At 42.0% G+C, this 72089-nt stretch overlaps 3 protein-coding genes and 1 pseudogene across 6 annotated transcripts; 2 read left to right on the top strand and 2 right to left on the bottom strand.

Moving 5' to 3' along the window:
* Nucleotides 1-24843: 24843 nt before the first annotated feature.
* Nucleotides 24844-30799, bottom strand: LOC139764336 (uncharacterized). Of its 2 annotated transcripts, XM_071690855.1 has the most exons (6): nucleotides 30766-30799; nucleotides 30167-30352; nucleotides 29185-29383; nucleotides 28073-28182; nucleotides 26211-26326; nucleotides 24846-25645 (listed from the first exon to the last, which is right to left on the bottom strand). In XM_071690855.1, exons 2-6 carry the CDS (start codon nucleotides 30350-30352, stop codon nucleotides 25447-25449), a joined length of 810 nt encoding a protein of 269 aa, XP_071546956.1. In that variant the 5' UTR covers nucleotides 30766-30799; the 3' UTR covers nucleotides 24846-25446. The 2 variants fall into 2 exon arrangements, with proteins under 2 accessions (XP_071546955.1, XP_071546956.1); XM_071690854.1 differs by having other exon boundaries at nucleotides 24844-25645; nucleotides 30167-30799.
* Nucleotides 30800-32565: 1766 nt separating this feature from the next.
* On the top strand, nucleotides 32566-47473 carry LOC139764334 (SANT and BTB domain regulator of class switch recombination). 2 transcript variants are annotated; one of them, XM_071690852.1, is made up of 16 exons: nucleotides 32566-32696; nucleotides 33530-34292; nucleotides 35087-35305; nucleotides 36073-36245; nucleotides 36480-36599; nucleotides 37286-37398; nucleotides 38089-38202; nucleotides 38652-38805; nucleotides 39308-39463; nucleotides 40541-40651; nucleotides 41627-41717; nucleotides 42452-42628; nucleotides 43895-44041; nucleotides 45110-45203; nucleotides 45772-45979; nucleotides 46454-47473. In XM_071690852.1, the coding sequence occupies exons 2-16, from the start codon at nucleotides 33978-33980 to the stop codon at nucleotides 46827-46829; spliced, it is 2568 nt and encodes an 855-aa protein (XP_071546953.1). In that variant the 5' UTR covers nucleotides 32566-32696; nucleotides 33530-33977; the 3' UTR covers nucleotides 46830-47473. The 2 variants fall into 2 exon arrangements, with proteins under 2 accessions (XP_071546953.1, XP_071546954.1); XM_071690853.1 differs by lacking the exon at nucleotides 43895-44041.
* Nucleotides 47474-48672: 1199 nt separating this feature from the next.
* Nucleotides 48673-67723, top strand: LOC139764333 (R3H domain-containing protein 4-like). 2 transcript variants are annotated; one of them, XM_071690851.1, is made up of 8 exons: nucleotides 48673-48835; nucleotides 52176-52342; nucleotides 52770-52894; nucleotides 54791-54959; nucleotides 57328-57452; nucleotides 62316-62457; nucleotides 63332-63380; nucleotides 64538-67723. In XM_071690851.1, exons 1-8 carry the CDS (start codon nucleotides 48768-48770, stop codon nucleotides 64539-64541), a joined length of 849 nt encoding a protein of 282 aa, XP_071546952.1. In that variant the 5' UTR covers nucleotides 48673-48767; the 3' UTR covers nucleotides 64542-67723. The 2 variants fall into 2 exon arrangements, with proteins under 2 accessions (XP_071546952.1, XP_071546951.1); XM_071690850.1 differs by lacking the exon at nucleotides 63332-63380 and having other exon boundaries at nucleotides 48674-48835.
* Nucleotides 67666-71528, bottom strand: LOC139764251 (2-hydroxyacyl-CoA lyase 1 pseudogene; annotated as a pseudogene).
* Between the last annotated feature and the right edge of the window lie 561 nt (nucleotides 71529-72089).

The following is a 72089-nucleotide window of genomic DNA, read 5'->3' as shown; positions in this document are numbered from 1 at the left end:
ATATCGCACAGCTCACGTAGCAAAAAAAAACAGGTCCGACAGCAGAATTCCATATAAATATGAAACAGTATCCCTTCCCCCCACAACAGGTTTAACGTAAACCCGTTCCCTGTAAACCACAACTCAATCTACGCCAAGATCTGATGCCCCTTAGGAAATAAGAGCACAGTGCACAAGACGACATTGTTACAACGTCTTAATTAACTTGAGCACTGCAGTCCGGACCCGGAACATGATGAGACGTGCTCCAGGGTCGTACCGTCGTACTCCAGGATCGTACCGTCGTGCTAATGGCCAGTACCGTCGTGCTCCAGGGTCGTATCGTCGTGCTAATGGCCCGTACCGTCGTGCTCCAGGATCGTATCGTCGTGCTCCAGGGTCGTACCGTCGTGCTAATGGTCCGTACCGTCGTGCTAATGGCCCGTACCGTCGTGCTCCAGGGTCGTATCGTCGTGCTAATGGCCCGTACCGTCGTGCTCCAGGGTCGTTCCGTCGGGCTAAGGGCTCGCACCGTCGTGCTCAAGGGTCGTATCGTCGTGCTAACGGCTCGCACCGCCGTGTTCAGGGGGCTTCATCTGCTTACCTACGCCCTCGCCACTGACAAGACCGTGGCTCTCACACGTATGTTTACCAACAGAGGGCCATAACACATCATCGGATGATCGCCATAATTTCACACTACCAGAATATGTAAGAGAATACAAGTGACGCTATTTACAATACAATGAAGACTTAGGAATAACGTCACAGTCCCACACCATACGGTGTCTCGACCTACAGAGTTATACACGTCCTCTCAGCACACATACATACACACACACACTACCACCAACACAAACTTGTGCCATTCGCTGCAAAGACTCAGGCAGGAAAAAGGCAGAAAGATACAAAAATACGCACACAAACACAGACGCCTCTGACCCGGCTGGCAATATTTTTTTTTTCATGCCATTAGGTTACCCCCACCGCCATAAAACCCCGGCCTAAGTGACACCCAGCTACCTGACACCGAGTTCTTGACACAAACGAAGTGACACCTTGTCATTAGTCGCGCCCCTGGTGGTGAAGGAGGTGAGGGGTGAGGGTAAGTGATGCCACACATACTGGGGGCTTACATGTGGCATATATATATATATATATATATATATATATATATATATATATATATATATATATATATATATATATATATATATATATATATATATCATTCGAGGCTCATATTCGCACTTTCCCATTCTTAACATTATTTTCTTTTTTGCCGTCGCCAAATTCCGAGATCTTGGATAAAAGGCACGTTTCTACGTTGTTTAGGTAAATCAAACAATAAATGCTGCCTAGGACCGATCCCTGGGGCAGCCTACCCATTGCAATCGGCAAAGTCAGTAGCTTCATACCGTGAAACCAAACACTGCACACTCAGTGAGCTAGTCACTAATCTATGCACACAAACCTTCTATTCAATGTAATTCTAATTTACAAAACGAATCTCGTGTGGTACTTTCTCGATAATCTTCTGGACGTCTATTATATAAGACTCCCAGTTGTGTATAAATCACACCGATTTGATTAAATAACTTTGTAACAGATACAACAAAGCACTCTCAGTCAGAGCAAATATGGCTTCTTGTATAATGGCAGGACTAAAGATCTTACCAAAATCTAATTCTAATCTCATTCGACGAAGACGCAATATATATATATATATATATATATATATATATATATATATATATATAAACTGTAACTGCTGCGATTCCTGTCTTCATAAAGTCAGAATATCCACAATCTAATCATCCTAAGCACATCAAGGCTAACCTAAAGCTCTTTCATGATTAGTTAACCATATGCTATTGTGATCCAGTTCTGTAATAATTCATCTGTGTATTTCAGCCGAATGGCTAACTTAAATTCAATAAACCACTACTTATATATTATCTTAGTAAACCACTACTTATATATTATCTTTGTAAACCACAACTTATATATCATCTTAGTAAACCAATACTTATATATTATCTTAGTAAACCACTACTTATATATTATCTTAGTACTATACTTACCAAAGAAAACGTACGGGAATAGTAATAAGCGAAAATGGAAATCCTGCCCCCCCCCTAAGCAGCTGATTCACTGGGGGGTAGAATCCTCACACTTACCTCCTTAGCATTCCACAGGATCTTGAAGGGCTTGATAGTTTCATCATCAGGGCATTGATACAAGCAAGTGCACAAAAAAATATATCAATGTTCATGGCTGGGGTATGTTTAGATGGAGCCATGTTAGTCACTATGAAAACAAAAAAACGTCAATAAAACGTCCCTTATGCAAGTCATCTCCCTCGGACCACTGGAGAATAGAGTTTATTCTTTGAATCAAAATTCCCCATTTTATCAGGTAACATAACACTGAGTAGCCAGTGTCAACCACATATTTAGAACAATGACACTTACGGGTAGATGAGTTCCTGACGGGCGGACGTCCTGCTAGGCTTGGCCAGGAAGCGTGTAGTTTCCGCTGACGGGGCTGCCCAAGCCAAGCCAAAGCCACTATGCACATCACCTCTGCCAAACACCAATAAACAAGATAATAACAAGAAAATTTTTCATTTTTTTTTAAAGAATTAAGTGTACATCGTAAAATAAACGTCGTGTGCTCCGGCAACAGCGAGGGACCAACCAAACACAGTAGGATCAAAACCTGAGATATAAGGAGGTGGGTCCTCCTGATCCGTCCTGCACGATTAAGGTACAGTCTCCTGCTGCTACCTCTCCGTCATCCCATATGCCAAGCCGTGACATTGGAGCGCCCCCTCGAGACGTTACCGAACATTAAAGCTGCACGATCAGCTTTACAAGCAAATGTCAGTGTCAACAACTATCCATTTATGCCTATGTGCCATCAATACAAAATTTAGACTCGACTATTGTGACTAATCATATGATCCATTATATATATATATATATATATATATATATATATATATATATATATATATACTAAAAAATTTGTAATATAATTCGACTATTTTAATGTATCACACAATTCACAGAGGTATAGAACACCGTAAGAAGTGTTCGGCCTAAAATCTCCCCGGGAGGCGCTGTTGTGGAGAAGAATTAGCCACATGAGAACACCAGAACGACTCAAACTACCATAACCTGAGACCCTACCAACGGCTGAATGACTGTCCCATCGTTTGCTCAATTTGGTGCATTTGGGCCTAATTAGACATCAACACTTGTTCGTCTGTTTGACTGTATATCTAACATACGTTTTTAACGAACGTTGCAGAAAAATCGCCTTTAATACCTGAAAATATGCGTAGTTAATTCCACAAATTGGGGCTCGTTTAGCTTCAGCATTAAACAACGAAATCGTTTCAGTGCGTTGGCCGTCTGTTTGCATAAGTCGAACACAGAAGAAAAATCGTTAGTTCGATTTTTTTTTTTTTTTATTACTACAGGTGGATCGGATCAATGAGTAGTATGTCCACAGGAAAAGAGCACCGGAACCTTATGTATCAACGGTTTGCCTAAATCAATCATATCATACAGGTAAGCAGTAGCGTTGTTATGTAAATGTTTAAGCAAAATATGCATTTCCATACTGACGCAAATTTCAATAATCACACGATTTCCTCCTAAATGTCAGTCAGCTACGAATAATCTCGTAATAGAAAAAATTATGGCATTGTTATAGATTCTTTTGTTCCTTTCGTTGCAGTTGTATTTATATTTCGGCGACAATATCCCTAGTTGTCACGTGATGGCAAAAAGGCTATCAACCACCCCTGGTGCATAACTATAAAATCCTTGGGTACTGGGCGGACCTTGTCCTTAAGGGTGAGTTTAAAAGCAAGTCCATCATACCGTAACGTCGACATGTTCAAGGGATTACGGTGGGTTACATAAGGCAGCTATGATGAATAGCAAAAACAAAAGTTTATTCTGTGTGAAGCCACCATGAGCATTTCAGCTTCAAGGGTCTGTCTAGAAACAGACCTGAACCAGAACATGAAGGAACGAATTTATGTTATAAAAGAAGCAGTTTCATTACTCACTGTAATGGCCTTAATGATGTTCGAAATGATAGCAACAATATATATATATATATATATATATATATATATATATATATATATATATATATCTTTTATGTATATGGTATCGTCTAGGGAAGATTATTTGAACATGTTATATCACCATCATCACATGTTTAAAGTAGCCATTTGCTGAATAAACTTTGATTATATGAATACGTTGTCATCCGTAATCATTATAAAAACTAATTTTTTTAAAATTAAGATTTGTTTCTAGGGGCAACTCTATACTGAAACTAATTTCAATTCTCTGAGAAAAAAGTGTCCCATTACTTCAGAAATTTGTTGCATAACCTGCAAACAAGCATTGCCAATAACAAACAGAGTCCATTACAGCAGAATATAACCTACCTCATATTTCGCAGTTAAAAAACTGTATCAGTTGGTGGAATTACTGCATTACTAGTAATGTGTTTATGTGCTTGTCCCATAAGTCTACTCAATTAGTAAATGCAATACTTTGTTTAGCATGGCGTGTGTTTCTCCAGGATATTTTTTTATCTTAAACTGGTTGCAGCAACAATTCGGTTGATTATTATTCACGTTGGAACAAAATCGATTGAAGCGCTATGACTCATGTCTCTTTTCTCTTAAACAGTCCAGTTCGTAATAATTACATCAGACTCTACCATTATTTTTCTCCCTGCTCTCGCCTGCTACGCTGGGGTCCCGGGCTCGAGCCTGGCTGTTGGAGGTTTGTATGTTCCATGAGAGTGCGCGTTCATACACTTTGTTCGTGTGTGTGTATATATATATATATATATATATATATTATATGAAAAACACACTAGCGAGTGTACATAAAATACTGTCAAAACCACAAGGAAACGAAAAGTACGAAGTATCAAACGCTTTTGTTTGATTACATCATCAAGACTGAGTACAGTTAAAGAGAAAGTCCCTTTCTTGCGTAAGTCACATTAGCCAAATCACGTCAAATAAAAATGGCTGAACACGGTAACACGGTGGCTACTAAGGGTCAACCGCATCGTTATATATATATATATATATATATATATATATATATATATATATATATATATATATATATATCAATGAATACCCAGAAAACATCAAGCGGTTGAGAAAAAATCCATGGCGATATCACCATGTCCGCCTACTACTCCGCGCAGAACTAACCGTCGTAGGGAAGCGTCCCAATAATTCGACAAAAATATTTAATTCGACAAAAATATTTATCAGTCTGATAACGTAGCCAATCATACTCTTCACCAACATAGTGTATAATCATTCCTCATAATGTATGAAGGTAATAACTTAACCTATTGCAAACGTAAAGCTAAAAAATTGCAAATTCTACACAAGATGACTACGCATGCGCAAGTTCAAATCAACACATACCATCCCAAGCCTCTCTACATTGTTATTCGTAAATTGGATTTATGCTACGTTTTCGAAAATTCAATTATGTACAACGATATCCTCATATACTCACTGACAGTTTTGTGAAAAGGTGTTGAAAATAATCAATGTCAAAAACCAATACCTGCAAATGAATATTTCCAATGAAGATGCTTCCAACAATCTCGGCGCCATCTTTAAGAATTCGAGTGAGAGAAATTTGGTTGGATATATTTTATGTCCCTGAAAAACGAAGGGAAAATAGAACCCTACATTCTTAGAAGTTGAGGGATATTTTCTCAGCTACCTGATTGTACAGAAACACTGCAACTAATAATATGAATGCGTTGAATTATGAATCAAGGTATTTTTTGCAGTTTGAAATGTCAAACGGACCTCATCCCCCCACCCCTCACAACATCCCGCTCTATGAAAGCCTTCATCTCAACCAGAATTATATATACATTACTTTATGGGATAACGAAGCCTTGGAACTGGTTTGGGAAAGAGCAAGCTGTAATTCGGAATAGATTAAAGGGTTTAAAGGTTGATCATTTGCAATATTAAGGCCAATCCAGCTTCACAGATTTTGGAGGGAAGAGGACAAATTTCACACGGAACGAGCTATATGTATTATGTATATATTGACGACACTCTGGCTTTTGGAGTGTTGGATCATATCCTTCTTATATCTACTATTTCCTTGCAACTTTTACCTCCTGCTTTATATGTTATAATAATACACATACATTTTAAACCATGGGAGTCTATTAGCGGGTACTGCTCTAAATCTCACATCTGTGTGGTTCCTATTGTGGGTGGTGCAGGCAAACTTTCGCTGAATTAATTACTGGAATTAAAACGGTCCTAAGAGAAGTTGAGATCCGACGATGAGCCCGAAGTACAGCGTACACAGGTAAGATGACCCTCATTAAGGTGAAATACCAATTGTCTATTTTGAATGTATTTTGAATGAATTATGTTCTCGATTATGTCCAGTGCTAAACCAGGTATTATATCCTCCTTTTCAAATTAATGCCCGATTCATTGGCCTTTGAGTAGTGTTTTTGCATGTGTAAAGAATCGTACAGTTATTAATTTGGGAAGCTAAGAGATCAATTATGACTGCATAAAGTTCCTCGGGGACTGAGGAGGGATCATATGCTGCGTCACTTGCCGCCATATTGAAATTTGCACATTCAGTTAAGGAAATTTTCAGCTGTCGGAACTTGCGGTATGTAGGAACATTTTATGTATTGTACTCTTAGTGGAGCGTTGTACCGACTATAGTGCTTAGATAATATAGGATTTTCCTTTTTTCCATTAAAATCCGATCTTTCGATGTTAACTTGCTCGTGATAGGGTATGAGGGATATGGATTTTTTTTTTTTTTTTTTTAGCTGAGACGACACGGGCAGATAAGCTTCTAATCAAGACCGTCCCATTAAGGATATGTATATATAGTACTTGATCGACGTTTCCCACGAAGCGAGGTAGCGCCAGGTAACAAAGAAATGGTTCATACACTCACATATACATATCAACATGTACACATATACATACATATACATATCAGTATATACACATATGTATACATATACATACAACATATGTACATACATATACATACCTACACATACACAGACACGTGCCCTACAGGAAACACATCGCTACCCTCTGCTTCAGCTACGTAACCCTTGGCAAACGAACAAAAAAGTTCACATTTGTTCACTCTATCTGTCATGTGTAATGCACCTAAACTACAGCTCCCTATTCACATCCAGGCCCTACAGACCTTTCTATGGTTTACACCAGACATTTCACATAGTAATGTAAATGTAAACCATAGAAAGGTTTGTGGGGCCTGGATTGGATAGGGAGCTGTGCTTTCAGAGCATTACACTTTCGCAACCTCGCTAACGCAGGGGATGGCAATGGTGTTTCTTGTGGGGGGCTGGGTGGCGCCGGGAATAATTGAAGGTAAGCAATAATGAATATGCATATGTGTATATATGTATATGGCTGTATGTGTATGTATATGTTGATTTGTATTTGTACTTGTATGTATATATGTGTATCTGAGTAGATGTCTTTTTTCGTCTGATTCCTGGCTCTACCTCGCTGATATGGGAAACGTTGATAGAGTATAATGATTATATATATATATATATATATATATATATATATATATATATATATATATATATATATATATATATATGTATTATATATGTAAGCGTCCCTCAAGTTCGTTTCGTATTTGCTAGATTTTAACGAAAGTCTTACCAGCGCGTGCGTTACACTCTGAACTGTTGAGGTAAACATGTTCATATCCTATTATTTCCCTCTTGATTCAAAGCTCAGGCCGCTTTACCAGAATTTGAAATCTTTGGAGCAGGAGGAACTGCACCAGAAACCCCAGTAAACCATTTTTTTTCAAAATATGTCTAAATTACTTTGCTTTAGATAAACGAACCTTACTATGTCTTAGATTACTTTCCTTTAGATAAGCAAACTTTACTATGTCTAAATTACTTTGCTTAGATAAACAAGCCATACCTAACCCTAACCGGGAGCTTACCAAGCCTAACCTTAGAGGTGATGCGAGGAAAAAATAGAATGTCAAAAATTAACTAATGACAAAATTGTTTTTAACCTACTTACATCGCCTAATCGACAAAATAACCGACGCGCTTTTTGCCATGCGAAGGTCGGGCAGGGGGCGGGTCTGGCGCCCACTCCTGTTATTCTCCCGACAGGTATCGTGCTCCACCTTACCAATTTTTAATTTTCAAAGATTCGCCAATCACGATATCATCAGATCACCTAATGCTCTGTGAAGAGGCAATCACTGAGGAGGAACAGATTGGCCTCGGGAAGGTTATAGTCATCAATATTGTAACGCGTCTACTTTATCCACTTGTTGTAAACTTTACGTTCTCATATCTAGAGGTAATAGCAATGTAGAATGATTATAACTTAGACATCTCAGCACGTGTGGTTATGGGGGTTCACAGGCGTTGGTAAAATTCAATCAGCACAGTCACTCTCCCATGGGCTCAGCGTGTTCCAAAATTTACTTAATTACAAAGCTATATTGATCTGTTGACAGATACTTTTGTAACGCTGTCATTGCAAAACAATCAAATGTACTTGACAAACACATGCAAACCATTCCTCTGACCGCAAGTAAAAGGACGGGCCTTAATCAGAATATAGATAAAATTATGAAACAGAAAAATACAAGGGAAAGTATTTACGAATTTTGGAGGACGTGAAAGGTCTGTCTTTTGAAATATGTTATGTCATAGTTATTGGGAAATACTTGAGAAGGTAGAGAGTTCCAAAGCTTGAACGTGTAAGGAAAGAAGCAGGTATCAAAGATCGCTGTCGATGCAAATCTGTCAGTGGATCTCGCCTTACGGAAGCCATACTGGTGATCAGAGAGAAGACTGTGATTTTCGAGTTTTTAAGGATATTGGGAGTTGAGGAGGAATTCAAAGTCTATGGAAAAGGTAGGTGTCAAAGCAATAGGACGACAGTTAGAGGGGTCAGAACGGTCCCCTGTCTTAGGAATGCGATATATCAACGCATGTTTCCAAGGAAAACGAAAAGTTTTGGTTTTAAAACAAACGGAACAAACGAGCAAGCACAAGTGCAAACAAACTCAGAGGCACCCACTTTTAGTACACGGGGATGGATGCCATCAGGACCATAAGCATAAGCCTTGCTTGTGTCCAGAGAGAGAAGCGCTTTTCGAAGTCCCAAAAGAGATTACGAGAATAGGCATAGGATTAGTAGGAGGAGCATCTGGGGGTGAGGGAATGATAGAATCATCCAAGGTGGAGTTAGAGGAGAAACGGGTACCAAAGAGAGTAGCTTTGTCTTCGGAGAGAGAGCTATAGTACGATCAGAACGGAAAAGTGAAGGAAAGGTAGAGCGACAGCAGTTGTTAGAGATGCCTTTAACTGAAGAAACTTTAGAAAAAGATCCTTTGGAAAAAAGGTTTCTGAGTGATAAGCTCTACAAAGGAGCCCTTGAGACAGGAGCTCAAGAGAAAGTCACCTGACGGAGGAGCTCTGGTTGAGAGGCGTGGGAAAGTAGCTCATGGAGGAAGGTTCGGTATGAGGAGGTAAGATGGAACCTCGAGTGGTTACTGGTGGAGACCGTGAGAGAGGAGCTCTAATGATAGACCCCTGAGAAACAAACTCTGGGTTAGGAGACCTCAGAGGAGAGCTCTAGGGTGGAGCCTAGGGCGTCAGGGTCTGGGACGAAGTCGTATTAGGGGCTTTAACTTGACCAGGCCGTGGGTGGTCCGCGGTGGCGAGGCAAGACTGACCAACGCCCCTCGCTGGCTGGACCCGCCATCATGCGAAGGTTGCCATGCTACAGTGTAATTTATCATTCACCCCCACCTTACCCAGGGATCCCTCTCGCCCAGATCACCTACTAACGGCTGGGAGAGAAAAAAAAAAAATAATAATTACCTTGTAAATACCAGAACTGTTGGGCAGAGAAGCACTTATTATATGGAATTTTTAACAAGCGTTAACTACTGGGTGCTAGAAACAGCACTGAGGTGATGGACCAATCAAGGGACAGATCCTTGTATTTCGTGTCCATATTTCTGTTATTATTATTATAATTATTATTATTATTATTATTATTATTATTATTATTATTTTATTATTATTATTGTTATTATTATCATTATTATTATTATTATTATTATTATTATTGTTATTGTTACTATCATTATTATTATTACTACTACTACTAATAATAATAATAATAAGAATAATAATGATAATAATAATAATACAACTACTACTACTACTACTACTACTTTTTGAATATTTGCTGTCTAGATACACTCAGACAAGACATTTTAGTGAAAGTATGGTTGAAGGGCACATATCTCGGGGTAGGTGGAGGCAAGTAATTACCATTGTGCACATACTAGCACTACTTCGTTTTTATTGCAAGTTTCAGTGGGCTGAGCTGCACGTTCCTGGGGACACATGTATAAGATGAAATTGTTCTTTTAACCTCTCCATCCTAAGGGATCGAACTCGCGTTTCTGACAATGTAGGACGCGTGTGTAGCACTCTACTCCAATTTGCCGTCGCATCTCTGCTACTGGTCTTTGACTTCATTACATGCATCTAGGTGACCTAACCTGTATTTATATGTAAAGAAGTACTGATAGAATGTATCTGGGAGGTATTTTGAACTCTTCTACCTCCCACCAATACATCTTACGTCTTTCATGTTTTATTTTAATAAGTATTTCGCTCCTCATTATGTTTTCCAATCAAGTAAAGATTCGTGAACGCAGTAGAAAATAACATATGGTCGGGAGCACGTACTCACAACTCTTAATCTCGGCTTTATGAGCTTTAAATGTCTGGGAGATGAGTTGCCCGTGAAGGGAACACACACTTACTAAATGAATTATCGCTTAATGTAAACATATAAAAACTGGTTATTAGCCCTGAGCGAGGGCGCCCGAGTCAGGTTCCTTCCGTTCGTGTGTTCTTTCGCACACTACTAATTCTCAGGCAAGCACAGGATAATCTCATTCAGATGTGGCAAGAGAAGCTCTCTTAAGTTTCTTCCTGTTATTTTTAGTTGTAAAAGTAGTAGTAGTAGAAGTAATTGTTTTATTATTATTATTATTATTATTATTATTATTATTATTGTTGTTGTTAGGGCAGCCAGCCACTGCCCCACAAAGGTCGGCAGGCCGTGAGGTGGGGCAGCCAGCCACTACCCCACAAAGGTCCCCTCGCCCGTGTTATCTTACAGCCTCTTCAGGGCCAACAGTGGCGCCTTATTGTCAGTGGTGTTAGTGGCGGTCTGTGGCAAGTGGCGCTAATGGTATCCCCCCTTACCCCCCTGATGGCGCTCTGGTGGGGGGGGAGGTGTCCACATCCGCTTTATTTGCATACGGAATTTCCTGACAATGCTGAAGTTCTCATTCTGTGGACTTCCTCAGTTCTTCAGACTTTAACCCACTAACGTGTCCGACCCACTTGAGCCTCCGTAGAGAACGCCGACGTTATCTTGTTACTGCATGAGGATAGAACGGTTGATTTTTCTCATGTCGAAGGCTCCAGTCACAAACAAAAGTCCACAGCAAAGGCCGGGTCTTGAGTGAAATATAGAAAAAAAATATGAAACGGAAAAAGAAGAGAGGAGAATGTTCACGCATTTCGGAGGAAGTGAAAGACCTGTGTTTTGAAATGTGCCAGGTCATAGTCATTGGGAAAGACATGAGAAGGTAGAGAGTTCCATAACTTCGACGTGTAAGGAAAGAAGCAGGTTTCAAAGCGGCCCACCCTTGAGTTGCCGATGGCCACACAATAATCTTGTGACAGCAGCTTGCCGAGTATTGTGTGGTCTGGCTAGTGGTTTGGGCACACAAGCAGCCAGCTCTCGGGAGCAAAAACCAAAGTAATACCTACAGAAGAGGGAAAGTGAACCAGTATTGCGGCGTAGGGCAAGGGGGTCAAGTTTAGAGGTTAGCCTGGGACAGTTTATAAGTAGGACCGCTTTCGACTCTATCAAGTAATGATGCAGAGCTAGAACCACACCAAATGCGAGAGTAGTACTCCACACAAGGATGAATCAATCCCTTGTATAAACAGAGCATCTGTTCAGAAGAGAAGTTGCGACATCTAAACAGGACACCCAGTTTCTTAGACTTAGCTATTCGTGTAACATGGGGTTTCCAGGAAAGTGGTGAACGTCGAAATCCCCGAGGTATATTATTTCGGCTTGAGGCTTGAGAGGATGACACGGACTCATGGCAGGAGTTTTAGATAGTCGGAAAAGGAAATGAAATTTGTATAATTGTGAGAGCACTAGGCGAAACACAGGAAAAGTATGGTAGTAGGGAGACAGACCTTGAGCCACATAATATCAAAGTTTGGGGACTCTGGATCCTTAAGGCGAGCAACAGGTGTGTTGCTGTTGGAATAACCACAAACACCTCCTCCAGTTCAGTAATGCCCATTACAATGTATCTGGAAAGTCTCCTCTCACACGCGCTATGCGGAAATTCATACTGGCCCAGTGTGTTTTATTATTTGCCGTACAGTGTGATTAATGAGTCAAACACTCCTCGTGAGTCCTAAACAGTCAATTTAAGTCCAGTGTGATGCTCTACACTAAGTTTGTCACAGTGGGAGGACTGAAGATGAGGAGGCAGGCAGAGAGTCACGTCTGCATTATTATATCTGGCGTGTTTGACCTCTGGCAAGTGTCATCACATACGAACTCATGAATCCAGGTCTTCGGGTGACATCTATGGTTAGTTTCCAGGCCCTTAGCACACGCTCCCTGTGTCACCCTGAATCGAAGCTTCGGGACAGGCGAACCCCTGAGAGCACTTCCTGCATCATCCTTGGTCGAAGCTTCGAGACTTGAGGGGAAGCCGGCGTGTGGCCCTCCGCTCATTGACCCAGGATGACCTCTGTCGCTACCTCGTCATGCACACGGCTGCCCTGATGAACCCGACTTGAGGGAGGTCGGCGCCACTGGTCCTGGTAACGACCTCCAGTGATGACGGAGCCACTGTAAACCTCAAACCCGTCCAAGAGGCGTGGTTTTGGGTGCCTTAAAAACGATGTTTAGAAATCGTATTTTTTAGTAAAGATCAAAATATACGACCAGGTCAGTGTCGACAACTGGGTGAGCCGGTCTCCTCAGCGTCCGTCTTCCCCATGTTCATTATGGTGAACATGACACCCTCTGAAAATGGGAGGGAGAGAGAGAGCAGGGAATATGGAGAAAAACCACAGAAAGTATACCTGACTAAACTTAGCCATAACATTCCTATTGACCAATTTAGTTGATCTGCGACATAGCTCACCCGGAAGCTGTGGAGAAGAATTCTACCATAGATTTTGAAAGAAGAAATATAGAAATAGAGGCATTTAGTTAGTATGGCAAACATGGCCTTCTCTCCCCTACGTAATTTCTAGATTTTTCCACCATTAACGGCTAGTTAATAGTGGCGGGCAAGTTCATCCTGTGAGCGGCAGCTCAAAAAGGATCACAGAGGTCACAAAGGGTCTGTCTGACCCTAGTGGCCAGATTATCAACATAAGCTGTTACAAAGTTGGTTCATTACTTGGTGTTTTATATACTTAGCTCAACTACTTAGATGCAAATGGTGGATGCAATCTCATAATCTCTGGTAGCTGAATATTAACAACCTGCTGTCCCGTCATTTTCTATCAGGGAAGTTTGTATATGTCCCTGAAATGTTCTATTTTTTCAGACACGGTGTTCTGGTGTGTCCATATATCTGGCCACTAACTTTACAAGATTACTGAGGCTAAAGCCCAGTTTACGTAACGTTTCTATAGGGCAAAGATCCATTAGTACCTATAGCTTAGCGTTATTGTGGTCTGCTGACCTTGTTACTTTCTCAGTACACGTTTTACTGGAGACTTCATTGTAATGGAGCTAGTGCTTAATTGCAATCGTGTCCATGCTTTAGATAGAACTGTTGTTTCCTCCTAATTACAATTCTTAGATTCTTAATTGACTGTCAAGTGTTGTCTTCAACAGGTTCTTTGGTACAAGCTTGGGTAAAGTCCTCAAGGTGACCTGTATGAAGGGGAGTCCACAACAGTCTGACATGAAGCCCTTTATCAGTAAGGCTAGCATACCTGCATCTGGCTTCTGAGACCAGCAATGAATATCTTGGTTCCAGGCTGCCCGAGGAGGTGGTCTTGGACGACACCTCTGTTTATCCTGGACCTCCAAGGTATGTACTAACTGAACTAGGGCCACCCTTACCATCTCAGGGTCACCCTCACTGTACTAGGTTTACCCTTAACGTACCAGGTCAACCCTTACCGTACCAGGGCCACCCTTACCGTCCTAAGGCCACCCTCACCTTACCAGGGCCACCCCTCACCTTACCAGGGCCACCCTTCACCGTACCAGGGCCACCCTCACCTTGCCAGGGTCAGGGGCATCCATGACCCCACACTCTTGCTGCCCTTCAAGATTGCTTGCAGAATGCCTTTTCATCATGAGGGGGTTTGTCTCCTCTGGCAGGCAGTCAGCTAGTTGATGTCAGCAGACCTCCCAGGCAGCAAGTAGGTGTCAGCAAACCTTCAAGTCAGCCAATCGGTGTCAGCAGACCTCCGAATTCCTGCTGACTCGGCTCACACGCTTGACTGAGAGTTGGAGCCTTGGCCATAGCAACCAGCATGCCAGAGGAAGAGAGAGTCATATTTTTTGCCTGCCTTAAGCAGTTTAAAAATGCACCTAAGGTACATTTGTGTTAATGTTGCTAACAGTTACGATATTAATGTTTATCAATGCTCCTAGAGGTTAGTGTTCTTAACATTTTCAGAAGTTGATACTAATATTGCAGAAGTTAATTCTTGTATAGGTCTTTAGGATGGATACAGGCGTCTTGATGTTGTATGTTAATATTATTCAATGACAGTACTTTTGTGATACACTGCTCGTTATTTAAACGGATACTTGCTCGTGGTTTCACTATTTTATTTGGTCTTGGTGCATTGTATTTATATATATATATATATATATATATATATATATATATATATATATATATATATATATATATATATATATATATATATATAGAGCCTCCATACCATAGGGTTGTGCTCAAGCTGTTGATAAAACTGAGTAGTTAACAGTTCATTATGAAACTGTTAAGAAACAAACTGGCTTAGCTGAGTGATATACTTGGCCCCCAAGATGAATTTACACTGTCTTCCTGTACCATAAATTTCGAGAAAATTAATGGGACTTGTTTTCTTCTGTTTTTCAGCTTTGAATTACATTAGACTTAATACTCGTTTCTTTTATGAATTGATTTATATAGTTCATCTTCACATGTAAAGTGCTGTTTTCTATTTTCCATTTTTTGGTGTTCCAAGCAGTCATCACCATGACACAAAATTGTCTTTATTGTACATGACAATCGTATATTGCGTAAGTCTTTCCACAGTGTCTTACGGTAGGCTAGGCTGTCCCACAACACGTACAAGGTCTGTTATTTTCTCATTTGTTTACTCCTACACCTTTTGTCGTTGTATACAAGGGCTGTTATTTTCTCATTTGTTTACTCCTACACCTTTTGTCAAAAAGTGATTTTACCTAATGCAAAAAAGAAAAAAGTAATTTATCACAGACCGAAATTCATGGTGGAGACTTTCCTATGCAAGAAGTTGCCCCGCGTCGCCCATCGTTGAACTGTGAAATGCCGGGTTACCACAAGTAATGGGGCAGGTCCAGCTTCCATCATACTTATAAGAGATGTTGCATGTGGCAGAGTAACAAAATAGCTGGCAGATTATGGTTATTACCGTGAAATATCAGCGTCATTACGGTCTTTGGGTGGGACCCTGGGCCGGCGGCAGACGGGATGCGACAAAACACGAAGAAAAACGCGGGAAAACAGACCACGTCTGGCTAGCCTCGCAACGCACCCTCTTCCTAACCATTTATCTTCCATTCCGCGCAATTCTAACCTTTCGGCCGCCCTAACTTTAAACATAAACAAGAATGGAACCTAATATTCTCTTTCTCATGCATGCAAATGCCAGTCTTCCCTGACGTGTTTTGATAATGTGCGTCGACCAAACTATTAAGAAAATTCCTTATATCGGGTATTTGACGGCTCCAGCGTGGAGGTCGCTCCTTGATATCATTATCTGGTCGAGTGTGTTATTAAGCTGCTGCTCCGTGATGTAATTAGCGAGAAATAATGCGCTGTTCTGGTACATTATCCCATATAAAGAATATACAGACCATGTCCGCTCAGACCCGGACGAATGCTATATTCAAACCGTAACAGAAATGTTCGTGGAGATCTCGTTATAGTGATCTGACCTTAATCCTGTTATTTTTGTCACAAAAGGAAGTCAGTCCGTTGTCATTGCTTGGGAGATAAAGCAGAAATTTATGGACTGTCTTGTTCATCTAAGACGAGGTAACTCCAGTGATCCACATAGTATAAGTGAATGGTTCGTAGAGCTCTTTCTTGCCTAGTCACTAATGATAATGGTAAACACATCCATTTTCGTGTACAAAGTAGGCGTCTTCGTCGGGTCGATGGTGATGAGAAGAGATGCGTTTATAACGTACGGTTTGACGATGATGATTAGAATTACCTGGATGATGAAACTGAATGCCAACATGAGTTTAAAACCTCGTATGGCTGAGAATGTTCAAGAGATGAGGGGCCCCCCTACGAGTGTAGGAACTCTCCATCCCCGTATTGTACAAATAGGTAATAACATGGCCTTAGCTGGGAATCTCTCTCTCTCTCTCTCTCTCTCTCTCTCTCTCTCTCTCTCTCTCTCTCTCTCTCTCTCTCTCTCTCTCTCTCTCTCTCTCTCTCTCACACACACACACACACACATACACACACAAGTTTAAGAAGAGTTAATCACGTCAAGGTTATTTACCACTGCCGTTATCTCAGGGGGGACATCCGGACCACCACCACCCTAGACGCCACTGTATTTCACGCCCTAAGTGGCCTGTCGTCGCCATCGTGGCTGACGAGAAATTATGACGCGCGCATAGCCAACGGTAAATATGAACTGAATAGATTTGGCAGATCTTCTGAGACTGTATTAGATTATTCATTTACTTAACAGTAAGTCTCATTTTTACTAGTTTATCTTGCTTTTTTTTTTGTTGAAATAGATTTCTTCACTTATATTTCAAATATATCAGTTTGATAAGTATTCTTAAGGGATGATATTGTTTGTCACTAGATCCGGCCAACGAAAATGTGCCAACATTAGAAGTATCAGCGTTTACGGAACGAGACATATTTACATATTTACTGTTGATGGTGCAGAGGGGTTTGTTTTTGTCAAGGGGAAAATTCGTTGTAGTGTTTCATAAGTAGCCTGAGTCACTGTTTTTGTCAAGGGGAAAATTCGTTGTAGTGTCTCATAAGTAGCCTAAGTCACTGTTTTTGTCCAGGGGAAAATTCGTTGCAGTGTCTCATAAGTAGCCTAAGTCACTGTTTTTGTCCAGGGGAAAATTCGTTGCAGTGTCTCATAAGTAGCCTAAGTCACTGTTTTTGTCAAGGGAAAAGTCGTTGCAGTGTTTCATAAGTAGCCTGAGTCACTGTTTTTGTCAGGGGGAAAATTCGTTGCAGTGTCTCATAAGTAGCCTATCACTGTTTTTGTCAAGGGGAAAATTCGTTGTAGTGTCTCATAAGTAGCCTAAGTCGCCGGGGTGTAGTGGAGCGCTCTGACTTGAGGGCTGTTTGGTCGACTGGCGACTTCAAAACTCACGTCCAGACTAGGATTGCGGTGTGTGTGTGCGTGTGTGTGTGGATGGGGGGGACAGGAAGGCTGACGGTGTCATGGTGTTCCTGGGTGGAACATCTGTGACCACGATGTTGTTGCTACCCTTGGGCCATCGTCCCTCGTTGGCTCGAGGGGGTTAACAAGGACTACAAGATCAACGGAGGCGAGCATGAATTCCCTGGCTGTGTGGATCTTGTTGTGGTCTTTTTCCCCCACTCGCTGGAAACACTGCTGCACACCACACTTCCAGTACACCTGTTCCATGAGTTTTTTGTTTTTTTTTTCAGTGAGAATAAATAAATAACCTACAGTAGACACCATACATAATTGCTAAATTGAATGAAGTTATAGGTAGAATTTTTCTATGAAAATTATTCATTGTGGCGACAGTTGTACGAAAAATTGCCAATATCCCAAGCAGATATCATCGCCTTTTCCTCTAAATATCGCTTGAAATATAGTGTAGTAAATATATATATATATATATATATATATATATATATATATATATATATATATATATATATATATATATATATATCCGTGGAGTAAATACGAAAATATATAAAGGCGCTGAGGCTGTTTACTTCCTTCCTGAGTGAATGAGATGAATCGGCTGGGAGGAGAGATGAACAGCTGAAGGCGGCAGACACAGTCAACAAACCATGAACGATGAGACCGATAATCCCTTGTTATTCAGCCTGAACCTCGACCATCGGTGATTGTAGGTTTATTACAAACTTTTTCCCCTCAAATGTTCCGGCCGTTCGTGGACCCTCTCCATACAACTGTTCAGCCTTGAAAAAAAAAAGGATGAGAAAAAAAGAAAGGATCCTATATAGGTTCGTGGCTCCATCAGCGATGTTTAGCGGCCATGCGTGTTATGACCGCTCGTATTATGCGTTTCCCCTCCTTGTTTATCATAGACTCGCCGCGTGCCTTGTGTGTATGTGTGTGTACCCAGCGTACCTCATAAACCATCATCCAATAATCTTGTATGTCTGCCGCCGAGCCATAGGATCCCCCTCCCCCTGATATCCTACACCAGTAGGATTATGGGAGTTTGGGGGGGAGTGTGAGGAGGAGGAGGAGGGATGGTGGTGGGTCGCTTCCCGTGCGGGCCAGCCAGCCTGCAGGAACATCACCCAGACGGAAAGACGCCGACCTCCATTCAGGGGATCGATCGTCCCTTTGTGGGTCTCAAGTGGAGGTGCGGCCGCTGGACTCCCATCTCCAGGATGGGCAGGCAAAAACGCGGCCACATGTGTGTGTGTCTCTCTCCCCCTCCCCGCGGGAGTGCATTTCCCAACCCGATGATCCGACCCAACGTTTACTTACCGTCATTATTCTCTCTCTCTCTCTCTCTCTCTCTCTCTCTCTCTCTCTCTCCCGGTCCCGTCACTTAAGTTAGGATCACGCCGAAATGTGTGGTCGTGATTGCGTTTCGTCACAGCACATCTGTTTGGTGTACAGAGACTCTCTACAAAGAAACCCTCAAATTATTGGAGATTCCAAAGTTGTTTTTTCTTTTTCCAGTTGTATAAATCGCCGGCCTTCCATCCGGTGGTTTTGTTCCCAGATGATACTTCACTTTTTGTGGTTGGTAAAAAAAAAAAAGGATAATATAAATGCAAAGCTTTGGAATGCGTGGCTGAAGTAACAGACGAAATGTCATACTTTTCAATAGATCGAGAATGTTTATCTTTTGGATCATCCGACCTTCCGGGCGTCCGAACGTGGCGAAGAGTGAGGCTTCGAGGAAACAACAGCATTTAAGATATTGTTTTTGACACACCAGGACATTATCTCCCCTTCTATCGATCGATTTTCTGACCAAAATATTATATCAATCATAAAATCTCTTCTTTCTTTTTGCAAGAAAGACTCTTGATTCAATCCTAGTTATGACCAGCGATACGAGAAAAATATAGCAACACCTTTTTTCAAACATATGTTAGAGTTGTAATGACAAAACAGCCATGGTAAATCCATCTGGATCGTTATATCCTCAACATTGGTTGGTTGGTTGGTTAACTGGGCATTAGGGGCATTAATTACCAGAGTCATTAAGGCCGTCAGCGGCAAGTTATAGCATCCAAATGAATATATTACGTCTCTGTTCTTAATCTCTTCTGTACAACGGCTTAAGCGCTGAGTACAACTTGGTACAACAACCAACAACGTGGAACGCAACGACGTAACGACCACTTAGTACAATGACAACCAATCAGCGCAACGACTTAGCCACTTAAGGATAGCGAGAACCAATAAGCACAGCGATCTAACCACTGAACTCAACGACTTAACCATTGGGTACGACACAGCTGTTGAGTGCGATGACTTAAGTCATCGTACGCCGAAGGGGTTAAGTCATGGTCTTAAAGTAATTAAGACTACCACACACTAGGGATTAGGGCGCAGTATAACACTGTCTCGCGTGAGATACACTGCCTCACCCCTGTGTCCCGTTTGTCATATTTTGAATGAGAAAAAAGGAAAAGATTGTGTAAATGTTTAGAACAGCGTACGAGAAAATGAAAAAATTGTTGGAATTATCAAGAAACTCAACGAACGTAAACGAAAAGAAAAATGTTGTTGTATCCTTTGAACTCGAAGTTTGCCAAACATTGTAGCGGGTAAGGAGGTACTTAATATAATGATGTGTTAGCGGGAAGCGAGGCAATAAGTCCACCAATATATATTAGTGGGTAGCGAAATATTAGATACAGTACGATGCAATAAGCCAAAAATGTTATGAACCTGACTCGGGGGGAAGAGAGAAAATGGGGAGATTGTGGTGTAAGGCATTGGTTGCGCCATCTGCCCTTAATGGCTGGGCGGGGTAGGAAACATTAGCGTGTTTACCGTCGTCGATGGACTCGCATTTGATTAATTATCAACGGAAAGGCGGGAAATTTTCTTGTGTGATATCATTAACAGACTTATGTTCGCTGGACCAAATGTTAGCCAGATGATGAAGTGCAAATATTAACATAAAGTACGTTTGGTAATGGCAAGAATATATATATATGTATATATATATATATATATATATATATATATATATATATATATATATATATATATATATATATATACAAACACACACACAGAGACAGGCAGACAAGGAGTTTTTATTACGTTTGTGTGTAAAGAGGTTCCACACACAAGATGTTGTGTGAAGTGCGATGCCTTATTTTTTATATATCGCTTCCCCTTGAAAACTGCTTTTCCCTGCAGTCTCCAGGAAGAACATTAGTCTCTTGGTTCATGTTTAGCGAGGGATTCCTCTCACGGAATACAACAGAATTTTGAGTGTTTTGAAGAAAACGTTGTGTGCCAGCTGTCGGCAGGGTAACACCAGCTGCTGCAGTCCCCTGTAATGACGCTTGTACCCTGCCGGCAGCCGCCCACCTTTGCTTCACGAAGGGTCGAAGATCTATAACGTGTGAAAGGCAGACGACTCTCTTCCTCATGTCGTCCTCATCTCAGCTCATGTACGACCCCTTTTGGTCGTCATCTTCCCATCGAGCTCTCCCTATCCAACTCCGCACCACTTTCTTCTCCCCACTGTACCCTCCCCCGCACCCTAGACATACACGCTACCCATCAGAGTTAATCTCTAAGTCGGTTTGTCAGTTTGATCTGACGCATCTCCTAATAAACCATCTCATCCCAACATTCATTTTTTTATTTCTCAGAATTCGTTACGTGTTTCGCTTGTCCGGTCACGTCTCTCCCGAGCAGCTGGCTTATGGTTGTCTCGTCTGAAGTTTGACCTAACTGTTGATTTTGTTATTATATATATATATATATATATATATATATATATATATATATATATATATATATATATATATATATATATATATACATATATATATATATACATATATATATATATATATATATATATATATATATATATATATATATATATATATATATAGAGAGAGAGAGAGAGAGAGAGAGAGAGAGAGAGAGAGAGAGAGAGAGAGAGAGAGAGCCATTTGTTTTATGACTGGCCGGTGTATTTTCTTCATAACGTGATGTTTTCATCTAAGCTTCCCCCTTCCCCCAACCCCTTCTTATGCCAGCCGGTTGAGCCAGCTGGAAAAGTGGATAGGGACGTTCCTTTTGCTCTGCTATGAACTAAGATGAGCTCGTCATGGCCCCCTCCGGTTCAACCCCTTGACCAGTCCATACTCATGTATTCTCATGTACTTGAAAATATAAATCTAGATATCATTAAATCCAGTTTTGGATGAATTCTATGGAATCCATTAATCCTGTACCTTTGGAAATACACAATTTCCAGTTAACTATGAATGTTGTTTACAGTGCGTGTTCGCGGTCCTGTATTCACATTATATATATATAACTAACCATCTACAGTGAACTTTACATTCACATCGAGCACCAGTGAATTATTACCGAAAGTCTCTTCGTAATTGAAGTAGTGCTACACTAGCACGCCATACTGAAATTAATGATGATAGTAATAACTGTAGGTTGTAGAAATCTTGGTCTAAAAGGAAGCGGATCCATGTACTCCCTCTGCGGATTTTCGTTGTGTTTCTCTGCTCTACACGCCATACGTCGCAACCTGGTCCCCTTGTTCATGACACGTCCTGCCGCCCATTGTGTGTCTTTCTTCCAGAAGATATACGAGACTATCATGTAGTACGGTCCCAGACTAATACATCTGTAAACACCACAGTGTAAAGGTAACCAGAACACAGACTGACGGACATACACCGCCTCCATGTTAAACATAACACCGACATTCTCACATGACGTTGTTCTTAGGTATAGCTTTCCCGCGGTGAGCGATACTCGCTAAGTTTGCCTGACACCAAGATTTTGGCGTGGGCTAAGGAATTTCAAGTGATGGGGTCCCCCAAGTGTATAACTCTCCCCATGTAATATCTCATGTAATCTTGACACTTTGATTACAGTCACACAAGAAGAGTTTTTGACTTTAGATTTATTGTATTATCAGTTCAAATTATTTCGGTAGATTCTTTCCAGTACTCGACCATACATGTATGTATGAAGCTGGATGGATTCATGGCTTGAGAGTACCGGGAAAAATACATAAGTTATCCCTAATTGTGCAAAGAACGTGACAGAAAACTGTGTATCTCTTTCCTGCAGCAACTTGGATTAAGAGATTACTGTATATATATGTATAACATCGCTTTGAGGAGTATAATTACTTGGTTCCTTATTCTTCAACTCCCAGTTGTTGAAAACGTTTGAGATATACGTCAGACTAACCAACCAAGCGGCCACCATTGGCCACTGGTCAGTTCGATGTGCTCGAAGGATCATTTCGACGTGCTGAAGAGCTGTACAATACTACTTAATGGTTTAACCATTGTGTTACCAGTCCACATGTTGTTAGAGTGAGCATCATCTGAGCGTGTGTAAGACGAATGCCCTACTTCACTCAGCTGGACACTCCGCTTACTAATGATGATTCATTTCATTCTTCATTCGTTGCGGAACTGAACCTCTCTCACGACTGAAGTCTTAGACCAGACCTTAGTAGTTACTTGATAATCTCATTTGTTTACCTTTACAGAAAATTGTATTTTAGAGTCAAATAACAGCAAAGAAAAAAAATGTAGAGGACTTCAAATTTCTTATACGAAGCCAGGCATTAATTCTCCCTCGCTGAAAGCACGAAGGAATAATATTTTCAACTATATTTGTGCGACCATCTATCTGTTTGTTTGTGGCTTTCCTACACTGTATCTCCAGCTATGGCTGTTTATTTGTTGCTAGAGTTAGATTATGTGTTTATCTAGGGAGTTCCTTTGAGTCTTAGAAGTACGAAGGATAAGGTTCCATGATATTGTTCATCGTACGGCTGGAAGTCCAGTTGCCGTCCAGCCGGCATCAAAAGGGCCCCTACTGGCGCCACCACCCAGTCGTCTGGTTGAAGATGTCGTACGCCGATGAGGACGGAAGACTTACCCATGATTCTGATGCATTTTGCTTCATACATTATTTTTCATCGAAGTTATGAGGTGATTACGTCGTAAAGGATGGTCTGGCTAATCATAATGACCCAAGATATAGATGAATTACTGGACTCTGGGTCATATACCGTTTGTGTGACTAGTGTTCAGTTTTATCCTTGTTTGTATGACTAGTGTTCAGTTTTATCCTTGTTTGTATGACTAGTGTAAGCACGAAGGAATAATATTTTCAACTATATTTGTGCGACCATCTATCTGTTTGTTTGTGGCTTTCCTACACTGCATCTCCAGCTATGGCTGTTTATTTGTTGCTAGAGTTAGATTATGTGTTTGTCTAGGGAGTTCCTTTGAGTCTTAGAAGTACGAAGGATAAGGTTCCATGATATTGTTCATCGTACGGCTGGAAGTCCAGTTGCCGTCCAGCCGGCATCAAAAGGGCCCCTACTGGCGCCACCACCCAGTCGTCTGGTTGAAGATGTCGTACGCCGATGAGGACGGAAGACTTACCCATGATTCTGATGCATTTTGCTTCATACATTATTTTTCATCGAAGTTATGAGGTGATTACGTCGTAAAGGATGGACTGGCCAAACATAATGACCCAAGATATAGATGGATTACTGGACTCTGGGTCATATACTGTTTGTATGACTAGTGTTCAGTTTTATCCTTGTTTGTATGACTAGTGTTCAGTTTTATCCTTGTTTGTATGACTAGTGTTCAGTATTACCCTTGTTTGTATGACAAGTATTCAGTCTTATCCTTGTTTGTATGACCAGTGTTCAGTTTTATCCTTGTTTGTATGACTAGTGTTCAGTATTACCCTTGTTTGTATGACTAGTGTTCAGTTTTATCCTTGTTTGTATGACTAGTGTTCAGTTTTATCCTTGTTTGTATGACTAGTGTTCAGTTTTATCCTTTGTTATCGAGATTAACACGTTAATGAGATAATTCAACCTATATTTATGATAACATTAACTCCAGATTCTGTATGATCCATACTTCTATATTAAGTTTTGACAGTTTTATTACTTTTAGAAAATTATGTTAAAAGCCATGAATAATTATGAAAGGAAATTGCACCATCAACTAAAAGATGCATTCATAGGAAGGAACAAATTACCACTTTTCAATGTGTGATAGGAAATGTATAAGACTGATACATATTCTGTGGGTTTGATTTATTTCTTGGTTATTTTTCATTGATAATTTCACATATCCTAGCCATACCCCCCTTACATCTCTGATACACAGTAGAAAATACTTATATAAGGAAACGTTTGTGATGATGTTACAGCTTTTGTAGGCTGGAGAACCTTACTGGACAAGGAAACGTTTGTGGTGATATTACAGCTTTCCTGGGCTGGAGAACCTTACTGGACACTCATGACTCAGGTAATCGTAGCGTTTGTACAGGAATCTTCGATGTTCACTCGTTCTTCTATAACCGAGATGGTGTTATCTAGAGCGGCCGTCTGGATATCACTGTATACACCACCAGACTAAGATACGAAGCCGATGGCAGGAGGGGATATTACTATAACCTTGTTACAAGGGAAGGGTGTGGGGTTCCCGTTTTCTTCCTGGTCCTGGGCTGTGCTGGACTTTTGGAGTCTCTGGTCTTCAAGTCTTCCTTGCTTCTAGGGGTGTTCCTGGCGGCCTCCCCTCAGCCGATCCTGAAGCCCGTGAAGGAGGCGTAGCCCCTGAAGCGAGCGTCGTTTTCGTACAGGAATCCCTCCGCCAGGTAGACGTAGACGATGTCGTTCTTGTAGATGTAGACGATGGCGCTGTTGGCGGCCGTCCCGAAGCCGTAGTACTGGGCCTCCGAGGACGCCACGCGCTGACGGTTCCTCATCAGATCCAGCCTGTAGGAGGGGCAGAAGGTGAGAAGGTGGTAATAGCGAGGTAGGAAGAACTACGGCTAAGAAACTGGTGGTGGTGAGAAGGGGTCTAGTGGTGCTGCTGGTGGCTAGGAGGGGGGACGTTGTTTGAATAATTTTGCTTTTATAAGGATTGTAATAGACCCAGCAGGTTTGTCCTACCTGGAGATCCCTCTAGCCATCACACTTCCTCCCCCAGGCTGTCCCCTGGGGGAGTGATGTCTCACGTGGCTAGGTTCTGGAGCGGGGACCACTTCCCCTGTCTTGGCCCTGAAGTGAGGATGATTTCATAACCTTGCCCTTGAGCAAGCATGACTGTTATATATTTTCTTCTTTTTTTCATACACATTCGCCATTTCCTGCTTTAGCGAGGTAGCGTTCAAGAACCGATGACAGAGCCTTAGGGGGGAAAACTCGCTTGGGGCCCCCTTCTCTGTTCCGTCTTTTGAAAAAGTACAGCTGGAAGGAAGGATTTCCAGCCCCCACCCCTGTGGTGAGGATAACTGATCTTGCTCAGCTCTACTTAAACCAAGGGACGACGATGACTTACCTGGCCCTGCCTTGGAGCGGGGACACGCCGTGGATAGAGAAGTGGTAGTATCCGGGACAGACACACTTGAAGTAGCCGCCACTATGGTTGAACCCAGGGCCAACGCTCGTCACCACCTGAAAAAGATGATCAGCTGCTGAAAGTTAAGCAAGATAAGAAAGTCTGAAGTGAGCTACCCCAAGAGAGAATCGAACCAGCGTACTGAGGTGGTGCCTGTGGTGCATCTTTTATATTAAGATGTATGTCAGTATTAAGTTTGTTTTGAGACATAACAAACTTTTGAGATGAGATACCAAGGGTGTTTTGAGATGTAGGGTATTATGTTTTATGTGTTAAGATATCACGCTTTTATTTTGTAAGATACTAAGCTTTTATTTTGTAAGATGCTAAGCTTTTGTTTTGTAAGATATTAAACTTGCTTATAAGTTATTAAACTTTTTTGTGTGTAAGATATTAAGCTCTTGTTTGTGTGTAAGCTACTAAGCTTTCACTGTGCGTTAAAGTGCTAAACGTAATATTAAGAGGGTTTGGAAATCATTAATCTTTTATTTTTTCATCAAACTACTTCAGTAGATTTTCCTGGAAACCAAATACCAGAAGACGCTAGCTGCTCTCTGGGTAAAGGACCAGACAGCATGACATCAGAACTATGGAAACATGAAAAGGAAAAACTGAAGGTTATCTTAAGTGGAAAAGAAGCAAATTAGATGTTATCTGGGAAAGATATGGACCAGATGTTATCATTAAAACACAAGAAGTAAATTTAAAGTTATCTTTAGTGGAAATTAAGTAAACTTGGTGTTCTTTTTATTGGAAATTAAGTAAACTTGGTGTTGTCTTTGGTGGAAATTACGTAAATTTGGTGTTGTCTTTGGTGGAAATTACGTAAACTTGGTTTGTCTTTAGTGGAAATTAAGTAAACTTGGTTGTCTGTAGTAGAAACTAAGTAAACTTTTTTATATTTAGTGGAAACTAAGTAAACTTTGTTATCTTTGGAGGAAATTAAGTAAACGTTATGTTATCTTTAGTGGAAATTGTGCAACCTTGAATATGATAATGAGTTGAAATGCATGTTATCTTGGCTGGAAAGGAAATAGATGTGTCGTTACCTCGAAGGAGGGAAAGGATGTATACTCGAAGTTATTTTGAGTGAACAGGTAGTAAACTACGTGTTATTTTGAAGCATAAAACCAAAGGTAACCGTGTGAGGGAGAAGGAGGAAATATGGATCCCAGATTTCGGCGAATGAGACAAAACTTTGCGATGATGGCAGATGAGACGTCGAGATAACGAGGGTGTGTCTTAGCCAGCAGAACTTGAGGGGGTCGGGAGATGAGGGAAAGACAGATGGCCGGAGTCCTGCAGAGCGCATCTAGGGAGCTAAAGAAAAAAAAAAAAAGGTCTTGAGTGGGTTCCACAGTGTCTGGGTAGTGGTAGAGGGAGCCAGGAAACCACACACAACACACTGTTTAAAACGCACAAGTAAAAGGGATTATATTTTGGTGGCCCAGATTCGCTAGTCCGCGATTTATAACTTTATTTCATTCATGATGTCCATGTTTTATTGGTCGCACTTGTGAGTGGGTTGAGGATGTTTGTGGGTGGTTTCTCAAAGGCTATGCGATAGACAAATGGAGTATTGGTGATCGATAGATTCAGCCACACGATAGACAGATGGAGTATTGATGATGAATAGATTCAGCTACACGGTAGACAAATGAAGTATTGATGATGGATAGATTCAGCCACACGATAGACAAATGGAGTGTTGGTGATGGATAGATTCAGCTACACGATAGACAAATGGAGAATTGATGATGGATAGTTTCAAATACTTCGTGGACAGGTGTGGCCCTCCTCACCTTGTCAAAGAGGACCTGGGTGCCGTGATGGCCAGCTTTTCTGTGCTTGTAGTGGGCTCGGGCCACCGAGAAGGCCACCAGGCCACAGTCCACTTGGCCACCTTCGCTTCCTGCTTCCCCCACACAGTGAAGAAAATTGATTAAAGATGATTATTATCTGATCAATTAAGCACTTCAGAAGAATGTCCTGTAAACTTGATAATATACATACATCTCATAGTGTGAAACGTGCACAAGTTAGATAATTATACCAGTGAATATTATCCTGTGCTTACATCAAAAGCCTAAAAATAATGCATGGATATTTTGTATAGGAGTCATGGTCGGTACCAAGCCAGCGAACAATGCAGATAGCAAGCAAATCCCTCGTTCGGAAACAAAAGCCTCCAGTTGTAACTGTGGCTCGCGATTGCTAACGAACATGTAACAACAGTTGACATTAGCGTAACACTTTTTTTCTTTCTTTTTTTTCTTACGTAAGAGTTAGGCCAGACTGCGGCAGCCGGATGTTGGAGTTATCATCGCAATATTCGCCAGCAATGGCGCGCTACTGTTCCTGTTTGCTCAGTGTTGTGTGTGATGGATGGGTCTCCTGGCTGGCATGACTGCCGCTGCTAATGTTCGCTGGCTCATCGCCAAACCACGTCACTCACACGGGGAATCACCCCGCTCCTTCCACGTCACTAATTTCTCGTAGTTATCATCTGCAATTACGGATAACTAATGAAGAGAGTTACGTAAACTTATCAGTATGTATGGACAAAATCATAACAAGACACGGGATCTTGTAAGTGCTGAAAAAAAAAAAAAAGACATGGGAAAGGAAACACGAGATCGTGTGCGCTTTCGAGTATTAACACATCTTCAGTCCGTAACTGTCCTCTGAAGTTGTGTTAATACACGAAAGCGCTCAGGATCTCGTGTCAGGGGTCAAGCCCAATGGCCCCATGTCTTTGTGTATGTTTGCACACACACACACACACACACACACAATCCTGGTCCACGTCAAATGTGTGTTTATAGGGTCGCGTCAATAGTGGGCAGCAGGACCACGACCGCTGGGCATTCCCAGCTGTGGCCCAAGCCCCGGGCACTGTAGCCTTATGACCCACCTTCAGCAGGGGAGAGGGCGTGTCTGGGCGGGAGGGCGGTGCCGTTGGAGAGCACCTCCTGCCCAGGGTACTCAGGGGAGTCGCGATCGTTGGGCAGGACGGGTCCGCCGAGCACCTCTTCCACGGGGTTGTCCTCCGGCAGCGCCGCCGACACGGTCCCCGCCTGGAACACCTGGGCCACGGCGTTGGCGTAGTAGTCCTGAGGGGGGGAGGGTCGTGGTGAGGGCACAGTGGCACTAGTGGAAACTGGAAGGGTAGTGGCATTATTGGTGGATGGAGGGATGAGGCGGAGGGTAGCAATGGTAGTGACAGTTAGGATGTGGTGGTAGAGGAGGTTGAATCACTTCACTAAAGACCTCAACTACTTCGTAGATGCCAGGACTACTTTATACGTGCAGTTGCTTACCTCAAACATGCAGTTCGAATCCATTCTATCTTATGAAGGGTCTAATGTTTTCTCTCCTTCATATGTACGTGTTGTCCTCCGGCATGTAGCCTCGTCATTGACCAGAACTGTCGCCCAGTTATATACCACCGGGTGTTATTTTCCAGCTATTGCACGTACCTCAGCTTCATACATGCTGTTCCTTCGCTGCAAAGTTGGCGCATCTCACATTGTATGCTGTGTTGATCCTCTCACTGTGTAAACTGTAGCTCCTCTCACTGTAAAATATGTTTCTTCTTGTAAACTCTGACCTTCTGTCTGTAAACTATGACCTTCTCTCGCCAGCCTTGTAGAAAGTGGCCCTCTCACCAAGATTGTAAAGAGGTCCTACCCAGTACATGGTGCCTGTCCCTCCCAACTCACGGCCTTGTATTATACACGTTGCTCCTACTTCTTACATGGCTTCCTCACCTCCTACAAGGTGCCCCCGTCTCATACATTACCTCCTACAGTGTGATCCTACCTCTTATAGGTGGTATACTCTCCTCACTATCCATTCCTTACTCCCAGATCGAGACAGAAGACACTTCCTCGTACCTGGTGTTCCTCGGGTGACGTGTCCTCCGGGAAGAGCTCGGAGAGGTCCTTAGGCCACTCCTGCAAGTCCGTGCCGGACTCCACCAAGAACCCGGGCACGAACTGGGCCTCGGCCAGCAGTGGGCTGCACCACGGCACCAACAGCAGCAGCAACAGCAGCAGCAGCCTTGTCCCAGCAGCACCCATCTGACGGAGGCGATACCGATATGAGATACTGCTCTTCAGGGTAAGTTGGGTCATATTGACTCACCGTACACTTCTGTTGCCTTGTCTGTGCAGTTAACATCCTGCTGTTCTGTGCTGGTTGGAGCAAATTCACTAGAAAAAGAATAAATCAACTCTAAATTATTGTTGCTGTTACTGTCTAACCCCGTCTTAATATCCATCTTTTAGCACACACGTCACATATCTCCCTCAGACTCTACGATTTTTCGCCCGTGAATTTCCACAAGAACGGATCCTACTGGCAATTTCGTATTTTGACGTGACAACGGACAGGCCCATTTTTCCAGGGGTTTAATATCCGGAAACGTCGCCAGACATCGGACATTAATAATCCCGAGACGATTTACAATCTTATGAATGTTTTTGCGACGTACGTCGTAAGGATTCAACAGGTTAGCTCTGCGTCCCATCGGCTGGTAGGGAATGGCCTGCTTCGCGCCATGGCTTCCGTCTTATCCGTTATTGGAAGCAATCCTGATGCCGGTAAGGGAAACTTAACTGATTTATCATAACCATCCGGACGCTTCGGTAAATCCGAACTATCGCATGCTACTTTCAGGATCCGGATCACATCACTAGGAATCGGTTTACGAAGGGTGAAGAGCATTAAAAGTTATTAACGGACAAAAATATGAACACTTGTTCGATTCGACAACACAGGAGTCCCGCTTTCACCTCAGGCACCACCCTCGGCGCCCCTGGTGAGGGAGATGACACCGCTGTGGGTCGGCTTCCCAGGGTCACTAGGGCAGAGGGGGTCGTGAGTTAGGGGTAATGGGGTGAAGAGGTCGCGTGCGTCATGTATGATCAGTGTCGAACATCACCGCGTCCTCCCCCGTGGAGTCTCGTTTTCTATGACGAAGGGTCGACTTACCTGAGATGCTGGCGTATGGGCAAGGCCTCCTCTTGTTTATATAGTGACTGTTCAGTGACACTTCCTTTCACCGAACACATACTCTAGTCAGCTTATGCGATGTATTGTCATGGTGTGCGCCAGGTAAAGCTGGAAATATGCGGTGATATGAGAGACCCCTGGTTAAAAACAGTAAGAATAAGAATGGTAATGTTTAGGTTGATTGAACACAAGTGCCCACTCTCCTGTTCTTCTGGAGTGTTTGTAATTGTAATTTGTTCTGGTGAATTGCATCTCAGTCGATCGTGCTGGCTGTGTAGAGAAATTTTAAGTAAATTGGGCAAAGAGGAAAAGAGAACGGTAGATTGCGACATTTGTGTAAGAAAAAAATTGAACATTGAGTATTAGTGTATTGATCTGAATTTACTGTAGTTTAGCGATGTTACCGTACTCCTCCCGTAAGTTGTGACACCGCGAGCGAGGAGTCATTCACCAGGGTGATGGAGTGAATTTACGGCGTCGTTGAAGAAATATCTCGCCCCCATGGGAACCTACCCGCCTTACCCTGCTCCCGAGAGAAGCGCAGCCTTAAGGCTGCAAGAGTCTCTTAAGACAAATAGAGAGTCCTGAAGCTGCATAACTTAACGAACAATTCACTTTCCACGTAATGTTGTGCTACCACTAGATAGCACCCGGAGGTTGTGATGGGGAAGGAGAGGTCAGGTCAGGAGGTCACTGGGGCAGTAGGAGCGGACGCCGTTGTTCCCAACCCAACCCCCGCGCTACACGCTGGCTCCCGGCGTGACCCCCTGGGGTCTTACTGTGGAGGGGGAGGGAGGGAACTCGTGTGATGGCTGAACGACCCACATAGTTCATTGTCGTAGGGGGAGACGCGAGACGCATACAGGGTGTCTCGTGCTGAGTCTGCTCTAGAGATCACGATACAGTGTCTCGCTTGGTCTAGGGCTGTCAACGCTCCTAGTGAGTGAAACACTATTGTCAACTTCCTCTACATAGAGTGTTCGGTCGATTAAAATGGACCATTTTTGCTTAAGTAACACATATTGTTTGATGAATTATTTGACATGAGTTCAATGTGAACTTTTCATGTATTCGACACTCTCCATCATGAAAAGACCCTAAATTTGAATCACGAATCATAAATCCCAGACGGCCTACATTCAAAAGTTTTTGATGTCGAAGGAGAAAGACTGCTGTTTACCGAAGTTACCCCGATCACGTCTCGCGTTTTCTCTGGTGCATCATGTTCGTCGTCATGGCAACGTATGTAAATAACTCGCACAGGTCCACTGGTCGGACCGAGAAACCCCAGGTTCATCTATTATTACCAGGATTGTGTCGCCTCCCACACGACACCACAAGCCATTGGATGTATATATATATATATATATATAAACCAGTTCAGCTCTCCCTCTGCCTGCCGGAGTTGTGGTCAGTTCCGCTCATGCCGTCTTTCAATATAAGGGGAAGACGACAAGTGACATTAACCCTCCTAATAATGATTATGAAATGGGTTTGGTTAAGTACTTCATGCATTTTGTGATGTGTGTGTGTTAAAGATTGATGTATAGGTTATCATATGCAGCGTACGGTAAAATGTTAAAGGTGATACACGCGTTTAGGGATTGTAATTCTTCGTTCAACTAACAAGAACCTTAGTCACCCCTGTTTTGTCATCTTATTGTTATTCACAGACATGTTTGCATCGTTGTTGCACAGACGTATACCGTCCCTTGCTTCACCGACGTACATGGTCCGTCGTTTCAATGACGGAGACCTACGTGGTCCGTTGTTTCGCAGACACACACATGTGTGGTCTGCTGTGTTGTAGAAACTCCAGCATACACAACAGATCAGGATAGCACTCGCATGCTTCAGCAGGGATCGTTTATTTCCTATATACACACTGAAGTATTTTGAGCGTACTGTTGTGGTGCCAACATAGTCATCAGCAATCCATTATAAAGTAAACTTTACTACTTTTCCCATACTGTTCTCAAGTTCAGTTAATGATTTATATATATATATATATATATATATATATATATATATATATATATATATATATATATATATATATATATATATATATATTGGCTGTTGGAGGTTTGTATGTTCTATGAAGGTGCGCGTTCATATGCACTTTGTTCGTATATATATATATATATATATATATATATATATATATATATATATATATATATATATATATATATATATATTGTCTAGTGAGGGAGTGATGATGTTTGTTTTGTATGTTTCAGGAGTGTGCCTTACCATGGGTTGCAAGTAACCAGTCTTCGACCTTATACACCACACGTACCTGGGGGGTTCGAACCCTTAGTAAGGACACCCATAGCAACCTGGTTATGGTACCAGCAAAGCGCAAGATCATGTGCATGTGTGGTAGCTACAAGCCAGGTAGTTGTGGTGCCATAACATCATAGTGTGATACCTTAACACTGTCATGTTATGTTAGCATATATGTATATGTATATATGTGACTGCTGTTCGTCACATACCGTGTCTGGTGCGTGTGTGGTACCAGCTAGTTACCTGTGTTACCAGCTAACTACCATTCCAGCTAACTGTCAGAGGAAACCGGACCACAGAGGGTGTGTTACCGTCAGAGGAACCTGGGCCACACAAGGGTGTGTTACCATCTGAGGACCACCTTCAGCTCCCCGTCTGCCACCCCAGCAGGTGTCCAGCATGAGGGTGGTCGAGACCCACGGCTCGGGTGGGTCTCCAGGGGTCATGACGCTACCTGCCGCGCCTTCTGCGGCCTCCGGCAGCACCTTCACTACCCCCACCCATTCCCCCGCTGGCGTCAGTACCGGGGCTCTCAAGAGCGGGCTGGGGGCGGCGTGGACGACGTCGGTGGGTGGGGGGAAGGGCGCGGGCGGCGTGGGCGTGATGGTGCCGGGGCTGGGCGTGGAGCCAGGCAGGGTCACCATGGCCAACATGCTGGACTTCCTCCTCACCTCCGCCCACCTCCACCGGGTCGCCGCAGCCACCACGGACAAGGTAACGACCCACTAAACGACCCTTAAACTAAGACCGCCACGACCCTGAACTATGGGCACGGCCCTTGATTCTAATGGCCAGACCTTGAAAGAGTCAGTTTAAAAGCCAGGGCATCACACCCAAGGGCCCTTTCTTAGGAAGTGCTTGACGAGGGAACAAGCTAATGTAGGAAACGCTGTTGCACTGAGTGGAATCCTCTCGTCTCGCCCGACCAGCAGTTGATGAGATATTGACATGATGTTTTACCCTGGGTCGGTGCCGTACGACAGGGTTGGTGTGCAGGTGTCGAACGCTGTGTCTGAGTAGTGATTAGTGGTACTGGAGCGTAAGATGAGTGGTTATCGGGAGTATTAGTGATATTGGAGAGTAAATTGGGTGATTATCGGGAGTATTAGTGATATTGGAGAGTAAATTGGTGATTATCGGGAGTATTAGTGGTACTGGAGCGTAAGATGAGTGATTATCGGGAGTAGTAGTGATATTGGAGAGTAAATTGGGTGATCATCGGGAGTATTAGTGATACTGGAGAGTAAATTGAGTGGTTATCAGGAGTATTAGTGATACTGGAGAGGAAATTGTGTGATTATCGGGAGTATTAGTGATACTGGAGAGGAAATTGGGTTGTATCGGGAGTATTAGTGATACTGGAAAGTAAATTGGGTTGTTATCGGTGGTAACGACATTTTTATGGCAAATAGGACTAAGAAAGATTCAGTGGAAACAATGGTAACATAAATGCGGTTGGTTATCTTGAGGAAACCTCTCTTAATGCCTCTCTACCTCTCTACCTGCAGGTGAAGGCACGAGGTCGACTGATCAGAGGTTCCGGAGGACAAGAGGACACAGCTGGAGGTCGCAACGCCCCGGCCTCCACCACCACCACCAACAGCTCCCCCTCCTCCTCCACCACCACCATCTTACCCACAGCCTCCAACACCTGGACTCGTCTGCTTAAAAGCACAGCGGCGTCGTACCAGGACCACACCCTGGCGCTCCTACAGTTGGCACTACAGGTGAGGGAACTCTTGCTACAGTTGGCACTACAGTTGAGGGAACTCTTGCTACAGTTGGCACCACAAGTGAGAGAACTCTTGCTGCAGCTGGCACCACAGGTGAAGGAACTCTAGCTACAGTTGGCACCACAAGTGAGGAAACTCTTGCTACAGTTGGCACCACAGGTGAGGGAACTCTTGCTACAATTGGCACCACAGGTGAGGGAACTCTTGCTACAGTTGGCACCACAGGTGAGGGAACTCTTGCTACAGTTGGCACCACAGGTGCGGAACTCTTGCTACAGTTGGCACCACAGGTGAGGGAACTCTTGCTACAGTTGGCACCACAGGTGAGGTGTTACCACAGCATTACAGGTGAGTGTTACTACAGTAGGTAAGGGAGAGTTACTACAGTTGGCACTACAGTTGAAGTGTGGTAATACAATGTACAGTATTTGAAAGGTCATCAGACCCTTACAAGGATGATTTGACCTCTTATATACAATACAGTATATTACTATCCTCCAGCCATTGGTCCCTTCACCTGTCTGTGTGTCCGTCCTCCCACCCGTCGCTCCGTACCGTCCCTTTTGTGCCTCTGTCTCTCTCCATCCTCTGTGTGTCCATCCTTCCACCTGTCGCTCCGTACCATCCCTTTTGTGCCTCTGTCTCTCTCTCTATCCGCACGTCCATCCTGTAAGTCCCTCCCCAGGACTCACCCCACTGATCTGAGGACTCCACCCGCAGGAGCCGGAGTCCCTCAAATGACATACCTCCCTCACTTGCAGGACGGTCTGCTTGACTCCATCCTGCCGTACATGGTGTCCTCCCTCAACCTGGGCGTCGCTCCCACCCTCACGCCCTCACCGACCGCTACCACCTGTCCACGGACGCCCGCGGCCACGACCAAAGGGTCTACCAACAAGGGCGGGTTCCTGATGCCCGGCCCAGCCTCACACAGGTATGGAGCATACCCCAGGTAAGGACTGAGCAGTGTCATGTATACAATAAGAGAAGTGACGTGTATCGACGGTGCTGTAAATGTTGCATTTAGAGTTTTGTGGGTCATGCCAGTTTAGTGTATGTACGTGTCTGTCTGAGGGGTTTTGACAAGGGCCGCTAGGGGCATAGCACCGCGACCCTAACCCTGACATCTTCATCCCTGATGAGCACCCTACGTCTGCTCCTCTGGCAGGTCTCCGACGAGAGATGGGCTCTCCAGGGAACCTGCCTTGCCCACCACAACCCACGCCGCCCCCGCTCACAAGGAAGACCAGCGCCCATCCTCGGTCTTCAGGGGTACACCGGACAGAAGGTAAAGTACTCAGGATTTTGTATATATATATATATATATGTATAGGATGACCGTAATCATGTGAGGAGTATCGGCCACAGAGGCCGGAGTCCCACAGCATCCCATACATCGCTCGTGCCCTAGGAAGCTTGTAAGAACAAATTGGTCTCTTCATAATTCCTTTCTCTGACAGGTAGAACGTGATACGGTGTGTATGTTAGGATAGCGATGAGGAGTGCGGTGTTTTAAGACCTCGGATATCATGAGGCTCCGCCAATATCGCCCTCCTCACTAGGTTCCTCATCATCTTCCTCATTTATTTCTCTCCAGCCTGTGTTACTCCTGACTATTGCCACTGTCGCACTACGACTGCCGTCACTGACCACAAATCCTATTTACAATAATGATAATTATGATATAAAAACGGTAATTTATTTCCCACGTCCCTGGGCTCAGTCCTTGAAACCTCGCCAACAATAGGTTCACGTCAGGAAATTATTAGATTAATACTGCAGACCACATTGTCTGTGATGCATTGTGTTGCACCTGAAGAATTGATTCTGTGTTTTATGAAATATGTGTCTGTGTGTGGTGTGTATGTATGTGTTTGTGCTGTCTTGTGTTGATGAGAGAGGAAATACATTTCGAAATTCCATTTCTTCCGTGTCGCTGCTCTCGGGTCCTGCGTGTTTTGGTTGTGGCAGCAGCCCAGCCATCGTCATCCACGTGTGTGACGAAGCCCGTGGCCTCCGTCAGGATTTCACCTGCCCGCGGGACCTCCTCATCCACCATATAGGGTACTTCGCCGACGTGACTGCAGGTAGGTGCTCCACCCCAGCGCTCATGCCACAGGCTGGACTGTTGGGATGGCTTCTCTGCCCTGAGAATGAACTTTTGAATATTTAGATCTTGGATTATTCACTAGAGTCTGGAACTTTGGCATGTTTAAATATTTCATTATTCACTGGAGTCTGGAACTTTGGCATGTTTAGATCTTGCATTATTCACTGGTGTCATGATAGATCTGGCTGAGCAGTTCTATATTATGTTACTAAGTTTGTGATGACAGTTTAGTATTGGCTACTGGGTACATTAACTTTACCTCCTAAGTACAACATCTTAAACTCGTGAGTATAATGGCATTTCGTAAGTACAAGAACATGGTCTTTTAAGTACGATAACTTATCTTTCGAATAAGGTGATCTTTTCCCTTAGACAAGAGAAGCTTGACCTTACCAATACGATGATAAGACCCATTCACTCTGATAACAACGCCATATGTACGATAACAAGAATTACATGTAGTAACTGCATGTGTGTCACAAGTGATGCAATTGATAGTGAAGCAGTGAACAGTGTCATTATATTTCACCGATCTTGCAGACAAAAAATAAATTGATGACTGTAGTTGCAGATGATGGGAGAAACAATATACTGTGTGTGTGTGTGTGTGTGTGTGTGTGTATAAGCAACTGAGTTTGCACTTTGTTTCCTTGTGTCGGGCTGGCAGGGCAGCGGCTGGAGGACGTTGACATCTCTGTCCACTGTGACGTCAGCATCTTCGAGTGGCTCCTCCGCTGGGTCAAGCGAGGTCAGACTGAGGACCACGTCCCGCCCGTCCTAGGTAGGTCATCGCCCTCGTAGACAAGGTCACATCTATGCCTGAGGTAAGTCAGGACAGTAGACTCTATGCCCTTTGGTGCGAATAGGATTTCCCTCTTCGTTGATATGTGTTTAGTCAGATATATAAACTTGAAAACCTCAGAAAGTGTCCCAGCAGAAATGAGGTTAACAGGTCGAATGTATATAAAAGATTAAGGTTACTGATGGGGGTGTTGTTAATGGCGATAGAATTTGGAGATTTTTGAGGAGCTGTAGTGACTGTATAGCTGGTACAGGGACGTCTACACCAGGCAGGAACCCCGGGGTAAATACCCTTCCTGGACCACTAGATCTTGGCGGTAATTACTGAAGTCTCATCCTGTTTCAGCGCCCACTTCAGGCGAACATACGGAACCATTTCTGGGGGAAAGGAATCGTCACAATCTGTCACGTCTCCCCCTATACCCACAGATCCCAGGAATGCCGTGTCCATCCTCATCTCGGCGGACTTCCTCAAGATGGCGCCCCTGGTGGAGGAGGTCCTCCAGTACATCCACGACAACGTCAACCTCATCCTCGAGGCCCAGGTCAACCTCAACTGCCTCTCAGACGCCATCCTTACAAGGTGAGTGGCTCAGGCGGGTGTGCACTGGGCTTGACCAAGGAATTACAGTCAGGTCACGTAGGTGGTTGTATTGGATTGGATTTATTAACGATACAGTTCAGAAATTTATAGGAAGGAGAAATACAACATTGAACTGGTGTATTCAAGCCATTGTCATCTTGACTAGAAACATTGTGTACAATTCAAGTGCCTTCATCCAGGTCAAGCAATGTGTGTAAAGGTCAGATAGCATCTATGTAGTTCAAGAAACGTACATGCAGGTCACAATTAATATATGTACACAAGTCATGTTACATCATAGGGTTCAAGTTACACATAGCTCAAGTTTAAATACACCCAGTACATATAAAGCTTCCGGTGGTCTATGATTCTACTCAATGATTTCCAATTTTCACACGAGGCAGGAGCACAGTAGCTTGCCCCACTGGACGTGATTTCGCCATTTATAACATCCTCTCAGACGCAGCATTACCCACCCGCTCCTGACTTCCCCTTCGTTCAGGTTGGCGCGACTCTTCACCCACTGGGAGCTGGAAAGCCTGAGGGACCGACGGGACCGGATTCAAAGCAAACTTTACGCTCGCTTCCTCCAGACTCTGTGTGACGTCCCGCCTGCACCCTCACGGGGTATCTATAAGACAGCTGCCACGCTCTACAGGTGAGTGAGAGAGAGAGAGAGAGGTGAGAGAATCGAGATTCCTAGAGGAAACCTTTGAACGTCAACAGGATGAGACGTTAGATATATTTAGGCCAGCCATTACCCTCGGCCTCGCTGGTTAAGGTCCTCATCCCATCGTGTTGCATCTGGTGCAGTGATATGAACTTGGCCTCTGACTTTCTATCACCCTGGTTAAAGGTTAGGGATCTGGTCTTCGGAACTGCTGGAGTGGGGCCTGAAATGAGGTGTTTGTGCAGATTGTATCCCCAGGAAGTACATGGAAAAGTTTGGTATAGAAATGTATCCTAGAATTTCATCTCTGTATCACTAGACCCTCAAGTTAGAAATGTCGAAATTTATATATATATATATATATATATATATATATATATATATATATATATATATATATATATATATATATATATATATATATATATATATATATATTCCTATGAGTCCACGGGGAAAATGAAACACGAAAAGTTCCTAAGTGCACTTTCGGGTAATAATCACATCATCAGAGGAGACACAAGAGAGAAATATAACACTCAGTTGATATACATCGAAGAGAAGATAGATAGATAGGTAAATAGATAGATACCCAGGGTTAAAGGCTGATGGTCTAGTTTTTGCATCTCGCAACGTCTAAAGGTGAAGTGTCTGGGACCTAGATATCACCAGAGGTCAAGAGGCAGAGATGAAATAATGAGGTTTTAGAATCGCATCATTCACTCCCTCATCCGACATCAACATAAAGATGACAATCACTCAGTAATACGAATGGGAATCGTCCCTACAGGATGCGTAAAGTGACATATCCTACGAGTGATTAGGCTTTTATGTATCACTGTTTTGACCAAGGAAAGTGGATAATGAAGGCTGCTTTCGCCTACCCGAAATCTGTGAATTGTCATTATTAATTTTTCTCTTGCATTTGATTTGTAGATTGCAGATAGTAATGAATCTAAAGATAAATAGATAGGTTTTATTTCTGAAATGAAGTCCACTGACATGGCAGTGATGTAGAGGTTTAATGGAATTATAGATTACGTGTTTATGGTCGTGACTTGCCAGGTGCTGTGACTGTGGCCAGCTGTTGAGCCGAGCGGTGGAGAGGCAAGCCACCTGTACCCCCGCCAACACCTCCATCACCACCTCTGGCCACGTCATCTACTCTCACACCAGGTAACGCTCACACTCACGTCCTCTACTCTCACACCAGGTAACGCTCACACTCACGTCCTCTACTCTCACACCAGGTAACGCTCACACTCACGTCCTCTACTCTCACACCAGGTAACGCTCACACTCACGTCCTCTACTCTCACACCAGGTAACGCTCACACTCACGTCCTCTACTCTCACACCAGGTAACGCTCACACTCACGTCCTCTACTCTCACACCAGGTAACGCTCACACTCACGTCCTCTACTCTCTCACTCCAGGTAACGCTCACACTCACGTCCTCTACTCTCTCACTCCAGGTAACGCTAACACTCACGTCCTGTACTCTCACACCAGGTAATGAATACGCTCAGGTCTCTTACTATCTCTCCGAGCAACGCTTAGCCTCATGTCTCGTACTCTCACTCCAGGTGAGATTTGAAAGCCTGCTAGATTGTCTACTGTTATGACAGGTCGGTTCTTATCTCTTCATTATCGCATTCTAGTCTCGGGGTATTTAGAAATGTACTCCTTTCCGTCCGTTGACGATGATGGTGTCTCGCCAAAGGTGACTTATTTACTCGCGTTGTTACCACCAGATGACTCCAGTAACAACAGACTGTTTGGGGCTGCTGTTACTCTTCCCTCACACGAGGTAGGTACTCACTCAAAAGTCAGTTCGGGCCATTCCTCGCCAGGTCTTCCACCCTCACCCCTATGTCAGCCTTCGGGGTCGTCATGAGGTCTTCCTCGCTCCAGCCAAGTCCTCACTGCCATTATAGTACCCGAATGGTCGACTCCATTCCATTTCTAACCTACTGACTAACGTCAGGACTCTTTGTTATTTCTTGTATTACATTATTAATCTCTAAATCAAAGGGAATGATAATGCGGTGTGTTATACCCTGTTTTTGTGAATTGGTGTTCAAGTCCATGTTTCATGACCTGGGAGGATCAACACATTAGCGCAACTCTTTTAACTCTGGTTTCTGCAGAGACGGGAGTTGGAGCTTGACGGAGCACGTGCGACAGCTGAAGACGGATCTCAAAACCTGGAGGCTCGTCTACTGGAGGCTCTGGGGCCAGGTGTGTTGGGGAATAGATGTGCTAGGGAGCAGGTGTGTTAAGAATGTGTGTGTGTTGGTGTGCTGGTGAGCATGTAGCGAGGAAGGCAGATATGATAAGACATTGGCCGATGTTGTATGTGATTTGTAACGTGCAAGTCTGTGGGTGAGCCTTTGTGTGGAGAGGCGGGTATGTAGGTAGGCTGATGTGTAAGTGAAGAGGTGTGAAGCTGTCCAGGTGTGCAGAGGACAAGCTCTGTAGTCAGATGTATGGAGCAGCAGGTGTTTTAGGAAGGTACAGGTGTGTAGGGGAGTAGTGATGTAAATTTTTTGTTTCATCTGCTCTTTCCACCAATAATCCTTTCCACTCTTTTTTTTTTTTATTTCATCGATGACTCCACTATGCATTTTCCCTCATTCATTTCTGTATTCCGACTCCCCTTTCCTCTCCATCCCTCCACTTCTACACTGATGACTCAGTTCTACACTTCACTCGCTCCCCTCCCACTCCTCTGCTGATCAGTCATACGTACAGACACGCTCTCCTACTCTCTCCTCTCCTCTCCTCTCCTCTCCTCTCCTCTCCTCTCCTCTCCTCTCCTCTCCTCTCTCTCTCTCTCTCTCTCTCTCTCTCTCTCTCTCTCTCTCTCTCTCTCTCTCTCTCTCTCTCTCTCTCTCTCTCTCTCTCTCTCAATATCCCCGCTGCTCTTAAAGAACATCCTCACTTCAAGCTGACAGCTCTCGCCCTCTCCACAGGTCCACTTCCTGCCGTGTTCGACGTGCGGGGCTGTGTTCCCGGGGAGCGAGATGCGGCTCTGTCGAACTCATCGCGTGGAAGCCTCCTCCTGTGACCTGGACATCCTCCTAGCTAGTGATGCATACCCTTGCTGTGGCGCCCGGGCCCTCCGGTTCTCCCCGCTCCCCGTCAGGAATGTACGTCAGTCAGTCGCCTCCTTTCTCATGAGAAGAGTTGGACACACACACACACACACACACACACACACACACACACACACCCGCCCTTGAGCACGATGATAAACCCTTTGGTTTGATGGCCTGGCCCTTTGACCTGACTGTATGAGGTTAGGTCAAAGGATCAACCCTCGCCCAAATGTCATGCCATCGCACTTATGGGTCGCATCGTCGTGCCTTCCCATCACTACCACAGGCCTATACACACAGTATCATCATCAATGCATTTCATGACGCATGAGTTCATCTTGACCTAAAATGAAGCTAGTAATACGTGCTTCAAGCATTTATACTCCCACCCCTTCGTGTTATGGCCTTGGATCACCCACTCCCACTGTACTGCAGAGCTGAGGTTGGAATTTGTGTCTCGATTGTTGTGGGGGTTTTGTTTAATTTTTTTTTAAAGTTTTGCACATAACGGATATCCTTGAGTCTTGACTGAAAGCTTGTATCTGCTGAATCATGCACTCGCCCTTGTATCATGTCCTCCGTCATGCGCTGGCGATCATAAGACGCCTCCCGGATATGGCATGAACCCTTATGTCGTGTTCAAGAGTCATGCGTCAGTGGCTATGTCACGCTCAGAACATCATGTTACCATCGTTATCCTTCTGTATCACATACTGACCGTCGCCATCCTTCTATATCACATACTGACCGTCGCCATCCTTCTGTATCACATACTGACCGTCGCTATCCTTCTGTATCACATACTGACCGTCGCTATCCTTCTGTATCACATACTGACCGTCGCCATCCTTCTGTATCACATACTGACCGTCGCCATCCTTCTGTATCACATACTGACCGTCGCCATCCTTCTGTATCACATACTGACCGTCACCATCCTTCGGTATCACATACTGACCGTCGCCATCCTTCTGTATCACATACTGACCGTCGCCGTCAATTCTTACCTCAGCAGGTGTGGTTGGAGGCGAAGCATTATTGCTCCTCAAGATGATGTTTCCTCTGCCTCTTTTCCATCGTAATTTGTCTTGTGTGTCCCTCCACCTCCTCCCTCCTCCCTTTTGCAATGCCTGTCCATCTGCCTTTCTGTCTACCTCTGTCCCACATTCCTTTCCACCTGCCTGTACACCACAGACGTCCTTGAGGACTCCGTTTTGAGAACCTTGTACCTCAGTGTAGACATAACTAGCAACCTTTCTCCATGCATTACCTCCTAGAGGTGCATAATACTCACTCTACCATGAGTGTACCATACAGGGGTGCCAGGTGACGGACCACACGGTACAGTTGAGCCAGAGGGACGAGGACACCTGGGGTCCCATCCCCCTCATCTACGATGACCTCCTAACCTTCCAGCTCCTCATCTGCCTCGACCCGCCCCAGCACATCGCCTCAGACCAGAAGGTACCTACCTGGTGGAGCAGGACTGGGCTGTGTTTGTTCTTGCCAGTGTACATACATCCCAGTGTGTCTGCAAATTCTGTTTATTTTTTTTTTACGTGTGTAATTGTTTGTACGTAAGGGAAGCAAGCTGATGATATTCACAGTGCCCTTCCCCTTCACACACATATATTGGTCGACCTTTGGCTTTGTTTTGAAAGTCAAGTCCCTTCCACTAATTAGATTCCAACTGTCAGTCATTTTCTTAAGATATTTTCCTCCCTCTCTCTTACTGTTTCAAGTTTTCACATTTTCCACATTTAATCTCTAGTCCTCTCCACCTTAGCTTTGAAAACTATAAAATCCATGCCAGTCTATTCATGATGACGACGTAATATAATCCCTCTTTCCCTTAATAGTTTCTTTCAAGGAAGCTTACTGCAATATTTTCGACCTCTTTTTACACCCGGACCCCACAGTCACGGCAGATTTTACTCTTACCAACTTGTCCACGTGATTCCTTAAACGGGTTCGACAAAAATGAACCATCTTCAAGTTTAGGTTTCATAATCGTCGTAACCCCGCTCCTGAATGTGAATGTTGTTCTTGTGTTTACTGGTAATGTATACACTACTGTTAACATTCTCCCTCACTGTGTCTATCAGATGAATAAGTGTTTTGTAGTAACATTCAGGACCATTATCACAGTTTGATTCTTCCAAAGTCCCCCCCATCTAACGTATAGTGCAGCCGAGGTCATCCAGACCCATTCTTAGTTCATGATTGATTGAATCCCATCCTCCACCTATCCTGCTAAGCTGAGAGAGAGCATCTAGATCCCCTTGCAATACACCACAATCCTTCACATCATCAGTCTCTGTCATCAGTTTTGTTTCATCTGCAAACTTACTAACGTTGTAGTATGTTGTGCGTTTTGAGCTTACTCCAAGGGGGGGGGGGGGTATATTGTAAGCTCACCCCACTGGGCATGTTGTATATGATGTGAGCTGACCCTACAGGGGATTTTGTATGTTGTGAGTTCACCCCATAGATTATGTTGTGAGCTTACCCCCAGAAAACGTTGTTTTACAGGCTGTACTGTGGGCCGGGGTGCCGTTGTTGCCGTCCTACAAAGGGGAAAGAAGTCTCCTGGATCGCTCCTGGCTTGCCCACTATCTCCACCATGGTAAGCCACCATACCACAGTGGTAAGCCACTACACCACAATTGGTAAGCCACTGCTCGGTACGTCTTCATTGTAAGCCACTTTACCTCTAAAAGCTAAGCCGTTGATCTAAGCCATTAAAACACAACATTGGACCACTGGTGGGATACTCTTACAAGGCCACTAAACCTGTGCATATTAAGCCACTAACCTTGTGTATAATGAGACATTTACCTGATCACTGGACAAGCTGCTGCTGCTTCTCGACACTACAGGCTACCCTTGTCCTAATAGCAGACGTTGACCCTTGACCACGAAGGCACGACCTTTGGGTATGATAATGTGATCATTGACGTAGCCCTTAATGCTCAGGACACAGGCTGGTCTTACTGTTGCGCTCAAGGATCGTTCTGTCCCATTAAACCACTAGTACTCCAGCACACAGAAAACCACCAAGTAACTACACGTTTAGGTTTTAAGCCAGTCCACACTGTTGAGGACCCATAACAAGCCAGTAATCCTCGTATGATAAATCTATGTTATTTTACCTCTATTGTTATTACGATGCAACCTATTTTCTTCCCTCGCAGGTGAACGCGACGTGCACACGACAGGTCGCACCGGGGCAGGGGAAAGCAGCACGACGGCCTCCACCGGGGAGGCCTCCGTCAGCGCCAGCAGCGACAGCTCGTCGGATGAGGAGGAGGGCGGTGGAAGGCGTCGCCCGGGGTTGTCCTCACGGCTCCGAGCCAACCTTCTCCGTCGCGCTGCCCGTGCCAAACGTACCCTCACCTGCGAGTAAGACCCTCCCCCACAGTTCATGGAGCTCTTCCTTACCTGTTGTCTGTTTCATATCCTGTGTTGTGTAATTAACCGTCATATGTAGATGTAGGTAAAATGTAGCCTTAACCTCACCTTGCTGCAAGACCCCGTAGCCTATAGGTCTGGTCTGGCAGTATCACCCATAAACTAACAAAAATACTTTTTTTTTCAACATAAGATAGAATTGTGAGATCTTGATATGAGAGGAGGTACTGCATGGTCATTGCCTTGCTTAGTCTAAGCAGCGGGAGAATGTAAGCTACACATGAGCGGTTAGTTCCACCTATGGAAAGACAAGAACACCAACTAAAGACATGATGGGTGTATGGCCGCCTACTCCACTGACACAAGGGGTTAATGAACGTTAATACACTGGGGTACATGAACGTTGACGCCACACGCTCTGAAGACAAGATTATTTTCCAGTATTCAAGAGCATGTGTACTGCAGGGTGATGGCCGAGCCTAGCCTACGATGGGACGCTGGCCGCTCTACACGCCACAACCAGGACGCCCAGCGAGAGCGGGAGGGCCGAGTCCTACGAGATCTTACCTCATGGCTCACCATCGCTGCCCCTACTGCCCACGACGCCGCCCACGGTTCCCACAAGGGTCACCGGGGGCGTCCTGATCGTCGGAAGGAGTGCTCCGGTGGCCCTGATCCGGGCTCGTACTACAGACTGGAGGCTGAGTTCCGAGAGCGACATGGCAGCCACTCGCACGGCCACAGCACCGGCAGTACCGGCAGCTTCCGCGCCAAGGTCCAGGCCATCTCCAGGATCAAGATGAGGTTAAGACATCGCGCGGCGTTCTCAGCTTCTCGCTAGACTGTGGCTCCAGTAGGTCTTGTCACTGCTCAGATCTTGTGTAGTATAGTTATCATTACCCATTCGTCTGTACGGTATTATTCCCTAGACATCAGGTGTGAATGTTATAGCTGTTCAGTCATTATGTGTAGAAGGGTTGTCATTGCTTAGGCCTTTTGTATCGGTGTTATCATTGGTCAGGCGACAGATCCAGGCGTTATCATGGTGCCTAAGCTGCTCTCTTTATCTCGTGAACATAGATGATCATAATATGTTTAAATGTTACGCAATTACAAGTTGTCATGTTTCTTTTAATGTGGAGACGCTGGTGTACAGTACACTCACTTTGTTAGGCTTACAGGCTTATGAAGATTTATATCCGTGTGTGTGATTATTATAACAGATCAGTTTTCATAAAGTCTTCATTCTGCAGTATTTCGTTTCATTGTTCTTCATTTTCCAATTTTTTTCTTCACAGCTCCACTTCCCATGTATTACCTTGCTATCGACTGACCTATCCTATATTGTATTTATGTACATTAACTATATACATGGGACCTTCTGCCCATCTTTGTAATTTTTTATTCAAATATCACTATATTATCCAAGTGAGTATGTTATGATTCGGTAGGTAATTTATGTGTGATGGTGTATTGATTACAAGGGGCCACAGCCCATTTCTCATTAATTATTACTTATTATTTGCCTTATACTCCAATATATTTGTTGAAGTATATATATATATATATATATATATATATATATATATTTTATTTTATTTTGCTTTGTCGTTGTCTCCCGCGTTTGCGAGGTAACGCAAGGAAACAGACGAAAGAAGTGGCCCAACCCATCCCCATACACATGTATACACGTCCACACACGCAAATATACATACCTATACATCTCAATGTACACATATATATACACACACAGACACATACATGTATACCCATGCACACGATTCACACTGTCTGCCTTTATTCATTCCCTATGAGTCCACGGGAAAAATGAAACACGAAAAGTTCCCAAGTGCACTTTCGTGTGATAATCACATCATCAGGGGAGACACAAGAGAGAAATATATATATATATATATATATATATATATATATATATATATATATATATATATATATATATATATATATATATATATACTTGAGCATTGAGATTTCCTAAACTAATTTTCAGTAGAGGTCGACTTAAACTTATGGTACTGACTATGAATCGAGTACTTCTGACTCAGTAAAGTGGGAGGCAATGTGGTGCAGTAGACACCTTTGTCCACGACTGAGAAAAGCTATTTCTACTCGCCCACCCGTAGCAACCACTTGCTGGATTCAAGGTCACCAAGACATGTGAGCTGCTTGCGGCAACACCCCCTTCCTCGCATCTTAACCCGCCCCCACATTGTAGTGTTGTAACTGTTGAACCCGTTGCATGGAAACATTTAAAGGTTGTGTTGAATAAAAATATATCATGTCAGCTTATCAATACAACCGGAAAAAAATGAATCGTGCGTTCACTTATCTCTATAGCAGAACATATGCTTTCATATTGGTCATTGCAGATTAAAGTTACTAGTTGCTTAGGATTACAATATGAAAATACCAACATTAGCTTAAAACTCGTGTCTTCAGTGTTTTAGTGAGCTGGTATTCGTTTCCATACATGATTTATTAGTACAAGGAGTATAAAATATCAGCTCATTGTTAGAGAATACTCTTGGAGGGCAGGGAATATTTAGTGTTAACTAAGCATACGTACAATAAAATGGGAGAAAGTCCTACTAGAGGGAGTATATGATTTTGTAATATTCAAGGCCATGGTGGGTGTGGTGCCTGCCACCTAGCGGCTGCCTCAGTAACCAGTCAGTCTCCCCTGTGAACACAAGTAGATAACAACTAAAACAAATCTTTTTACCTGCTTGTCTGCTGTTAATTGAAGCCTTTTGTAACAATGGGTGTAATTGAGAAACTCGGTGGAAGGGCTCCAGTCTTGAACGTCAGTGTGGACTCTATCAACTCGTAAGGACTTATTTTTATTCTGTATTTACAGTATCTTTAGAACAGGTCAGTAAGTTAACAGGACATATGAAGGGTAAAGTCTCATTCCATTCATAATTGTCTTCCACACATATTTGTTGTATAAATCTGTGTTTGATTAGATAGTGGAAGGGCCAGAGTCAGGAAATGTAACATTCTAACCAGCTGGCAAATGTATTATATATGTATGTGGTAATCAATACCCCAGCGAGTCGAAATTGAGGCAGACGACTTGATAAGAATATTGTCATCTGAATTATCTGATAATAGTTCAATTTAACTCCTCATCGCAACTAGTTTTGGATATTGACATGTGTTCTGCAATGCTTGGTTAGCTTTAAAGAATTCAGTAACTACTGTGGAGCATGATGTTGAGCTTTGTATGTTATTGAACTATGTTAGATATGGCAGCAGTATCGGGAATATGTTATATATGGCAGTAGTGTCGGAGATTTTACACTTATGGGGAAATTAGCTGTTATTAATGTGGAAGTAGGTAATATGCATCTAAATGAATAACATAACCTATGAAACTCACTTAATCTCTCAAGCTGTCGAAATATGCGTCTCAAATGGATTGGTGCTCAATAGGTTGTCAATTTTGTGCGGAGTTCTACATTTAGTAACTCCTTGTCCAGTATGCTCAGGTAGATTCCTGACTAATTTTTGTTTGACTGTGATTAGTTATCTTTCGTCATGTGCCAGTGACAGAACTTGACGTTAAAAGGTTTGGAGGAAGAGTTACCAGTCCCACCAGCTCGAAATTTGGTAAAAAGGGTATTGCTTTTTTGAAATTCCATTCCTTGATGTGGTATCAAGCTATCTAACCAAACTTAGCTGAACTAAACCTACTTAGCATAGCTTAGCTGAGCACAGCCAAACTCTACCAACACATCTTTACAAGTATTCAGGTGCACCACAAAGATTACATTAAGAAAATAGACAAATGAAATATATATATATATATATATATATATATATATATATATATATATATATATATATATATATATATTTTTTTTTTTTTTTTTTTTTTTTTTATACTTTGTCGCTGTCTCCCGCGTTTGCGAGGTAGCGCAAGGAAACAGACGAAAGAAATGGCCCAACCCCCCCCCCCCATACACATGTACATACACACGTCCACACACGCAAATATACATACCTACACAGCTTTCCATGGTTTACCCCAGACGCTTCACATGCCTTGCTTCAATCCACTGACAGCACGTCAACCCCTGTATACCACATGACTCCAATTCACTCTATTTCTTGCCCTCCTTTCACCCTCCTGCATGTTCAGGCCCCGATCACACAAAATCTTTTTCACTCCATCTTTCCACCTCCAATTTGGTCTCCCTCTTCTCCTCATTCCCTCCACCTCCGACACATATATCCTCTTGGTCAATCTTTCCTCACTCATTCTCTCCATGTGCCCAAACCATTTCAAAACACCCTCTTCTGCTCTCTCAACCACGCTCTTTTTATTTCCACACATCTCTCTTACCCTTACGTTACTTACTCGATCAAACCACCTCACACCACACATTGTCCTCAAACATCTCATTTCCAGCACATCCATCCTCCTGCGCACATCTCTATCCATAGCCCACGCCTCGCAACCATACAACATTGTTGGAACCACTATTCCCTCAAACATACCCATTTTTGCTTTCCGAGATAATGTTCTCGACTTCCACACATTTTTCAAGGCTCCCAAAATTTTCGCCCCCTCCCCCACCCTATGATCCACTTCCGCTTCCATGGTTCCATCCGCTGACAGATCCACTCCCAGATATCTAAAACACTTCACTTCCTCCAGTTTTTCTCCATTCAAACTCACCTCCCAATTGACTTGACCCTCACCCCTACTGTACCTAATAACCTTGCTCTTTAATTACATTTTCTAACAATGTTTCTTCGCACAACTGTTAGCAAACGTCACGCTAGCTTCTCAGTTTCTTCAACATGTAAGGCACATGTTTATCAGAACATCAACTGACACATTCCAGTTTAATCCCCAACAGGTAATCTTCCATTCTATGTCTTCATATTTTCGGATTGATCTAGCATTACTCGAACAAACCCATCCTAACAACTAAATTAAACCATGGAAGTACATCACCCCGCGCGCAAACTACATCACTGAAACAATCATTTAATCTTCTTCTTACCCTATCACAGTATACATGCCCTTGTACTTAGATCAGATAGTAAACTTTTCTTTGTATGAACTTTTACTACAATTCCTTCCAACCATATTATTTTCTTTAATACCTTATCCAAGAGATAGCATTCATCTATAACTTCAAATCTAAATGCTTGGTCCTAATAGGTTGCAATTACATCCATTGCTTTTGAAGTACTTTCCTACATCAGTGATTTCAACAAAAGCTGATTGACTATCATCCTTTCGCACTTGCTGAAGAACTGCACTGTTAAAAGTTCGAGAAAGCTTACCTGCCCTCACCTTTCAATCAAATAGCTTTGAAATTCATCTTACTAGGATACTACTAACCAAACTTACTAACTTATATATTATTGATATTTAGCTGTAGTAATAAATTAACATGTTACAGTATAGGGTGACAAAGATTACATTAAGAAGTGGCAACATGAGAAGTATATTACTTGAGATATATTATATATTTTATGATTATAGAAGCTGTTGATAACTTGGATTAGATGATTTGTGAGTATAAGGGTGCAACATCAAGGAATATTCGGGACATTTCAGTTTAGGACCTATTAAGTGCTAACCTTTACAACCACTGGAGAGTAATTTCTAGTGTGAATTTCGAGCATCTACTACTAATTTCTACAAGCCTGCAACCATTAAGGTCGCTCTTTCAAGATCTTACTGTCTTTCTCGACCATATTCCAAAGGCGCTGTAATGTACGTTTGATAATAGCCTTATGCAAAAGGTGTGTTAGTAAGTGTGTCATGTTATGATAGTAAGAAGAAGATATATGTTGTTGGATGGGTACAGTAGTTCATAATGGTATGACAGAAATGAAAGATGACTCTAGGTCAAGGTGCAGAAACAAGCACTGAAGTAGGTCTAAATGCCTACAAGATGACAGTACGGAACTCCTGTTAAGAAGTACCTGGTATGTAACTTACCACTATGATGACTCTACTCGCTTGATATATTTTCTGATATTTGTCTATTCGATTAAAACCATCCTCCCCTTTCAGTCCTATATTCATTACAATTAAGCCCCAAATATTTCCAGACTCTGAAAGTGGTTTAGAATTAATTAACCATATTGATGGCCACTTTCTTGTTTACATAAAAGTAGTAGAGTTTTGTGTTCTGAACAGATTAGGTATCAGTCAACCAGCCACACCATCAGAGTCGGAGACTGTCGATGATGAATCACCTGTCATTGTACCCCTTCGTCGGAATCCTGGACAGCTTCTTCACCGTTTAGAGAACCTTGGTCTGAATCAGTACTCTGGTGCAAGAAAAATTAGAAGGGCTAATAATAGTGAGTTACTGTGGGGTTTGTGTGCTGATTTGAATTAAACAAATTAAGATGTGCACAAAAGTTTTCATAACTTTACCCTCTGAGTATGAAGTGTTACCCCATCATTATTGCTTGAAATCTTGTATTAGTTATCAAGAAAGCTGGAAATTCTGTTGAGATGAGCTTACCAAATCTTTAAGAATTCTTTTAAAGAGATGAGCTTACCAAATATTTAAACATTCTTTTATAACACAGATGTTTTGAGATATCCGATGATTTCTTTTGTATTTTTTTACAAAATTTGTATATCTTTTTTAAGTTTCACTAGATGTTTTGGAATACAGCATTAACCTTGCAGATTTAAATGGAAGATGTTATTAGATATAATGCCTGTTTAGATTGCTATATTAATGTTGAATTATTTTTATACTTTTATTTTGGTCAACAGCTCGTGCTCTACAGACCCTTATAGAGGATGAATCGGAGGACCCTAATGATGTGAGCATTACTGATTTGCAGCCAAACTCTCAGAATGCTTTTACCAAGCTGCTCAGCAATGATGATGATATGAGGGTAAAATTCCTGATTTTTCTTCTATGGTCTTGTTGGATTAATAGCTGATGATAGATTCATGAAGAATCAGTAGGTACTATGACTGCAGGTACAAAAAAAAAGAGACTGTGAAGAAAATGTTCAGTGAAGTGAGTGATATTGAAAACTACAAATATTATAGGTGAGGATATTAAAGAAATGAATTTTGATTATGTGCAATGGAGATTGTTTGAATGTGAGGATGATGTGAATTGAGGTGTTAGTTTATGATGATGAGTCACTTAAATAGATAAGATTTTGACTATTAGTATGGAAACTTTTGTTCACTAAAACTTTGGACATTAGAACACATATACACCTATACAGTACAATGTATACATACATATACATACACATGTAAATGAGCACAGTAATTATGAATACTTGATCAACCCTTTAAAGCTGGCTCACACCCATTCTCTAGCTGTCATATGCAATACACTGAGAGACTTAAGTTCATAAAGAATAATGGACATATTTCACAATTTCCAAAGCATGATGGTTGCTAAAATGGGCTTCACTTGTCCTACGTTGCCTATTAGCTATTTTGTTAACACAATTTTCCATGCTTGTAGAGATGAAGTAATTTTATGTATGTCTTATGAAAAGTCACTCTGCTTCCATTCGTAAAAGCTTTGTGGATGAGATGGATTTGCTTTTTTCTGTTTGTGCATCTTCATCCTCTGTATTTGATTTTCTTATTAGTCACAGAAATTATTAAATAAAATGTGAGCAGAAAATAGGTCATGACAATTCTACTCCTGTAATTCATATCTGATTGTTGAATAGTGTTGATTATAATTCCTTTAAAACTACATTGATATTACAAGCTTCTTCCTTGAAGAAAATACAGGAAGTGGGAACTAAGCAGACATGCTTCCAGTGTATTGTTGTATACTGTGTATTTGAACACTTACCATTAAGTTCTTGAAGATATTATGGGCATCTGTATTGCAGTCTACAATATTTATGAATGCATTTTTTATTTTATAAGTTTATGGACTTTTGTGGTGTCGCAGTCAGGCTTCCTGTCCTTGAAGCTCTCACTGGCCACCCAGTGCAGTAGTTGATCTGCAGTCAGCCCTGCTGTTCATCCACCCCTATGGGTTTGTTGATAAAATGGGTACCTTACACACACACAAACACACACACACACATACATATACATATACATGCATACACATGCATATACATAAACACCCACACAGAGACACACATATACACCTATACAGTACAATGTATACATACATATACATACACAGACATATACATATTTACACATGTACGTATTCATGCTTGCTGCCTTCATCCATTCCCTTCGCCACCCCGCCACACATGAATATTTATTATTATTTTTTTTTTTTTTCCCCCCAAAAGAAGGAACAGAGAACGGGGCTATGTGAGGATGTTCCCTCGGGGCCCGGTCCTATGTTCTTAACGCTACCTCGCTGGCGCGGGAAATGGCGAATAGTTTAAAAGAAAAGAAAGAAAAATTATTATTATTATTTTGCTTTGTCGCTGTCTCTATTCTTTCGTCTGTTTCCTTGCGCTACCTCGCTAATGTGGGAGACAGCGACAAAGCAAAATAAATAGATAAATATATATATATTAACAGATAGAATGTAAATATGAATATGAGCAAGTAAGGCCATTCTTCATCTATTCCTGTTGCTACCTTACTAAATGAGATGCAGGAAAGAAGTATGAAAAACATATTTATATATTTAATTATATATTTTATTCTATGTTATCCATGCAAATTGGTATAGAAATATTTAATAATTCATTAATCTATGTACTTACTGATTGGTAGATAGATAGTTGGAGATGTTAGATACCTTAAACTTTAAAGGCTTGCCTCATGGAATGATGTTGCAGGTGTGGCAGTACTTTATAAATCTTAATGAGAAGGAGCAGAGGAAGTACTTGGAAGCCATATCCCCAAAGCGCCAGACCAGTAATGGCAGAGCCATGGATGGTATCACCTTCACTCAGGTTGCTGTAAATCCTAATGATCATGGTGAATGGAAGTTGAGCGAGATAAAAGGTAAGACCTGAATTTCCTTTTTATGTGACATTAGTGACTTATAGTGTTTGAAGATGCTGGATTAAGTCTTCTGTTCTACGTTTAGGAAAACTATACATTACACTTGACAGCTAGAGACTGAGTGTGATTGAATGTAACCTTTTTTGTCTGTTTTCCTGGTGCTACCTCGCTGAAGTAGGGGGTAGCAATGCTGTTTTCTGTGGAGCAGAGTGGCACCAGGGATAAATGAAGGCAAGCAAGTATATGTGTATATATATATATATATATATATATATATATATATTTTTTTTTTTTTTTTTTTTTTTTTTTTTTCATACTATTTGCCATTTCCCGCGTTAGCGAGGTAGCGTTAAGAACAGAGAACTGGGCCTTAGAGGGAATATCCTCACCTGACCCCCTTCTCTGTTCCTTCTTTTGGAAAATTAAAAAAAAAAACAAGAAAGGGGAGGATTTCCAGCCACCCGCTCCCTCCCCTTTTAGTCGCCTTCTACGACACGCAGGGAATACGTGGGAAGTATTCTTTCTCCCCTATCCCCAGGGATAATATATATATATATATATATATATATATTTTTTTTTTTTTTTTTTTTTTTTTTTTTTTTTTTTTGCTGTCTCCCGCGTTCGCGAGGTAGCGCAAGGAAACAGACGAAAGAAATGGCCCAATTCACCCCCATACACATGTATATACATACGTCCACACACGCAAATATACATACCTACACAGCTTTCCATGGTTTACCCCAGACGCTTCACATGCCCCGATTCAATCCACTGACAGCACGTCAACCCCGGTATACCACATCGCTCCAATTCACTCTATTCCTTGCCCTCCTTTCACCCTCCTGCATGTTCAGGCCCCGATCACACAAAATCTTTTTCACTCCATCTTTCCACCTCCAATTTGGTCTCCCTCTTCTCCTCGTTCCCTCCACCTCCGACACATATATCCTCTTGGTCAATCTTTCCTCACTCATTCTCTCCATGTGCCCAAACCATTTCAAAACACCCTCTTCTGCTCTCTCAACCACGCTCTTTTTATTTCCACACATCTCTCTTACCCTTACGTTACTTACTCGATCAAACCACCTCACACCACACATTGTCCTCAAACATCTCATTTCCAGCGCATCCATCCTCCTGCGCACAACTCTATCCATAGCCCACGCCTCGCAACCATACAACATTGTTGGAACCACTATTCCTTCAAACATACCCATTTTTGCTTTCCGAGATAATGTTCTCGACTTCCACACATTCTTCAAGGCTCCCAGAATTTTCGCCCCCTCCCCCACCCTATGATCCACTTCCGCTTCCATGGTTCCATCCGCTGCCAGATCCACTCCCAGATATCTAAAACACTTTACTTCCTCCAGTTTTTCTCCATTCAAACTTACCTCCCAATTGACTTGACCCTCAACCCTACTGTACCTAATAACCTTGCTCTTATTCACATTTACTCTTAACTTTCTTCTTTCACACACTTTACCAAACTCAGTCACCAGCTTCTGCAGTTTCTCACATGAATCAGCCACCAGCGCTGTATCATCAGCGAACAACAACTGACTCACTTCCCAAGCTCTCTCATCCCCAACAGACTTCATACTAGCCCCTCTTTCCAAAACTCTTGCATTCACCTCCCTAACAACCCCATCCATAAACAAATTAAACAACCATGGAGACATCACACACCCCTGCCGCAAACCTACATTCACTGAGAACCAATCACTTTCCTCTCTTCCTACACGTACACATGCCTTACATCCTCGATAAAAACTTTTCACTGCTTCTAACAACTTGCCTCCCACACCATATATTCTTAATACCTTCCACAGATAATGATAATGAATATATGTGTGTGTGTGTGTATATGAGTGGATGGGCTATTCTTCGTCTGTTTCCTGGTGCTACCTCACTGACACGGGAAATGGCAATCAAGTATAACAATGATAAAATAATATATATTTTTTATGTCATTAACTAGTCCTGTTGTTACTGAGCTGTTCATCAAAAGTTTGCAGTTTATTGCAACATCCTCCTGACGCATGTTTCAAAGCTGATTGAGGAATTGATGCCGAAGTGTAGAGTAAGGAGGTCTTAGGCATCTCAAGCCACCACCATAGATGAACTGAAATTCAGTTCCTGGTGAGAAAACTACCATTGTTGATCTACAGCTTTGTAGATTTAGAATAAATTTGCTTAAAGAGTTGAGAGTATATTGTATACTACAGAATTTTTTTTTTTTATACATAGGTCCTTTCATACTCATGAAATAGAAACAGGGATAAAAATATGATTATATGCGAGCTTTGTCATTCTTTAAAGCTGTCTGATAAGAAGAGTAAATCATGTTTTATCACATTTCTTTAAGGATTGAAGCCTGTACCATCAGTGTCTGATTGCCGTAGAGTTCATCCTGCATGTAGTGAAGAACTTCGATTCAGCATGATGGAACCACAACTACAATCTATCCTCAAGAAAAAGCATTTGCCATTGGTTAGCCATATATTACTTAAGTTACTTTTCTACCCAAGGAACTCCTTCTCTGAGGCTCATGCAGCACACAGAAAACCAGCCATATCCACTTGGATGATAGTGCAGGATAGTTGAGGAGTATTTGTTCAGCATCTTCAGTAAGAGAGTTACATTTTGGACATAAAATTGTTCTGTAATGTGGTTAGTCAGTGTTTATAATATTGTAGAGATGGGTTGTGTCCAGAATGCAGATAAAGGATTATAACTTGTACATGCATAGGAAGTTTTGTTTTAGATGGCTGTAATTGTGTTGGAGTGAAATCTAAGCCTGTGTTGGGATGGCATTTCTTTCTTATATCTATGTCTCTGATGCCTGACTGGTATTTAATGTTTTTCAGATTATTACTGCATGGATATTTTTGTCAGTCTCACATATGTGTGGGGTATGGATTTGTGAGTATGCTTTGCTAAAGTTTGGAGCAAAGTTAAAAGTTTTTGTGTTATTTTGGATAGGTAGTTGGTTATGGTGTAGTTTGGTTGGAGGGTAGAGCAAGGAATCGAGTTAGTATTTGATCGAGTAAATAATGAAAGGGTGAGAGAGATGTATGGCAATAAAAAGCATGTGGTCGAGAGAGCAGAAGAGGGTGTGTTGAAATGGTTTGTTCACGTGGAGAGAATGAGTGAGGAAAGATTGACAAAGTGGATATATATGTCAGAGGTAGAGGGAACAAGAAGTGGGAGACCAAATTGGAGGTGGAAAGATGGAGTAAAAAAGATTTTGAGTGACCAAGACCTGATCTTACAGGAGGGTGAAAGGTGTGCAAGGAGTAGAGTGAATTGGAACGATGTAGTATACCGGGGTCGACATGCTGTCAATTGACTTGTCCCTCAATCCCATTGTATTTTATAATATTTACTCTCAGCTTTCTTCTTTCACACGCTTTACCAAACTCAGTCACCAGCTTCTGCAGTTTCTCACTTGAATCAGCCACCAGTGAACAACAGCTGACTGGCTTCCCAAGCCCTCTAATCCACAACAGACTGCATACTTGCCCCTCTCTCCAAAACTCTTGCATTCACCTTCCTAACAACCCCATCCATAAACAAATTTAACAACCATGGAGACATCACGCACCCCTTTCGCAAACCAACATTCACTAAGAACCAATCAATTTCCTCTCTTCCTACTCATACACATGCCTTACATCCTCAATAAAACTTTTCACTGCTTCTAGCAACTTGCCTCCCACACCATGTACTCTTAATACCTTCCACAGAGCATCTCTATCAACTCTGTCATATGCCTTCTCCAGATCCATAATTGCTACATACAAATCCATTAGTTTTTCTAAGTATTTCTCACATATATTCTTCAAAGCAAACACCTGATCCACACATCCTCTACCACTTCTGAAACCACATTGCTCTTCCCAATCTGATGCTCTGTACATGCCTTCTTCCTCGCAATCAGTACCCTCCCATATAATTTCCCAGGAATACTCAACAAACTTATACCTATGTAATTTGAACACTCACCTTTGTACAATGGCACTATGCATGCATTCCACCAATCCTCAGGCACTTCATCATGAGCCATATATACGTTGAATATCCTCACCAACAAGTCAACAACACAGTCACCCCCTTTTTTAATAAATTCCACTGCAATACCATCCAAACCCGCCGCCTTGCCGGCTTTCATCTTCCACAGAGTTCTCACTACCTCTTCTCAGTTTAACAGATCATTCTCTCTGACCCTCTCACTGCGCACACCACCTCGACCAAAACACCCTATATCTGCCACTGTATCATCTAACGCATTCAACAAACCTTCAAAATACTCACTCCATCTCCTTCTAACATCACCACCACTTGTTATTACCCATTACCTCCCCATTATATATTTATATTTTTTTTTTTTTTTCCAAAAGAAGGAACAGAGAAGGGGGCCATGTGAGGATGTTCCCTCAAAGGCCCAGTCCTCTGTTCTTAACGCTACCTCGCTAATGCGGGAAATGGCGAATAGTATGAATGAAAGAATGAATGAATGAATATATATATATATACATATATATATTCTTTCATACTATTCGCCATTTCCCGCATTAACAAGGTAGCATTAAGAACAGAAGACTGGGCCTTTGAGGGATTATCCTCACCTGGCCCCCTTCTCTAACGCGGGAGACAGCGCTACCTCACTCACATGCAGAGGGAGGGGTTGTCATTTCATGTGTGGCGGGATGGCGACAGGAATGAATAAGGGCAGTCAGTATGAATCATGTACATGTGTATATATGTATATGTCTGTGCGTGTATATATACGTATACGTTGAGATGTATAGGTATGTATATGTGCATGTGTGGATGTGTATGTATACACATGTGTATGTGGGTGGGTTGGGCCATTCTTTCGTCTGTTTCCTTGCGCTACCTCGTTAACGCTGTAGACAGCGACAAAGTATAATAAATGAATAAATATATATATATATATATATATTTATATATATATATATATATATATATATATATATATATTTTTTTTTTTTTTTTGTCGCTGTCTCCCGCGTTTGCGAGGTAGCGCAAGGAAACAGACAAAAGAAATGGCCCAACCCACCCCCATACACATGTATATACATACATCCACACACGCAAATATACATACCTACACAGCTTTCCATGGTTTACCCCAGACGCTTCACATGCCCTGATTCAATCCACTGACAGCACGTCAACCCCGGTATACCACATCGCTCCAATTCACTCTATTCCTTGCCCTCCTTTCACCCTCCTGCATGTTCAGGCCCTGATCACACAAAATCTTTTTCACTCCATCTTTCCACCTCCAATTTGGTTTCCCTCTTCTCCTCGTTCCCTCCACCTCCGACACATATATCCTCTTGGTCAATCTTTCCTCACTCATTCTCTTTTTTTTTTTTTTTTTTTTTTTTTTTTTTTTTTTTCCGCTGTCTCCCGCGTTTGCGAGGTAGGCAAGTGTTTTGGGAGCAGCTGAATGAGTGTGCTAGTGGTTTTGATGCACGAGACCGGGTTATAGTGATGGGTGATTTGAATGCAAAGGTGAGTAATGTGGCAGTTGAGGGAATAATTGGTATACATGGGGTGTTCAGTGTTGTAAATGGAAATGGTGAAGAGCTTGTAGACTTATGTGCTGAAAAAGGACTGGTGATTGGGAATACCAGGTTTAAAAAGCGAGATATACATAAGTATACGTATGTAAGTAGGAGAGATGGCCAGAGAGCGTTATTGGATTACGTGTTAATTGACAGGCGCGCGAAAGAGAGACTTTTTGATGTTAATGTGCTGAGAGGTGCAACTGGAGGGATGTCTGATCATTATCTTGTGGAGGCTAGGTGAAGATTTGTATGGGTTTTCAGAAAAGAAGAGTGAATGTTGGGGTGAAGAGGGTGGTAAGAGTAAGTGAGCTTGGGAAGGAGACTTGTATGAGGAAGTACCAGGAGAGACTGAGTACAGAATGGAAAAAGGTGAGAACAATGGAAGTAAGGTGAGTGGGGGAGGAATGGGATGTATTTAGGGAATCAGTGATGGATTGCGCAAAAGATGCTTGTGGCATGAGAAGAGTGGGAGGTGGGTTGATTAGAAAGGGTAGTGAGTGGTGGGATGAAGAAGTAAGATTATTAGTGAAAGAGAAGAGAGAGGCATTTGGACGATTTTTGCAGGGAAAAAATGCAATTGAGTGGGAGATGTATAAAAGAAAGAGACAGGAGGTCAAGAGAAAGGTGCAAGAGGTGAAAAAGAGGGCAAATGAGAGTTGGGGTGAGAGAGTATCGTTAAATTTTAGGGAGAATAAAAAGATGTTCTGGAAGGAGGTAAATAAAGTACGTAAGACAAGGGAGCAAATGGGAACTTCAGTGAAGGGCGCAAATGGGAAGGTGATAACAAGTAGTGGTGATGTGAGAAGGAGATGGAGTGAGTATTTTGAAGGTTTGTTGAATGTGTTTTTTTTTTTTTTTTTTTTTTTTTTTTTTTTTTTTTTTTTCCCCAAAAGAAGGAACAGAGGGGGCCAGGTGAGGATATTCCAAAAAAGGCCCAGTCCTCTGTTCTTAACGCTACCTCACTAATGCGGGAAATGGCGAATAGTTTAAAAGAAAAGAAAAAGATATATATATATACTTTTTTTTATATACGTATACTTAACTGCCATCTCCCGCGTTAGCATGGTAGAGAAAGGAAACAGACGCGGAATGGCCCAACCCACCCACATACTCATGTATATACATAAACACCCACACACGCACATATTCATATATATATATATATATATATATATATATATATATATACATTTCTACATCTTTTTCTTTCAAACTATTCGCCATTTCCCGCATTAGCGAGGTAGCGTTAAGAATAGAGGACTGGGCCTTTGAGGGAATACCCTCACCTGGCCCAATTCTCTGTTCCCTCTTTTGGAAAATTAAAAAAAAAAAACGAGAGGGGAGGATTTCCAGCCCCCCGCTCCCTCCCCTTTTAGTCGCCTTCTACGACACGCAGGGAATACGTGGGAAGTATTCTTAATCCCCTATCCCCAGGGATAACATTTCTACATATGCAGACATATACATATATACACATGTACATATCCATACTTGTGGGAGTACTTTGATATCTTGCAAATACACCCTAATGGGAATCTTTTTTTTACAGAAAAGATGAATGTTAATCAGCTGAGAAAGACAAAATAGGAAAGTGCAGTATTTTGAAAATCATGATTGATATCACTGATTATTTGACAAGATAGCTTTTTTGTGTAAAGTCAGAGAGTAAATGCTGTTTTAGGTGTTCGCACAATGTTTATATACCATATATTTTTTTCCAGTAGTAATGAATTTTTATAACATTGTCTTGCAGGGTGTCCTATCAAATCTTGAACAGGAAATCAGGGAAACATTCATCACAAATCCGTCTGCTGTCTTAAGAAACCCAGATTTGACAAGTTTTGAGAGACTTTTGATACATGCCCTCTGTCAGTACAATTTTCTGACTTCCAAAAGTAAGTGACTTTCACCATTTTCTGTGTAATAAAGCATTCTTCCCTGAATGTGTAATTAAATTGCATGTATATGAGTATATACTTAATTGCTATTTCCAGTGTTAGTGAGGTAGCACCCTTTTTTTCATACATATTCGCCTTTTCCCACACTAGCAAGGTAGTACCAGGAATAGATGAAGAAAGGCCACATTTGTTCACATCCATTCTCTAGCTCTCATGTGTAATGCACCGAAATCACAGATCCCTTTCCAAGACTAGGCCCCTTTCTAAAACCACTGAAAAAATCAGTGCATATAGTCTCTAAACTTCGCCATATGTTTTTAAGGAATTTTCCATGATTATGATAGAAAGTGAAAAAGAGGGGCAGGAATAGTGGACTGGAAATGTGCCCTTCCTGTGTGAACTTTGATTTTGAAAGGGGGATCAGAAGAAGCCAAGTGTGGAATTTTCCCAAAAATGTAATTTATTGGCTCTTGTTGCTACTTCACTGATAAGGGAAAGATTATAGAGTATGAAAAAATTGTTAATGAAGAGGATGAAGTTTTCAGTAGACTTCTAAAATATAACTACCAAGAAGAGAGAGGATACTTTTTAACATTTGCTTGCTCTCCCACAGTGTTCGGACCTCTTAGGAAATCCAATGAAGTATATACAAAGGGAGATTTTCTCTTTGATACCACTTTATTTCTAACAAAAGAAATATATCTGTTACAGTTAATTAGTATCATAGGATCCCGTAGCACATTAACTTTGTGGGTGCATGTTTAAATTTTGCATCAGTTCCCAAAAAAATCAGTTATCTAGTAAAAAATTAAATTCATATTATCACATTTTCTGTTTCTCTATCATCATGAATTCTTTATACATTTTCCAGATCTGGAACAAAAACTCTCAAGTACATGTAGCATACAAGGAAAAACAAGGTAAATGTCCACTGACTTTAATGGCAGCATCACACAGCTTAGAATGTAAACAAACACCTTTCTTTGTTCTATACATACCAACAATCAATACAGGCCCACATCTGCCTTTGAGAAGATACAAAATGTATCAATGAATATCCATGAACTTCCAACAAACAAAAAATGTGCAAAGCAGTGTTCATGTGGATTGCATATAAAGAAGGGGTTATTAATGTTAAACTCCAACATAAATATACATGTTAGCAGTAATTACAAAATTTCAAATCTACACTGGTATATTTGGTCATAGATAATATAATACTGATTGCATAAAATTACAAAAGCAGTAATTATATAGAAAAAATTAATTCAGGACCATTATAATAAAGTCTTGGCATCCTAGCATGCTGTCAACAAATTAAGTAGTTGCACAGCAGCTCAACAGTTGACAGCATGTGCAGATGTGTGGCTGGGATGTAAGGGATGAGTGAAGATTCGTACATGTTGCCTCCAAAGTGAAGTTTCATTGGCAGTTGTGGAATGAAAGTGCTTATCATGGTTAATTATTATAAATGTAAGGGCAAGTATGAATTGTGCAGCAGCTATCAGTTGACACCATTTATGGATGTATGGCAGTGATTTAAAGGATGAGTGAAGATTCCTGCATGGAACCTCCAAGGAAAATTTTATTGTTGGCTGTGGAACATACTTGCTTTAGTGCTTAATTACTATGAACATCACGGAAGGGAGGCCCACTTGCCATGCACATAGGGTTAATGTGAACCATCTCTTAATGATGGGTTGAATTATGGGCTAAGTGCATATCTTAACCCTTAATTGTATGAAATTATTGCATATTCACTTTTTCTTGAAACTTGGTGAATATTGAAGAGCATTTTTTGTACTTTTTTCCCTTTTGTTAGGTGTTACAGAACAAAATATTGTCTTTATGGTATCTTCCCTAATGTTTATCTTTACCTTGTAAACATAAAATGATGGCAATATAGTGTTTATGCACATCTATGTTTGAAGTGCATATGAAATTTCCCTCAGAGCATTTTGGCTCAAGCAAAATCCCTCCAGATTATGGGGCTATTAACTATCTCCATAACTTCAGGAATTGAAGACCCAGTGGCAGAAGAGTATGGAAATTATAAAGTCCTTTTTTTTTTTTTCAGGTAAAAACAAGGCTGGTGTGAGAACGGTGATAGTGGAAAATATTGAAAAGTGTTTTCATGCTCCAGAAATGTCACTGACTCGGTACATTGAGACTTACTATAGATCCTAGTAACATTTCATACTTAGAGGTTTTTAAATGACAAAAAAAGCCTGAAGATTTGGTCAAACTGAGGTGGCATTGTTTGAAGTTAAGTGCTTATTTGTGTAAGTCCTGATAGTTACAAAGAAGAGCTTCTGATTTTCAAGAACTTTATTCTTGTCCTCACACCAGTTGTCCTGAACAGTCATGTGTTTATTTAATAATGTACTTAAAATTTTTACTCCTGTGAAAGTGACATTGCTTACTTTTTTATTGTAGAGTATAATTTGATAAAAGTGACCAGGTGAGCATAATAGTATGTAGTATATTGATAGAGAATGTCTGGTTTGTTTTCAGGCAAAGACAAGCAATGTAAGCTGATTTGTTTTATCTGTATATATATTATCACCTTTCTCAGGTGAAAATTTTAATTGATTCAATATGCAAATCAGTTTTCTCAGAATTACTCTGTTTTATGTTTGAAAAATATGTAAAATGATTACTTTTTAATATTAATTGTACCCTATTTTTTATTTGACTAAAAGCATATGTAGTTTCTTAATAGTTTTAGTTTAGGTGTTTGTAAGGAAGGCTTATTAAATGTCTTGTGGTTAAAAGACACAGTAGAATACTTGTAAAGTTTATTAAAGACTAAGAATTATTTTCAGGTAATGCTGAGTTGGCAAATTAGGCAGTGAAGTTAAGCTTGTGATATGGTGATTATAACCCTGTTTAGTGGGATATACAGGTTGCTATAGTGTATAGATATTACACTGAGTTGTTGATCTAAAAAAGATGTTAAAGAAAGCTGTCAAGGTCATTCTGTCTTTCAGAGTAGGTATGATATACCGTATCATTCAAGCAAGTCACCTTCTTTCTAAACAGCTTTCATATTTCTGGGCTAGGCAGTCAGTCATAGTGCAAAGCAGAACTTGCAACATATGGATGGCAAGCCTTCAGAAAAGTTTTGTCATATCCGACTTGTTCATATACAGAGCTTTCACATTTTACAGGATTTAAAGTGGGGAAAGTTTTGTGTACTGTGAAGCTTTTACAGTCTAGATGGTATTCATTGACTTAATTGTTGTAAATATTTTCATATATATTTTATTATACATAATTGCTGTTTCCCGCATCAGTGAGGTAGTGCCAGGAAAGAGTTGAAGAATGGCCCATCTGCTGTTATACACATGAATATACATTTATTTTTTTTTTCATTTTTTTTTTTCCGCTGTCTCCCGCGTTTGCGAGGTAGCGCAAGGAAACAGATGAAAGAAATGGCCCAACCCACCCCCTTACACAATGTATGTACATACACGTCCACACACGCAAATATACATACCTAAACATCTCAATGTACACATATATATACACACACAGACACATACAAATATACCCATGCACACAATTCACACTGTCTGCCTTTATTCATTCCCATCGCCACCTCGCCACACATGGAATACCATCCCCCTTCCCCCTCATGTGTGCGAGGTAGCTCTAGGAAAAGACAACAAAGGCCCCATTCATTCACACTCAGTCTCTAGCTGTCATGCAATAATGCCCGAAACCACAGCTCCCTTTCCACATCCAGGCCCCACACAACTTTCCATGGTTAATCCCAGACGCTTCACATGCCCTGATTCAATCCACTGACAGCACGTCAACCCCGGTATACCACATCGATCCAGTTCACTCTATTCCTTGCCTGCCTTTCACCCTCCTGCATGTTCAGGCCCTGATCACACAAAATCTTTTTCACTCCATCTTTCCACCTCCAATTTGGTCTCCCACTTCTCCTCGTTCCCTCCACCTCCAACACATATATCCTCTTGATCAATCTTTCCTCACTCATTCTCTCCATGTGCCCAAACCATTTCAAAACACCCTTTTCTGCTCTCTCAACCACGCTCGTTTTATTTCCACACATCTCTCTTACCCTTACATTACTTAATCGATCAAACCACCTCACACCACACATTGTCCTCAAACATCTCATTTCCAGCACATCCACCCTCCTGCGCACAACTCTATCCATAGCCCACGCCTCGCAGCCATACAACATTGTTGGAACCACTATTCCTTCAAACATACCCATTTTTGCTTTCCGAGATAATGTTCTCGACTTCCACACATTCTTCAAGGCTCCCAGGAATTTCGCCCCCTCCCCCACCCTATGATTCACTTCCGCTTCCATGGTCTATTTATTATAATTGAAAGAATACTTCTCATGTATTCCCTGCCACCATTGCTGTATCATCAGCAAATAACTGATGCACTTCCCAGGCCCTCTCATCCCCCACAGACTGCATACTCATCCCCCTCACCACCCCATCCATGAACAGATTGAACAACCATGGTGACATCCCACACCCTATCTATTTTTTTTATAGATTGATGGATAGAAAGATAAACCTGAGGTGTTGAGTACCAGTCTGTAAATGGATAAGCTTTTAGAGTAGCATATACAAGGACCAAGAGACATCAGCATCATCTTGTGATTTTCTTGTCATATCTGATGCTTGGGTGATTTTCTCCATCATTTGTGATTAAGATTGATTATATATTGTTCTTGTTATGTGATCTGTTGCGATATTTGCTCATGATGCTGTAGCACCTATGCACTCACTCGGAAGTGTGGAAAGCACTGCCATCCTCATGTGAATTCATGTGACAAGGAGATAAAGTGTCAGTATGTTTTGATACCTTACATCTGCACAGTATTCTTAATAAATGTGGTTCATCATAAGTGTACAAGTGAAAATGTAGACTTAACATTTCTATGCTTTAGCCACCAAGTGATGTTGAGGTTTGGCTACTGGATGGTGTATGAAATATTATTAATAGAATTGGTGTGTTGTATTGCTGTGGAAGAGTTCACTTTTGATTCAATATAAAGATTATACAATTATTTTTTACGTTGGTTAGTCCAGGTATTGATTTGAAAAGGCATTTTGCAGTCAAGTATTCAGTCCTTTATGTGTACTAAGGCTACATTCATAGTGCAAAGAATGAGATGACTCATGGAAGGTTTTTACAGTTGTGTAAGCATCACTGTAGACATAACTGTCTAGAAAGCATGCAGAATAAAGTTATTAAAATGATAAAATGCATTAGTTACTTTTTGATATTTGATGATGTTTTTGAGTGTCATATTTAGGATTTCTAATACTCATTTCAGAAAAATCTGCAGTGGCATTGTTGTATGTATATATAGGATGTAAGGCATGTGTACGTGTAAGAAGAGAGGAAAGTGATTGGTTCTCAGTGAATGTAGGTTTGCGGCAGGGGTGTGTGATGTCTCCATGGTTGTTTGATTTGTTTATGGATGGGGTTGTTAGGGAGGTGAATGCAAGAGTTTTGGAAAAGGGGGCAAGTATGCAGTCTGTTGTGGATGAGAGAGCTTGGGAAGTGAGTCAGTTGTTGTTCGCTGATGATACAGCGCTGGTGGCTGATTCGTGTGAGAAACTGCAGAAGCTGGTGACTGAGTTTGGTAAAGTGTGTGAAAAAAGAAAGCTGAGAGTAAATGCGAATAAGAGCAAGGTTATAATTTAGGTACAATAGGGTTGAGGGACAAGTCAATTGGGAGGTAAGTTTGCATAGAGAAAAACTGGAGGAAGTGAAGTGTTTTTGATATCTGGAAGTGGATTCGGCAGCGGATGGAACCATGGAAGTGGAAGAGAATCATAGAGTGGGGAGGGGGTGAAAGTTCTGGGAGCGATGAAGAATGTGTGGAAATCGAGAACATTATCTCGGAAAGCAAAAATGGGTATGTTTGAAGGAACAGTGGTTCCAACAATGTTATATGGTTGCGAGGCGTGGGCTATGGATAGAGTTGTGCGCAGGAGGGTGGATGTGCTGGAAATGAGATGTTTGAGGACAATATGTGGTGTGAGGTGGTTTGATCAAGTAAGTAATAATAGGGTAAGAGAGATGTGTGGTAATAAAAAGTGTGGTTGAGAGAGCAGAAGAGGGTGTTTTGAAATGGTTTGGTCACATGGAGAGAATGAGTGGGGAAAGATTGACAAAGAGCATATATGTGTCAGGTGGAGGGAACGAGGAGAATGGGAGACCAAATTGGAGGTGGAAAGATGGAGTGGAAAAAATTTTGAGTGATCAAGGCCTGAAATTACAGGAGGTTGAAAGGCGTGCAAGGAATAGAGTGAATTGGAACGATGTGGTATACCGACATATATATATATATTTTTTTTTCTTTTCTTTTTCTTTCAAACTATTCACCATTTCCCGCGTTAGCGAGGTAGCGTTAAGAACGGAATATCCTCACATGGCCCCCTTCTTTGTTCCTTCTTTTGAAAAATTAAAAAAAATGAGAGGGGAGGATTTCCAGCCACCCGCTCCCACCCCTTTTAGTCGCCTTCTACGACATGCAAGGAATACATGGGAAGTATTCTTTCTCCCCTATCCCCAGGGATAAATTCCTAATAATACTGTACAATATAATGTTATCAAATTTAGTTAAAATAAATCTGCTGCCTTCCCACAAAAGCCAAGGCTTGTTTTCTTCTTCAAGAGCCTGACTAACTGCCTCTTGCAGTTCAGGGACAAACTTACAGAAGAAACCAGTTTCACTGAACATTGAAGCCATGCATTCATAGTGTACAGTTGGCAAAAGTGATGTTGGTGGAGTTGCAATGGCAGCATCCATTCCATCTCTTATTTCATTGAACAATTGCTTGTCCAAACCACTGTTGTTTACAAACCATTATTGTTTACAATGATGACATGATGGGTAGTTTGTAGCGGTAAATTGTTTCCATTTCCATACCACTAAAACCAAAAGCAGAATCTCCTTCAACACCTATGATTCGCTTGCCTGGAGCATGGTCTTGTGCCCATAAGGCTGCTGCAATGGCATAACCAAGACCAACACCCATTGTACCAAACATACCTGCATCCAGTCTGTGGTGTGGAAATTTGTTGAGCAAAATAGTCCGTCCAATATCCATGGTTGTGACTCCTTCACTGACAATAATACGATCATGTGGTAACAGCTGGTGCAGGTGATGAAGTACTGCGTAGTAGTTCAAAGGTTCTGAAATATCCTGGGCCATTTTAGTACTAATGCTTTTGTTGTCCTGCACTTTCTCTTGAAGTTGAGACCACCAAGGTGACTTTGAGGCAACAAGAGTTCCTGGTACTGCTTCTTGGAACTGGCCACAAACTACCCTTAAGTCACATAGCAAAACAACACTTCCATTCACACTGTTGTGGAACTCCTCAGAACATAAATCCACATGTATAAACTTTACATCTGATGCAGATCCTGGAGGGCGACCAAAATGAAGAATCCAATTCAATCTTGCTCCAAGAAGCAGAATCACATCAGCCTCCAACAATGCTTTGGTCATCGGGTACAACTCCTTTGCCCATTGGTGTAGGTAAGAAGGGTATACCAGTCTTTTCAAACAAACAATGGATCTTTTCTTCAGCACGGACATAGGCAGCACCCTTCTCCCTACCACCACCAGAGGACGCTAAGCACCACAAAAGCAGTGCAACTGCCTCCAAGACGGAGTCTGGTGATGCTAGAGATATTGGAGGTGGGGAACACTTGGGATGCTGAAAAATTAGTGACTCATCTACTATCTCAGCTATGAGATTTCCAGGTAAATCTAGGTATGCAGCACCAGGTCGTCCATAAGTTTTGCACTCAATAGCTTTTGCCACATGGTATGGTATAGTATCAATACTATACCATACCATATATATATATATATATATATATTCTTTCTTTCTTTTTTTTTTTTTAACTATTCGCCATTTCCCGCATTAGCGAGGTAGCGTTAGGAACAGAGGACTGGGCCTTTTTTGGAATATCCTCACCTGGCCCCCTCTGTTCCTTCTTTTGGAAAATTAAAAAAAAAAAAACGAGAGGGGAGGATTTCCAGCCCCCCGCTCCCTCCCCTTTTAGTCGCCTTCTACGACACGCAGGGAATACGTGGGAAGTATTCTTAATCCCCTATCCCCAGGGATAATATATATATATATATTTTTTTTTTTTTCATACTATTTGCCATTTCCCGCGATAGCGAGGTAGCGTTAAGAACAGAGGACTGGGCCTTTTTTGGAATATCCTCACCTGGCCCCCTTTCTCTGTTCCTTCTTTTGGAAAATTGAAAAAAAAAAACGAGAGGGGAGGATTTCCAGCCACCCGCTCCCTCCCCTTTTAGTCGCCTTCTACGACACGCAGGGAATACGTGGGAAGTATTCTTTCTCCCCTATGTTTTTTTTTTGTTTTGTTTTTTGCTTTGTCGCTGTCTCCCGCGTTTGCGAGGTAGCGCAAGGAAACAGATGAAAGAAATGGCCCAACCCACCCCCATACACATGTATATACATACACGTCCACACACACAAATATACATACCTACACAGCTTTCCATGGTTTTCCCCAGACGCTTCACATGCCCTGATTCATTCCACTGACAGCACGTCAACCCCGGTATACCATGTCGATCTAATTCACTCTATTCCTTGCCCGCCTTTCACCCTCCTGCATGTTCAGGCCCTGATCACACAAAATCTTTTTCACTCCATCTTTCCACCTCCAATTTGGTTTCCCTCTTCTCCTCGTTCCCTCCACCTCCGACACATATATCCTCTTGGTCAATCTTTCCTCACTCATTCTCTCCATGTGCCCAAACCATTTCAAAACACCCTCTTCTGCTCTCTCAACCACGCTCTTTTTATTTCCACACATCTCTCTTACCCTTACATTACTTATTCGATCAAACCACCTCACACCACACATTGTCCTCAAACTTCTCATTTCCAGCACATCCACCCTCCTGCGCACAACTCTATCCATAGCCCACGCCTCGCAACCATACAACATTGTTGGAACCACTATTCCTTCAAACATACCCATTTTTGCTTTCCGAGATAATGTTCTCGACTTCCACACATTCTTCAAGGCTCGGAAAGCATATATATATATATATATATATATATATATATATATATATATATATATATATATATATATATATCTTTCTTTTTCTTTCAAACTATTCGCCATTTCCCGCGTTCGTCTGTTTCCTTGCGCTACCTCGCTAACGCGAGACAGCGACAAAGCAAAATAAATGTAAATAATAAAGATATATATAGGAAAGGATCACGATTTTATGCATGATCAAGTATATTCCTATGAATCCACAGGGAAAATGAAACAGGATAAGTTCCCAAGTGCACTTTTGCGTAATAATCACATGAACAGGGAAGACACAAGAGAGATATATAACGAAGAGACGTAGCTAGGATGCCAAATTGGAGGAACAGAGAAGAGGTCCAGGTGAGGATATTCCCTCAAAGGCCCAGTCCTCTGTTCTTAACGCTACCTTGTAAACATATATATATATATATATATATATATATATATATATATATATATATATATATATATATATTCCCTTACATTTCTACAGAGTTGCTCATATTACGTATTTATCATCATAGTT

The sequence above is a fragment of the Panulirus ornatus genome, chromosome 49, assembly GCF_036320965.1.
Source record: "Panulirus ornatus isolate Po-2019 chromosome 49, ASM3632096v1, whole genome shotgun sequence".
NCBI classification, from domain to species: domain Eukaryota; kingdom Metazoa; phylum Arthropoda; class Malacostraca; order Decapoda; family Palinuridae; genus Panulirus; species Panulirus ornatus.
Note: the sequence above shows the minus strand (reverse complement) of the source record. Positions and strands in the feature narration are given on the sequence as shown.

Coding starts and splice junctions, on each gene's coding strand:
- LOC139764333 (XM_071690850.1), top strand. CDS start 48,768: ATGGGTGTAATTGAGAAACTCGGTGGAAGGGCTCCAGTCTTGAACGTC. Junction 52,895..54,790: donor GCAATGATGATGATATGAGG/GTAAAATTCCTG, acceptor ATGATGTTGCAG/GTGTGGCAGTACTTTATAAA. Junction 57,453..62,315: donor AGAAAAAGCATTTGCCATTG/GTTAGCCATATA, acceptor ATTGTCTTGCAG/GGTGTCCTATCAAATCTTGA.
- LOC139764336 (XM_071690854.1), bottom strand. CDS start 30,406: ATGACCCAACTTACCCTGAAGAGCAGTATCTCATATCGGTATCGCCTC. Junction 29,384..30,166: donor CGTCACCCGAGGAACACCAG/GTACGAGGAAGT, acceptor TCCCCCCCTCAG/GACTACTACGCCAACGCCGT. Junction 25,646..26,210: donor CCGCTCCAAGGCAGGGCCAG/GTAAGTCATCGT, acceptor CCCCTCCTACAG/GCTGGATCTGATGAGGAACC.
- LOC139764334 (XM_071690852.1), top strand. CDS start 33,978: ATGAGGGTGGTCGAGACCCACGGCTCGGGTGGGTCTCCAGGGGTCATG. Junction 37,399..38,088: donor CTTCGCCGACGTGACTGCAG/GTAGGTGCTCCA, acceptor TCGGGCTGGCAG/GGCAGCGGCTGGAGGACGTT. Junction 40,652..41,626: donor GTCATCTACTCTCACACCAG/GTAACGCTCACA, acceptor TGGTTTCTGCAG/AGACGGGAGTTGGAGCTTGA.